Below are 59,991 nucleotides of genomic sequence, written 5' to 3'. Positions count from 1 at the left end.
TGTTGTGGTGCAAGGGCTTCTGATTGCAGAGCATGGGCTCTCGGTGCACAGGCTTCAGTAGCTGTGGCTCGCAGCCTCAATAGTGGCATGCGGGCTATAGAGTGCAGGCTCAGTAGTTGTGGCGCATAGGCTTTGTTGCTCCGAGGCATGTGGGATCTTCAAGGACCAGGGCTTGAACCCGTGTCATCTGCATTGGCAGGTGGATTCTTAACCACTGGGCCACCAGGAAAGTCCCTGAAATAATTTTAGACTTACATAAATGTTGCAAAAGTAGAACAGAAAGTTTGTGTATACTCTCCACTCAGTTTCCACCAGTGTTAATGTTTTCCATAATCAGTACAGTTACCAAAACCAGGATATTAGCATGAAGGATGCCATCCTATAGATGCTTCTTTGAGCTTTGCTTTTTATTTCCTTAACAGTATATCCTGGAAATCACATCAGTTCATAGAAATCTTATTCTTTTGTTTGTTTTACAACTGCATCATAGTCCATTGTGTGGGTATACCATAGTTTATTCAACCATTTTCTTATTTCTTATGTATGGGCACATAGGTGGTTTCCAGTATTTTTCAATTACAAACAATGCTGCAGTGAGAAATCTTGTTAATTTATGTATTTACATACTGTTGGAGGGATATCTTCAGAGTAGATTCCTAGGAGTGGGATAGCTGAGTCAAAAGGTAAGTGCATAAGTAGTTTTGTTTTTTTTTTTAATATGTTGGCAAGGGGAATTCTAGAAGGACAATTCTTTTTTCTTTTTTTAAGAATTTTTATTGATATAACTGACATACAATAAACTGCATATATTTAAAGTGTAAAATTTGATATTTTTTTCTTGTTAGTAATTTTTTTTTTTTTAAATATATTTATTTATTTATTGGCTGCGTTGGGTCTTCGTTGCTGCACACGGGCTTTCCCTAGCTGCTGCAAGCGGGGGCTACTCCTCACCGTGGTGTGGAGGCTCCTCATTGTAGTGGCTTCTCTTATTGTGGAGCACGGGCCCTAGGCACATGGGCTTCAACAGTTGTGGCAGATGGGCTCAGCAGTTGTGGCTCACGGGCTCCAGAGCGCAGGCCCAACAGTTGTGGCGCACAGGCTTAGTTGCTCCGTGGCATGTGGAATCCTCCCAGGACAGGGCCCGAACCCGTGTCCCCTGCATTGGCAGGCGGACTCTTTACCACTGCCACCTAGGAAGTCCGTTAGTAATGTTTATATGGCAATCCCAATCCCCCAATTCATCCCACCCAACTCCCTCTGGCTTTTCCCACTTGGTGTCCATATATTTGTTCTCTACATCTGTGTCTCTATTTCTGCCTTGCAAACCAGTTGATCTGTACCATTTTTCTATATTCTGCATATATGCATTCAATTCTTTCTTTAGAATTTATGTTTTGAAGAAGTCCGGCCATTCTGTAGATTTTGCCACATTCTGAATTTTGCTGAGACATCTCCATTTGTCACTTGACAAGCTCCTTTTTCCCCTGCATCTAATGTACATTGATAATGAGATTGAGAAGTGTACCCAATGTCCAGTTGTCCCTTTGTCTTTTGATGTTAACAGCAAGAGGCGATCACTGCCTAAATCTCAGGTCACTGTGTTAATGGTGATCTGTTCTCTATGCCACTTATTGGACAACTTCCACAGGGACTAATCCCAAATGACAGTCAGAACAGTTTCCTAGTCCCATGTCTTTGTGTTCTCAGGTGTGTCTGTCTAAGGATTTATCGAAAGTCTCTATTTTAGTTTTCATCTAGGTGTTCTTCCAGCTAGATCTTTAGAGGTCAGCACCATGTGTTATGGTGGTTTGAGCTCCTACTACAAGACAGTATTGTATAATGATTAAAAGTGAGGACTCTGGAGCAAAAACTGCATGCTTATTGTATGTGACCTTTGGTAAATTGTTAATCTCTCTAGACTTTGATTCCTAATCTGTAGAATGGGAATAATAATAGTATCTCACAGAGTTGTTCTGGGGATCAGATGATTTTAATATGTAGAATGTTATCTGGTTCATAGTAATGAGTCCATTATTAACCACATGCCAATCACTTTTCCTAGTCACAGGTATATACTGAGCACCTACTATGATTATTACAATAGTTTCCTTACCAGTCTCCCTGCTTTTTCCGTTCAGGTCATTTTCAGAATAATCCTGTTAAGTCAGATCATGTCACTCCTTCAGAACCATCAAATAGCTTCCATCTCACACAGAATATGCAAAGTCACTATAGCAGCCTTATAAATCCTGCATTAATTGGGTCCGCATTACTTCTTTGACTTCATCTTCTACTGCTCTATTCTCTCTGCTCCAGCCAAGAAGTCTTGTTCCTTCAACACACCATGCACTCTCCTGTGTCAAAGCTTTTGTATTTGCTGTTCATCTGGGATATATTTCCCCTACTGTCTTCATGGATCAATCTCTTACCTTCAGATCTTTACTCAGATGATGATTTCTCAGGAAGGCCTTTCCTGACCACCCTGTTTAAAAATAGCAACCTTGCTTCACCGCTAACATTCCTTATCTCCTCCTTTGTTTCCATAACACTTATCATCTGATGTTACTATATAGTTTATTTATTTAATGTCTTTCCCTATATGAGGGCAGAAAGTTTTTTAATTGCTGAATTCCCAGATCCTAGAACAGTGTCTGGCAAATTAGCAAACATTTAAAATATTTATTGAATGAACAAATTAGTCATTCGTTGAAGTGCTGTGGAAAATGCACTGGTAGGAAGCTAGACTGGCAGCAAGCACACCTGTTAAAATTAATTCAGAAGATGATGGTATAAATCACTAGAGGTGAAAAGTAGATCAGTGTAAGCTTTTTAGAAAGTGGACTGGAGGTGGCTAGTACTTGGTTTTACATTTACGGATGAGAGAAGAAAGGAAAGTGAGTGCAGAAAATCATCAGCTTGGTGTATAATGGTGTTACTCACTGAGATGTAGAACATAAGAGCAAATTTTGGTGTGGGAGGGAAGGGGTTTGTGAAGAGGAAACTGATTAGTTCCAATTTGAACATACTGATATACAGGAGTCAGTGGAACAGTCAGGCGTGGTTGTTCCAATTGGGAGATGAATATTACAGTCTGCAGCTCCAGAGAGCCATCTGGCCTGGATACCAAGTTTTGGAAGTGAGCAGCCCTTGTAATGGAAACCTTGGAAGTGGGTAAGATCTCCCCGGGACAGAGTTTGGGAAACAATCCTGAGGAGCACCAACATTTATAAAGGACTGATGTTTAATTTCATTTGCTCCTAAGAATTACTCCGTAGAGATAAGTAATATTACCACTTATGTTTTACTTGAGAAACCTGAAGCTTAAAAAATTAGAAGCTAATCAATTTGAAGCAGAGCTGAGATTCAAACTTTGTGTCTATGAGCTTCCAATCAGTGCTCCTTTGTGTATTTCAAAGTACTTTGTATACCCAGCCCGGCTCCCGCCCATCGTATTTGACTTGATATTTGGAAGGTTATGTAATGGGAAAAGCTTTCCTTTAAGTGTCTGTCACAGCTCTGGTACTTAACTCTTGTATTACTTTGAGAAGTTGTGTGTAGCCCTACAACCTGTATTTCAGGGTTGAAGTGAAAATATTTGTGGATTACTCAGTGCTTTTTACATTCATAGAGGCTACATATTAATAACAATACACGGATCCTTGTTATTTTTATCCAGTGATGTTCTGGATTAATATATGAATGTCAAAAGATTTCTGCCTTTCAACTTATATCAATTAACGAGAGTAGTTAGCCAGCTATGTTTGTAAACAATATTTCCTTGTGATCTGTTAAAGTTAATCGATATTTTTATGCAGCTACAGCTTCACCGGGTCAAGAAGAGAGTCACCACCTCAGAGAGAGCGGGGCTGGAGGCGGGACTGTCGTCAGGACAGCTTCCGTCCCATGACAACGGTTGCTATGGTGACGACTACGCCTTCCCATTGGCCACTGCCAAGCATATTGCGGTTCCCTTGGCGGGCGTCATTGGCTAGCGTTCTGCAGTGCGCAGGCGCAGGGCTGTCGAGGGCCGTAAGTGAAGTGTCGCAAAGCAGAAGAAGGCGGGAGTCCCGATTGCAAACATTGAGAAAACAGGCTGTGGAGGCTGTTATGGCGGATTCTCCGTGCGCCGAGATTCGTGAGAAATTCCAGGCTGCGCTGGCCTTGTCGCGGGTAGAACTGCACAGAAACCCAGAGAAGGAACCGTACAAGTCCAAATACAGCGCCCGGGCGCTGCTGGAAGAGGTCAAGGCGCTGTTGGGCCCTGCACCTGAAGACGAGGATGAGCGACCTCCGACCGATGACAGCTTTGGCGCGGGGGACCACACCTTGGGACTGCCGGCTGAATTGGTGGCGGCCGAGGGGCCCGTCGCCCGGGGGTCAGTGAGGCGGGCGGTTATTGAGTTCCATCTCGGGGTGAACCACATCGACACGGAGGAGCTGTCGGCGGGGGAGGAGCATCTGGTGAAATGCCTGAGGCTACTGCGCAAGTACAGACTGTCGCAAGACTGCGTCTCCCTCTACATCCAGGCGCAGGTGAGAGCGAGCCCGGCCCTACTGTTGGCCGGAGGCCGGGAGGTGGAGAGGGGCCCCAACTCTTGCCGAGACCGAAGGCAAACGTAATAGGGCACGATTTGTCCCCACGTTTTTCCAAGATTTGTGATAAGCGGCTTCCAGACTCCCTCTCCACCCGTTTCGCGCACTCCACCAGCATCACGTATTGCTTCGCTTAGTCGTTGTCAACGCATTGGTTTCTCGAGACCCTCCTACATCGTAAATGCCCTTTCCAACTTCACCACTACAAATTCTGTTCATTCTGTTAAGAAAAATACAAGGTAATTTGCTTCTTAAGGTCTCAAGGAGGTTATAAAAAATGACCAGAGTACATTGTTAATTTGAGACAAAATATCTAAAATCTTCAGATTCTTTTCTTGCCATAGCCGTTCATTTGCTTCCCAGGGAATTCTTGCCTGTTCTTCAAAACCCATCTCAAGACTCATCTCATACTTTTAGTAACTTTCTTTGGATCATTTTGTTCTGAACTGACCTATTCTTCCTACCTTTGAATTTTTGTAATACTTATTTCCTATTTATACGGTGCTTGGTTTATTAAGAAATAAATCTGACTTTCTTGTCCGGAACATAACAGTTCAGAATACAAATATGTATTAACTTCTTATGTCAGGTACTTTGCTTAAGTAAGCTCACAAAACATTCAGTAGTTCTAGTTCCTAGTATATGTGATCCAGGGAACATTTACCACAGTTGATCTTATGATAAGTCTGTCTCAAAGAAAAAGCTCAGAATTAAAAAAGAAATTGTATAGGTCATATTCTGTTATCATGGCCCAATTGAATTAAAAGCTACATATAACAGGAACTATAATCTCTTTTTTGCTCATTATTTATAATCTCAATCTCTGGCACATAATGGGCTATTCTGAATATTTGTTGAGTGGATGAATGATCTAAATGAAACCCATAAGATGTTGAATTCAAACAAAATCTCAGTTACTTGAAATTTTCTTCAACCATTTGTCTGCCTAAGATCTTAATGAACATTTTAAAAATTACCTCAATGTCTCAAAAATAGAATTAGAAACCTTCCTTAATGTGATATAGGATCTCCAGTATTTACTGTATTTTATTGATTTTAATATGCATGTTCTTAAATATATTAATATCCCTGAAATCAGGATCCATCTTATAGCTGATGGATTTTGTGTCATAATTTACTTGGCAGTGTTTTCATGTTGATACATAAAATAATTGTGTCTTAAAAATTGTGACATCTTACATTCAGTGAATTACAGTGTTTTGAACAGTCAGCCTTTTCTGAAGGGTGAATTATTAGAGATATTTTTACTGAGACCAGGAACAAAATCTTGATTAGAAGTTCTGGCTGTTGCAATAGTATAGAAAGCAAATAAGAATATCAGTCTTTAAAAGTAAAGATCATCGTTTTTATATGTGATTCTTGTATACATAAAAAACCTAAAGTCACCAACTGTAAAAGTCTTAGAACTATCAGTTTGATAAAAAAGGAGGATATAAGGTAAATGTATATCAGTAGTATTCTGTATATAAGGAATAACTTGTTAAAAATATTGTGTTTAGAAATTGCATTTACACAAAGCGGTATTCTCAAAAGGAATGATATACCATGTTCCTAGATGGCAAGATTAAATATATCAGAGGGAATACGGGAATATGTGTATAAATACAGATGGTTGAACTTGGTGTACCTCAAAAAAAAAAAAAAGAAAGAAAGATTAAATATATCATTTTACTAATGTTGACAGATATATCATTTGTCTGATGCAATTCCTTCTGAAATCACAATAGCCTTTTTGCTTAGAACTCGACACAATGAATATGTTTATCTGAAAGAATTAAAAGTGAATATAAAAATATGAAAAGAAAAGTAATGCACTGGAACTAGCCTGCGAGGTATAGCAATAGTATTTTAATTAGATTCAGCTTATGCTAGTCTGTTTCTGAACTCTACTGTTCAGTTAATCTGTTTATTCCAATGGCATTACCACTCTATAGCATTTTATTACGTTTAATTTTTGCTATATATGATGAGAGATTTGACCTCACTAATAATAAAGCAAACTGAAAAAATGAGATAGGAAAATTGTATTGCATTGGCAAAGATTATTAAAGATATTGGTTACATTCATTGTTGGAGAAACTGTGAGGAGATGGATACTGTCCATTAGCATTATTGCTAGTGGAAGTATAAATTCATAGAACTTTCTGGAGATCAGTAGGTATCAAAACTCTTGAGTCAAGACTTTGACTTAAAAATTCCACATCAATAATCTAAAATAATATTGAGACAGGTATGCAAAGGTATGTTAACATGGATGTTTGTCACAGCATTGCTAATTTTTAAAAAAGAATAAAATAAACATTAGTGAGATCTATAGTTAAATAAATACGGGTACATCCATACAGAAGAGCAGTATGCAGCTATTAGAAATAATGATTTATATTTGTTAACCAAAAATATCAATACTAAGAGGAAGGGGAAGACTATAAGGAGTGTTTGGAATTATGTAGAGTGATTCCATTTTGGTAAAAGACTACCTGTGTGTGTGTGTGTAGGAAAAAATTTGAAAGTATCAGTTCTTGGGAATTTATGCTATTCTGAACTGCTTTGTCTCAATCTGGTGTCTCCTTCCTGGGAAACTATAGGTATATAGGACCTGGACCCACGTTAGATTATCAAGGGAGATTGTCTCCTTCTACCTACCCCAGAATAAGGGGGCCTAGGGAATGGTTTTTCTCTAGTTTTCCTTCTAATTTTTGCTGTTGGCAAAATACACTTGCATTATCATCCTGAGTGAAATTTAACTTGACAAATTAGTAGATTTCTGCCCACTGCCAGTATGTATATGTATAAGGAGGACCTTTTTTGTGTGTTTACAGCTTTTTTGAGGTACAGTTGACATACAGTAAACTGCACATATCTAAATTATACAATTTGATGAATTTTGACATCTCTGTATTCTCATGAAACAGTCACTGCAGTCAAGGTAATGAACATATCCATCACCACTAAAAGCTTCCTTGTGCCCCTTTGTAATTCCTCTCTCACTCCTTTATTCTCTCTCCCTTCTCCTTGTCCTCCTCCCCCACATTTTGTAGAATTTCCTAATGGAATCATATGGTGTATACTCTTCTTTTGGTCTGACTTCTTTTACTCCAGCATCATTATTTCATTGCTGTGTCTATGATATTTTTTTTTCCTTTTTTAGTCTGTTAATATGATGAATTACATTGATTTTCCAATGGTTTTTATTTTATATTATTTTATTTTATTTATTAGCTGCATTGGGTCTTCACTGCTGTGTGTAGGCTTTCTCTAGTTGCAGCAAGTGTGGGCTACTCTTTGTTGTGGTGCGTGGGCTTCTCATTGCAGTGGCTTCTCTTGTTGCAGAGCACAGGCTCTAAGCATGCAGGCTTCAGTAGTTGAAGCAAGAGGGCTCAGTAGTTGTGGCGCATGGGCTTAGTTGCTCTGCAGCATGTGGGATCTTCCTGGAGCAGGGTTCGAACCTGTGTCCCCTGCATTGGCAGGAGGATTCTTAACCATTGCGCCACCAGGGAAATCCCAGATTTTCCAGTGTTAAACTGATCTTTCCTGTAATAAACTCCACTTGGAGTTTCTGCTAAGCCTACCCTTTTATATATTGTTAGACTGGATTTGCTAAAATTTTGTTAATATTTTTTATATCTTTGTTCATGAAAGATATCAGCCTGTAGTTATCTTGTTATGTCTTTAGTTTAGTGTGAGATGGGAAGTGTTCTTTTGTCTTTGCTTTTCTGGGTGAATTTGTGTAGAGTTGGTATTATTTTGTCCTTACATGTTTGGTAGAATTCACCAGTAGTACTTTTTTAGCTGTTTTTGTTTTATATTTAATTTTTTCCTTAGATATTCTGTTATCCCAAGGGCAAGAACATGATGATGCTCTGTGAATGATACAGTACTTTTTGATATATTATGAGATTTATATGGTAAATATAATTCATGTAGAATGTCAAAAGCAATCATTTCTGTGGAGTAAACACTGAAAAAAACATTAACACTATTAATTTTGAAAAATCAAATCAGTTCTAGATCCCTTGCACAGTCCTTAACTTCAGGACCTCAATGGGTTATGGTTCAAAAGAAAAACCATAGTCATTTCTAGGTACACTCTAGGGTCTCTACTTGGTGTAAGATTTATCACAACCAGAGTTATTGCTTTCTGTGGCACAGCCTACCCTGGACCTAGCAGCTTAAATGCATCATCGCATCAAAACAGGGTAAATGTGGCTAACCAGTTCCTGGTAGTGGGTACATTGCTCATCTCTCTAGGCTGGGTACAGTCTGCTGGGGTTGGGCTTACTGGTGTCATGGCCAAATGGAGTATCTCAAGGACTGTTGTCAGAGGTAAAATAAGTTGACCTAGGGAGTGTGAAAAGGTGACTTGTGGATTCATTTCTAAATTCAAGAAATGAATATTAAGGGAGATTATATTCTCTGAGGCTGGGTGGGGAGAATAATCGGTAAATTAGTAGTGGGCCAGAGCCCTCTAAGCTTCCCCAGTGTACTGCAGAGGATCACGTTAAGTAATATAGAGGAGAGAACTGCCCAATCTCAGTTATTTATCACTATGACCTACCTGCAGTCCTAGACACTGAGAACTGATCAAGTCACTTAAAAAAATTATGGAATAGGTATATTATGTGAAGCCATAGGACAGTAGGCCTGTGTTCCAGGGCAGTGATCATGTCACCTTTACACGTAGGATTTCTAAACATGTTTTTTTGTGCTATGTGCCCCTTTTGCAATCTGCTGAAGCCTGTATTTCATGAAACAGAATAATAACTTTAAATGTATAAAATAAAATGTAAAGGGTTATAAAAGAAATCAATAACATAGAAGTTATCAAAATATTTTTAAAAACAAATGTGTGATATAGTGATATATGAGCTTCCTTTATTAACGTATTAAATAACATCTATGTCTGATCTGATAACTTCCATAATTTTAAAGTACTAAGGAATATAAATGGTATTTTGTGAGATATCTGCAAGGTATAATATGAAGATTTTTTAATTTCTATAGGCCACAAAATCCAGTTACTGTAATACTGTTTCATTTTGTTTCCTGCATTCATAATTGAAAAAAAATGCTGAGTAGGACATAGTGAAAATAAGTTTGTAATATTTCCCCATCCATGTTCATAGACTGCAAATTCTCTTCATGGGTGACTTCTGGGTCCTTGGGCCCAGGTTAAGAATTTGCTTTAAAAACTTCATTTCCTTATCCTGTTCCCTTCTCTAGGGAAGTAAGCAAAAGATGGTAGAAGCCCAGCTTCAGAAGTATCCCTGTGCCTGAAAGACTATCCCAAGGGTTGGGAGGCAGACTAACCCCATTTTCTAAAGTGAAGGTAGTCTTGAGTTCTGACCATGTAAACAGGTGTGATTTGCCCTATACAGAGCCTGATAAAAGAGTCATGTGGCAGGGGAAAAACTGGCTTAGTTTTTAGAATATAACATTGTACCCCCAAATTTAGCAGCTTGAAACAAACTTTTATTATAACAGAAATCAGGTATGGCTTAGCTAGTTGCTTCTGGCTCAAGGTCTCTCATCAGATTGTTGGCTTGCTTGGGGCTGCACTTGAAGGCTCAACTTGGGGAGAATCTGCTTCCAAGCTCACTCATGCAGTTGTCGGCAGGATTCAGTTCCTTAGGCTGTTGGTTTGAGGGCCTCGATTCCTTGCTGGCTGTTGACCTCCCTCAGTTCCTTGCCATGTGAGTCTATCCATAGGGTGGCTCAGAATTTGGCATCCCTCAGAGAGAACAAGCAAGAGGGAGCACCCAAAATGGAACCACAGTGTGTTGTAACCTGATGTTGTAAGAGACCTTCTATCACTTTTGCCATATTCTGTTTGTTAGAAGCAAGTCACTAAATCCAGCCCAGACTTAAGGGGAAGAGATTATATAAAAGGGCATTAACAGCAGGAGGCAGGAATCTTTGGGGAATCCATCTTAGTAGCTGCCTCCTATGACATAAGGACAATAGTATTATGAATAATTCATTGTTAATCAAACTCTAGTATTGATACTATTTGATAGCTAAATATTGACTTTGAAACTATGAAAATATTTTATTGGAAGATTTATAGTCATTATTTCTTTTTATTTTCCAGAATAACCTGGGTATCTTGTGGTCTGAAAGAGAAGAAATTGAAACTGCACAAGCTTATCTAGAATCATCAGAAGCTCTATATAATCAGTATATGAAAGAGGTATGTTACATGTCAGATAAATTTTAATCTTTTTTTAAAAATATATTTATTTATTTGGCTGCACTGGATTTTAGTTGTGGCACGTGGGATCTTCATTGCGGCGTGTGGAATCTTTTAGCTGTGTCGTGGTATCTTTTAGTTGTGGCATGCAGGATTTAGTTCCCTGACCAGTGATTGAACCCGGGCCCCCTGCATTGGTAGCACGGAGTCTTAACCTCTGGACCACCAGGGAAGTCCTTAAATTTTAATCTTTGATTGAAACTAGTCAAGAATTGACGTTAAGAATTCCTCACTCATAATGTTAGAATGTGACTTTTCCGTATACTCTGGGACCTCTCTATAGAGCTGTCTAGGTGGTCACCTAATACCTGAAATTATTTTATATTAAAGACTTTAGGGTTCTTAAAAATAACCCTTGGATAAGGTCTAATGCCAGCCTTAATCCAAATATAATTGTGTAAGGAATATTATCCTAATATCCTAAAATACTGATATTTGCATATTTTCATTTATAATCTAAAATTTTTATTTTTATTTCTACTGAGGATAGCAGTGCTTAAAGGAAAGCAAACAACTACTTAAGCAAAGTATCTGAAATATTGTAGGCACTGGTTCTCAACTAAGTATGGGCTTAGTTGCTCTGTGGCATGTAGGATCTTCCCGGACCAGGGATCAAACCTGTGTCCCCTGCATTGGCAGGCAGATTCTTAACCACTGCATCACCAGAGAAGTCCCATTTGGTAGTCTTCTAAAATTAAAATGGATTTAGTAATTTTTTTTGAGGCTATATGTAGCACTTCTTTCCCTCCTTCCCTTCCTTCCTCCCTTCTTCCCTCCCTTCCTTCTTTCCTTCCTTCCATTATTGTTATTATTTTTTGGCTGCGTTGGGTCTTCGTTGCTGCACACATGCTTTCTCTAGTTGTGGCAAATGAGGGCTACTCTTCGTTGTGGTACTAGGGCTTCCCAGTGGGTGGCTTCTCTTGTTGAGGAGCACTGGCTCTAGGAGCGCTGGCTTCAGTAGTTGCAGCATGCGGGCTCAGTAGTTGTGCACAGGCTTAGTTGCTCCACGGCACGTGGGATCTTCCCGGACCAGGGATCAAACCTGTGTCCCCTGCGTTGGCAGGCAGATTCTCAACCACTGCACCACGAGGGAAATCCCAGCACTTCTTTAAATAACCAGATATTTTGAGGATTTTCACACTCAGGGTTAAGAATCAATGTCTTATCAAGTTCACCAGTGATTTATATGTTGCTGAATTTCATAGTAAATTCTTAGTCCTTATTTGACCTATCTATAGCATTTGGCATAGTTGATCAATCTAGCCTCTGACTCAGTTGATTAGTCTCTCTTCCTTGACAAGCTTCTCTTTTTTTAATAAGTTTATTTGTTTATTTATTATTGACTACATTGGGTCTTCGTTGCTGCATGGGCTTTCTCTAGTTGTGGCGAGCAGGGACTACTATTTGTTGCATTGTGCGGGCTTCTTATTGCAGTGACTTCTCTTGTTGCAGATTCCAGGCTCTAGGGCACAGGCTTCAGTAGTTGCAGCACACGGGCTCAGTAGTTGTAGCTCATGGGCCCTAGAGCACAGGCTCAGTGGTTGTGGCACACGGGCTTAGTTGCTCCACAGCATGTGGGATCTTCCTGGACCAGGGATTGAACCTGTGTCCCCTGCGTTGGCAGGCAGGTTCTTAACCACTGTGCCACCAGGAAAGTCCCAATATACTTCTTTTATTTAGCTTCCACTTGTCTATTTTTCCTTATTCTCAGTCCTTGGTGGTTCCTCCTTATATCTTCAACCTCTCAGCGGTGAGGTACTCAGAATTCAGTGTTTGGACGTCTCCTCTTTACAAAAACATTCATTCTCTTGTTCTAAATACCATCTCTATGCTAATGACTCCCAAATTATATCCCCAGTCTGTACCTCTCTAATTCCAGACTTGTCTGTCCAACTGCTGATTTGACACTTGCACGTTTTATGGGGTAGGTATCTCTAAAACTAGTAACATCGAGCTTCTGATAACTTTCGCCTCCCTACCTTGCTTGCTGTTAATACCAGCTTCTTTCTTCAGTTGTTGAGGCCTAAAACCTTGGAGACTCCTCTTCTCCTCATGCTCTCTAATATATCAGCAAATTCTGTTGGCTTTACTTTTAAATTATGTCTAGAATCAGACCACTTCTATCACCATCATCTCTTGTAGTCTCCTAGTTGGTCTTCCTGCTCTCATACCTCGTTCAGTCTGTTCTAGCCCTGTTGAAAGGTAAATCAGATCACATCACTTCTTTCCTCAAAATTTTCAGTGGTTTTCCCATCTTATTCAGTAGACTCCAAAGACCCCTGAAGATCTACAAGTTCATTATGTGATCTGCCTACCATTACTTCTCTAATTTCATCTACTATTCTCCCCTGTCTCATTCTATTCTAGCTATGCTGGCCTTCTTGTTCTTAAAACACACCAAACAAGCTCCCAACTCAGGGCCTTTGCAGTTCTCTGTTTCCTCTGCTAATACTGCTCTTCCCCTAGATATCTCCCTGGGTCACTCCCTCATTTCTTTCAGATCTTGACTCAAATGTCTCCCATCCAATGAGAACTCGTTGGCTACTCAGCTAACACTGCAAACCGCCCCCCCCAACACTTCCTATCCTGTCCCCCTTTCCTGCTTTTTTTTTGCTTTGCACTTATCACTAACGTATCATTCATTGTAGTGATTTATCTTATTTATCACTCTTCTCCAGTACTAGAATGTATGCTCCAGGATGACAAGGCCTGACAAGAATATTTTTACTATTATATTCACTGCAGCATCTGGAACGGTATCAGTTTCTTGATAAGGAATGATACTCCACCTTGTTCATCCAGATCAACCAAAAAAAGAACGGTGTCACTACTGTGTGAATGCTTGAATGAATTTAATGGAGGGTTTCAGTTTGAAAATATAAGATAGTGTTTAGTTGGAGAAGTTTAATTGCTTATATGGTTTTCTACTTGTTTGGTATCAGTCAGTAATAATTCTGAATAAAAATATTTTTAATATTTCATAAATTATTGACCTAAAGGTGGAAGAAGTTAGGATGTCATTTAAAAAAATCTGTAGATATAAAATATAGTTCTAGGTAAAGGAGAGATCTAAAGAGAGTGGGGAGTCACTGAATTTGAAGATAGGAAATCCGAGATTTCTAGTTTGACTTTGGTTGTAACTAACTGACTTGGAAGAATTCAAACTTTCTGTGCCACCTATTCCCCATTTGTAAGATGGGGTAACCCTCCTGTCTCAACCATACACATACGTTATGGGGATCAGATAATAAAGCAGTTAATGCAGAGTCACTAAAAATATGCTTTATACAGCCAATAATTGCAGAATGGTTAAATAATTATGATACTCTCTTAGCAAGAGAATATGATATAACCAATAAAATGATAAATATTTGGATCATCAGTACATGGAAAATGTGTATAATATGTACACCTTGATTACAACTGTATTAACAGTTTTCCTGGTAAGGCCCTGCAAAGGTGAACTAGATGATATAACTAATAAAACTAACAGTTTTAGAAGATGTAACTAATAAAAGCTAATATTTATTGAGTGCTTAAGCAGGCTACATTTTATTCTCACAACAACACTATAAAAGAGGTACTGTTATTCCCATTTATAGGTAAGGAGTTTGTTGATTCAGTGAGGTTAGCATAAATTGTGTGACACAATCAGAATTTAAATCTGGTTTGCCTGACCCCAAACTCTTGTTCTTTCTACTCTACCATGCTGCCTTCCAAGGTAGTTAAATAGTTATTGAATTAAAGGGATTCTTTTTCCCCATAAAATTGCTCAAATATAGAATAATAAAAAAATGTACTCTATAGTTGTGAAGAATTATTTATTAGTAGGTTTTGGGTGGGGGTGATAAAGAGACACAATCTTATAAGCCAGAGGGATTTTAAACATTCATTCATTTCCAATTTGAGATATAATTGACATATACATAAACATACTGTGTAAGTTTAAGATGTACAATGTGATGATTTGATTCACAGATATATTGTAAATTATTACTGTATTAGGGTTAGTTAACACCTCCATCACCTCACATAATTAGCTTTTTTTTGTGGTAATGATATTTAAGGTTTACTATCTTAGCAAGTTTTGAGTATACAATACGATATTATTAACTATAATCAACAGGCCGTACATTAGATACCCAGAACTTATTCATGTTATAACTGGAAATTTGTACCCTTTGCCAAACATTTCCCCATCTCTCCCATCACCTCAGCCTCTGGCAGCCACCATTCTACTCTCTGTTTCTAGGAGTTCACCTTTTTTTTAATTTTATTTTTTTAAGATTACACATGTAAGGGATACAATACAGTATTTGGAAGATGACCATTTTAAAAGCATTTGACAATAAGAAAAAAATATCAAATTGTACACTTTAAATATATGCAGTTTATTGTATTTCAATTAAATCTCAATAAAATTCTTTTTAAAAGGAAAAAAAAAAATAAAAGCATTTGACACAAAATATAAAGTTGCTTTCCAAAAAGACTATCAATGTATTCTTACTCCACTGGTGTATGAGAGTCCTCATCTACTTCACAACTTTTCCTTATATAGCTTTAAAAAAATCTTTGCAAATACAGGCAAAATGGTCTCATTTTAACTCGAATTTCTTTGATTAAAGAGATTAATTTTAAAATATTATTTTCCATTTGTATTTTCTCTCTCTCTCTCTTTTTTTTTTTTTTTGGCACACGGGCTTAGTTGCTCCGTGGCATGTGGGATCTTCCTGGAGCAGGGATCGAACCTGTGTCCCCTGCATTGGCAGGCGGATTCTTAACCACTGTGCCACCTAGGAAGCCCTGTATTTTCTCTTTTGAAAGTGTTCATGCCTTTTTACATTTATTTACTCAAATTTGTTTTCTTGCTAATTTGTTTGCTCTTTTATGTTAAATGTTTTTAAATTGAGTTATAATTGACATGACAATATATTAGTTTAAGGTGTACAACAGATTCAATATGTGTATATATTATGAAATGATGACCACAGTAAGTCTAGTTAATATTCATCACCACACATATTTACAATTTTTTTCTTATGATGAGAACTTTTAAGAGCTGCTCTCTTAGCAACTTTCACATACACAATACAGAATTAAAAAAAATTTTTTGTTGGAGTATAGTTGATTTACAATGTTGTGTTAGTTTCAGGTGTACAGCAAAGTGAATCAGTTATACGTATGCATATATCCACTCTTATTTTTTTATTTAATTTATTTTTTGGCTGCATTGGGTCTTGGTTGCTGGGCACGGTCTTTCTCTAGTTGCAGTGAACAGGGGCTACTGTTCATTGCAGTGCGCAGGCTTGTCATTGAAGTGGCTTCGCTTGTTGCAGAGCGTGGGCTCTAGGTATGTATGGACTTCAGTAGTTGTGGCACATGGGCTCAGTAGTTGTGGCTCATGGGCTTAGTTGCTCCACAGCATGTGGGATCTTCCCACACCAGGGCTTGAACCCCTGTCCCCTGCGTTAGCAGGTGGATTCTTAACCATTGTGCCACCAGGGAAGCCCCTATCCACTCTTTTTTAGATTCTTTTCCCATATAGGCCATTACAGAGTATTGAGTAGAGTTCCCTGTGCTCTACAGTAGGTCCTTATTAGTTATCTATTTTATATATAGTAGTGTGTATATGTCAGTCCCAATCTTCCAATTTATCCCTCCCCGCTGCTTACCCCTGATAACCGTGTTTGTTTTCTACATCTGTAACTCTATTTTTGTCTCGTAGATAAGTTCATTTGTGCCCCCTTTTTTTTTCCCCGTGGCATGTGGGATTTTAGTTCCCTGACCAGAGATTGAACCCATGCCCCCTGCAGTGGATGTGCAGAGTCTTAACCACTGGACCACCAGGGAAGTCCCTTGTACCCTTTTTTTAGATTCCACATATAAGTGATATCATATTTCTCTTTCTCTGTCTGACTTATTTCACTCAGTATGACAATCTGTAGGTCCATCCATGTTGCTACAGATGGCATTATTTTGTTCTTTTTTTATGGCTGAGTAATATTCCATTGTATATATGTACCACATCTTGTTTATCCATTTATCTGTCAGTGGACATTTAGGTTGCGTCCATGTCTTGGCTATTTTAAGTAGTGCAGTAAACATTGGGGTGCCTGTATTTTTTTGAATTATGGTTTTCTCCAGATATATGCCCGGGGTGGGATTGCTGGATCATACAGAATTATTAACTATAGTCACCATGCTATACATTATATCCCCATGACTTATTTATTTATTTTTTTTAGAGTTTACTTATTTTAGGTTTTATTTATTTATTTATTTATTTATTTTAATTTTTATTTATTTTTTATTTTTTTGGGGGTACACCAGGTTCAATCATCTATTTTTATACACATATCCCCGTATTCCCTCCCTTCCTTGACTCCCCCACCCTCGAGTCCCCCCCACCCTCCCTGCCCAAGTCCTCTAAGGCATCTTCCATCCTCGAGTTGGACTCCCTTTGTTATACAACAACTTCCCACTGACTATTTTACAGTTGGTAGTATATATATGTCTGTGCTACTCTCTCGCTTCTTCTCAGTTTCCCCTTCACCCCCCGCCCCCTCCCATACCTCGAGTTCTCCAGTCCATTCTGTATCTGCATCCTTGTTCTTGTCACTGAGTTCATCAGTACCATTTTTAGATTCCGTATATGTGAGTTAGCATACAATATTTGTCCTTCTCTTTCTGACTTACTTCACTCTGTATGACAGATTGTAGTTCTATCCACCTCATTACATATAGCTCCATCTCATCCCTTTTTATAGCTGAGTAATATTCCATTGTATATATATGCCACATCTTCTGTATCCATTCATTTGTTGATGGGCATTTAGGTTGCTTCCATGTCTTGGCTATTTTAAGTAGTGCAGTAAACATTGGGGTGCCTGTATTTTTTTGAATTATGGTTTTCTCCAGATATATGCCCAGGGGTGGGATTGCTGGATCATACAGAATTATTAACTATAGTCACCGTGCTATACATTATATCCCCAGGACTTATTTTATGACTGGAAGTTTGTATCTTTTGACTGCCTTCGTTTGCTCTTTTGGACCACCCCCCAACCCCTTGCTTCTGGCAACCAGAAATCTAACGTGCTCTGTGTATCTATGAGGCTGGTTGGTTTGTTTTAAAATCCCACACCGTGCAATCACTGGTAGTATTTGTCTTTCCTTGTCTGACTTATTTCACTTTGCATAATACCCTCAAGGTCCATCCATGTTGCAAATGGCAAGATTTCCCTTTTTTTCTTTTTTTTTTATGACTTTTTAAAAAAATTTATTTATTTTATTGGCTGTGTTGGGTCTTTGTTGCTGTGTGCGGGCTTTCTTTAGTTGCGGTGAGCGGGGGCTACTCTTCGTTGTGGTGTGCAGGCTCTTCATTGCCATGGCTTCTCTTGTTGCAGAGCATGGGCTCTAGGCGTGTGGGCTTCAGTAGTTGCAGCACATGGGCTCAATAGTTGTGGCTCATGGGCTCTAAAGCTCAGGCTCAATAGTTGTGGCACACGGGCTTAGTTGCTCCACAGCATGTGGGATCCTCCTGGAGCAGGGATCGAACCCTTGTCCCCTGCATTGGCAGGCGGACTCTTAACCACTGCACCACCTAGGAAGCCCTCCTTTTTTTTTTTTTTTTTATGGCTGAATAATACTCCATTGTGTGTGTGTGTGTACACACATACATACACCACATTTTCTGTATCCACTCATCCATTGATGGACACTAAGTTGTTTCCATGTTTGGCTATTGTAAATAATGCTGCAGTAAACATGGGGTGCAGATACCTTTTCAAGTTAGTGTTTTTGTTTCCTTTGGGTAAATAACCAGAAGTGGAACTGATGGATCACATGCTAGTTCTATTTTTAATTTTTTGAGGAATCTCCAATTGTTTTCTATAGTGGCTGCACCAATTTGCATTCCAACCAGCAGTGCAGCTGGGTTCCCTTTTCTCCACATCCTTGCCAACATGTGTTATTTCTTGTGTTTTTCATAATAGCCATTCTAACAGGTATGAGATAATATCTCATTGTGGTTTTGGCTTGCATTTCCCTGATGATTAGTGATGTTGAGCACCTTTTCGTGTGTCTGATGGCCATCTGTATGTCTCCTCTGGAAAAATGTCTATTCAGATCTTCTGTCCATGTGTGTGTTTTGTTTTAATTAATTAATTATTTTGGCTGCATTGCATCTTCGTTGCTGTGCTTAGGCTTTCTCTAATGGTGACGAGTGAGGGCTACTCTTAGTTGCAGTGCGGAGGCTTCTCAGTGCAGTGGCTTCTCGTTGAGGAGCACAGGCTCTAGGTGCTTGGGCTTCAGTAGTTGCAGCATGCGGACTCAGTAGTTGTAGTGTGCCACTAGGGAAGCCTCTCCCCATGTTTTAATCAGATTTGTGTGTGTGTGTGTGCTGTTGAGTCGTATGAATTCTTTATATATTTTGGATATTAACCCCTTATTGGATATATGATTTGTACATATTTCTTCCATTTGATAGGTTGCCTTTTCATTTTGTTGATGGTTTCCTTTGCTGTGCAGAAGTTTTTTTAAAAGTTTGATATATTCCCACTTGTTGATATTTACTTAACAAACATTTATAGCAGCACTTGCTGGCACTGTTATAAGTGATTTTCAAATTTTAACTCATTTAATTCTCACGACAATTTAAGAGGTAGATATTTTTATTTTCTTTATTTTGTAGATAAGGAAACAGATGCACAAGAGATTATGTGACTTGCCCAAGTCCACACACTAGTAGGTGGTGAAGATGGGATTCCAACCTATCGATACATGGTCTGACTCCACAACACATAATTTTTTTTTTTTTTTAAGGGATCAGGGCCAGTGGGTGGTGAGCCAACCTTGCCTGCCACACTTATTTTTCTTTAAATTTATTTTTAATTTATTTTATTTTTGGCTGCACTGGGTCTTTGTTGCTGCGCGCAGACTTTCTCTAGTTGCAGACAGCAGGGGCTACTCTTTATTGTGGTGCTTGGGCTCTAGGCACATGGGCTTCAATAATTGTGGCTCGCGGGCTCTAGAAGAGAGCATAGGCAAAACATTCTCTGACATAAATCGTACCAGTGGTTATCTCTTTTAAATATAGCAATGTGTACATGTCAATCCCAAACTCCCAGTCTATCCCTTCCCCTACCCTTCCCGGCTGGTAACCATAAATTCATTCTCTAAATCTGTGAGTCTGTTTCTGTTTTGTAAATAAGTTCATTTGTATCATTTTTTAAGCTATCTCATATGATATTTGTCTTTCTCTGTCTGATTTGCTTCACTTAGTATAATCTCCAGGTCCATCCATATTGCTGCAGATGGCATTATTTCATTCTTTTTAATGGCTGAGTAAAATTCCATTGTGTATATGTCCCACATCTTCTTTATCCATGCATCTGTTGATGAACATTTAGGTTGCTTCCATGTCCTGGCTATTGTAAATAGTGCTGCAATTAACATTGGGGTGCATGTATCTTTTTTATTTATGGTTTTCTCCAGATATGTGCCCAGGAGTGGGATTGCTGGATCATATGGTAGCTCTATTTTTAGTTTTTTTAAGGAACCTCCATAATGTTCTCCATAGTGGCTGCACCAATTTACATTCTCACCAACAGTGTATGAGGGTTTCCTTTTCTCCACACCCTCTCCAGCATTTATTGTTTGTAGACTTTTTGATGATGGCCATTCTGACTGGTGTGAGGTGATATCTCATTTGTAGTTTTGATTTGCATGTCTCTAATAATTAGTGACGTTGAACATCGTTTCATGTGCCTCTTGGCCATTTGGGGAAATGTCTGTTTAGGTCTTCTGCCCATTTTTTTTGATTGGGGTACAGTGTACATTTAGAATATGTGTTTATAGGCCTTAACACTTTTTTTCCTAAGGAATATATCCCCAAATTGGAAAATTTTAAAAGTCATGGATCTTCTACCTTGATGTTTTAACTTTCCTCCTAAAGCGCTAAGAGGAGCAGAGTACCACAAAGCCAGATTGAGATGTTAGTTGCCTTTCATGACTTTAGGCTCACACTCTTTTTTTTTTTTTTTTTTTTTTTGGCACACGGGCTTAGTTGCTCCGTGGCAGGTGGGATCTTCCTGGAGCTGGGATCGAACCCGTGACCTCTGCATTGGCAGGCGGATTCTTAACCACTGCGCCACCTAGGAAGCCCTAGGCTCACACTCTTATACATGAAATTGTTAGTTTAAAAACAAACACCTATAATATTTCATTAAAAACTTGTATTAATATGGAAATATAAAACACATAGCAAAACTCTTTGTACTTACTTATACCTCTCTTTTAGTTAAGAGAAGAGACTGTTTTGACTGTTAGTGTTACAATATGAAGTGTGATAGTAATAACAGTGGAGTATGTACATAAAAAAATACATTGATTAATTCCCCTCATCAAGAAAGGGCAAAGCATACAAAACAGCCCTCAGACTTCTTTAGGTCTCTGAAGAATAGTTTATCTGTTGTGTTTGCTTTGGGCCTTGCTTCCTATCTTAGTCATTTTTACTTTATGTGAATTCTAGGGACCCAAGTTGTGATGCCTTTTTTTTTTTTAATTTAAATATTTATTTATTTATTTAGGCTGTGCTGGGTCTTAATTGCAGCACACGGGATCTTCTTTGCAGCATGAGGGATCTTCTTTGCAGCATTCGGACTTCTTAGTTGCAGCATGCAGACTTCTTAGTTGTGGCATGCATGCAGGATCTAGTTCTCCGACCAGGGATTGAACCTGGGCCCCCTGCATTGAGAGTGCAGAGTTTTACCCACTAGACCACCAGGGAAGTGCCCCCAAGTTGTGATGCTTTTAATGTTTCATCCAGAATCACATTTTTTTTTTTAATGGAAACCATGTTTGCTCTTTGGAGTTTAGTGAACTCAGTTTGAAGCAGATGAGCCTATCCTCACAGAAGTAGAATGAGGCAATGGTTAAGTAGTTCTGCTTTTTTAGAAGACCTCAGATGGGATTATATGTGATTTACATGTATTTACTGATTGAAATCCTGATAACAGCTTTATGAGGTAGGTACTTATTATCCTTATTTTATAGATGAGGAAACATAAGCACAAGAGATTGGGTGACTTGCCTGAGGCAATAAACAGTGGAATCATTGATTTCAATGTCCCTGTATTGAAAGAATATAATCTCTATATATTTTTCTTGTTCCCCTGAGAAGAAAATATTAGAATAAATATTAAAAACTTTGATTTTTCACTAGTGGTCAGTTTAGAACAATATTACTCTGAGGATGTATATACATTTTTGTTTTTTGTCATGCTTATGTAGGTTTTCAAAAGAGCTTTTCTTTACCAGACAAAATTAAGACATAATACTTAAAGAATTATATATCTCTAAAAGCAAAACGGTAGACTTTTCTTTCTTTCTTTTTTTTTATTAGAGTATTTGAAGTTCACCTGCAACAGCAGTTAAAATTTTGTCAAGTCTGAGCTTGTAGGCATTCTCCTTTTATTTGTTTAACTCAGATTTTATGGTTAAGAAAATTACTTCTTGGATAATATGAAAGTGAACTAGTAAAAAATGAAGTAAAAATTTAAAAAATTTTAAAATTTGATTTCTCCAGTTCCTCCAGAGGAGGGCGCTTGGTGGTTACAGTAAAATTTTAGTTTTGTTTTCAATTGCAGATTGGGAGTCCTCCTCTTGATCCTACTGAGCATTTTCTTCCTGAAGAAGAGAAACTTGCTGAACAAGAGAGATCAAAAAGGTGAATAGGTCTAGAAATCAGCCCTCACAGGTATCTCCACATAGTGTGTTTGAGATGATTGCTCAAAAAAAGCACTCAAAAGTTATGGAATCTGGATTCTGACATGGATTAAAACCTTTATTTGCCACTTCCTAGATATGTTACCCTGTTCAAATCTTGGGCTTAGTTTCCTTATCTGTTAAATAGATACAATAATCATACCCAACTGAAGGGGTTGGTGGGAGGCTCAAGATAAATATATTTGAAAGTTCCTTATAAATTACAAACTGTTACACAAATGTTTTCTCCTTCATAGATTTGAGAAGGTTTATACTCATAACCTGTATTACCTGGCTCAAGTCTACCAGCATATGGAAATGTTTGAGAAGGCTGCCCATTATTGCCATAGTACCCTAAAACGCCAGCTGGAGCACAATGCCTACCATCCTATGGAGTGGGCTATTAATGCTGCTACCTTGTCGCAGTTCTACATCAATAAGGTAAGCTTCTCAAAGTAGTTATCTAATAGAGTTACCAATAGTGTATATAAAAACAGAACCAAAAGTACCTTGAAAATGTCATCTTTTAAAAACAGATAGCTTGTATTTTATGATGTAAACCAGATAGAAAAATGCAGCCCAGTTTGCCAGTGTACTAGAGTTTGTAGCTTTTGTTGCAGTAATCCTTTTGAATCTTAATTTTATCATGTCCTACATGTTGCCTAAGACCAATTCCTTTTTTGATACAGTCAGGCTATCTCTATTTTAGTGAGATGTTACCTTAAATTGCAAATTTTATCTTGTAGATTTAACTTTATGCAGTGGTAATCTTGTAACTGAGAATTTGTCTGAGGAAGTTGACTGTTAAATGTGGAGTTTGATAAAAGCATGTGATACATTTCAGTTATTCTTTAGAATTAACTCCTTTATAGTACTTTTTCAGTGTTGGGAATATCTCTGCTCAGTTCCAGAGTTCCAGGTCATTATATTTTTTCTGGAGTATTACACAGGGACAAATTTGAGCTTCTCAGTTGCTTTCAGAATTATTCAGAATCATGTTGATATATTCTTAATGACCTTTTAAATTTTTTAGCCTGTAAGAGAAATTTTAATGCTAAAACACTTTAAAATCACCTTTCCCAGCCAGATTTTCTTTTAATTCTCAATAAGGTATCTCAGTAATAGAAATTACTTTTGTTTGCATTTCTAATTCACAAGCCTCTCTGAAATTTTGGTAATTCTTTGCTTATTAGAGTTTCTTCTTAGATCTCTGGTTACCTACTGCTGTAGCCTTACTGGGCCTTTATCCTTTCTAAGTTTTTTGTTAGTGCTGGTTCTTTAAATGCGCCCTATGTTTAAAGTATTGTCCCACAGAATTTCATGCAGAAAAGCTATTAGCAGGAGAGAAAGGGCTGTAGTGACTGCAACATTGCTTCTAGGACTTTGGTCTGAGATCAAGTGTGTAAGTAGTGCTACTGCGTTTATCAGAGTGTTCAGTTAAACCTCAGCCTCATGGCTACATTTCATTGCGATCATCAAAAAAGCGTTACCTGGTGCTTCTGCTCGTGGCACCTTTTTTTTTTAATAGCTTCCAGAGGCCCTCTGTTTTGTTTAGCAACTTTAAAATTACACATTTGCTGTAATTTTAATTAACATTTAAAACTCCACGGATTCTAACAGTACTAAGAAATCTAGATATTAAAGTGTAATTAAAAATGTAAAGTTGTTAAGCATTGCTTATGTAGAGCATGCAGTAAATTTCACAAGTTCCTCCCTTACTTTGTGCTTTTTTTTTTTTTTACCAAAATGTTTTATAAATTTTGTTACAACTACCTAAGTTATACTGCAAAAAGAGATTTGAGCCATGTTTTTTAAAAATGTAATTGTCATTTATATCACTGTCATCTTCATCTGGTTTCATGAGGTTTTGTTATTTAGTGAGTCCCTGCCTTGCAGGTGCTAAAGTCCCACATTTACCAGCCACCTAGAGGGCACAGGACGCTCACTGTTTTCTAACAGTGGCTGCTTTCGGATAGTCAGTCTGGACAAAGCCGAGGTGATGATGATGAGTAAGGGATCATAGAGCAACAGTGAAAACTTCTTCATGTAAACTGTAACTTTCTTTTGGTTTGAGGTTTAACACCAACATTTTGATCTATAGATACTGCTGAGCTAATACTGCAGTGGTACCCAGCTATTCTCAAGATGGCTTCTGAATTTGCCATAATGGGGAGATACATTTAATGCCAAGATTTTAAAGTCATAGTCAATCATTAAAAATCCTCTTAGCAAAAGCAGTATTACAAATATGAGATAGACATACTTAACGAGGGTGACTTCCAACTAAAAGTTGGACTTTGTACTTCTGCTGAGTAGTCCTGTGACTTACATGACAAATGTAAAGTGTTTAAGTAATGAGGAGATCTTTTCCAAGTTGTTTGAGACGTTTACCATGCCCAGGTTTGAGTTATGAAGCCTTCAACTTTGTTGGTAAAGCAGTTCCATTAGAGTTCATCTGTGGAAATCTGTGGACTTCCAGACTTGATGGGAAGCCTCATTATATGTAAATTCCAAAGATTTTAGGAGACAGGAATCTCTCTCAAAATTTATACTGTTTGCCTTTAAATGGTAGGATGTAAAAGGGACCTCTAAACCGAAGAAAGATTAAATCTTCAAGTCCTCTGACAGAATGTAAATGGTCTAAAATTGATCATACATGGAACTTTGGCTATTTAGACTGAAACTAAAAGGACTGTGAGACACTTTGAGACTAGGATGATAGCCATTCTTGTATGCTGATTGATTACTGGAGGAGAGCTAACTTTGAATCATCAGTTGTTTTTCCGCCAGTTTGGATTATTAAAGAGTTTGGGGGTATTGTTATGTTAATCTTTAAGGTAGTTTTTTAACCAGATAATACTAAAATATGTCTTATATACCTTCTTGTTTAGTTTACTGGGTCTCCTTACTAGTGGTTTTTACCTGATTTGTAGCTTTTCCCATATTAAGACTTGATGCAAGTACCTATTGCAAATAAGGTTTTGTGATAATTGAATTTATTCTTATTTCCTTAACAGCAATGCTTTATGGAGGCCAGGCACTGTTTATCAGCTGCTAATGTCATTTTTGGTCAAACTGGAAAGATCCGAACCACAGAAGACAGTAAGTTTATGTGAGAATGTTTCATTGTATAGCTTTTTAAAATCTTTATTTTGAAACCATGTTAAACTTTAGAAGATTCAAGAACAGAACAAAGAACTATCATATGCCCTTCTAAATTTACCAATTTTTAGTATTTGCCTCATTGGCAGTCACATTTTATTTTTCTTTCTGAACCATTTGAGAGAAGATTTGCATACATTAGGCTCCTTTACCTCCTAATACTTCAGTGTTTTTCCTAAAAATAAGAATTTTTTTTTCATAATCATAGAATAGGAAATGTAACTGTGATACAGTTCTTTTATCTATAATTCATATATAGTAGCTGTCCCCATAATGTCCTTTATAACAGTTTCTCTAGTACCAGAGTATCCAGTTCAAGATTGCATTTAGTTGTCACATCTCTTTTTTAAACTTTTATTGGAGTATAGTTGATTTACGTTGTTTAGTTTCTGCAGTACAGCAAACTCAGTTATACATACACATATATCCACTTTTTTTTAGATTCTTTTCCCGTATAGGCCATTACAGAGTACTGAGAAGAGTTCCCTGTGCCATACAGAAGGTCCTTATTAGCTATCTATTTTATATAAAGTAGTGTATATATGTCAATCCCAATATCCCAATTTATCCCTCCCCCCTTACCCCCCAGTAACCGTAAGTTTATTTTCTACAGCTGCAATGCTATCTGTTTTGTAAATAAGTTCATTTGTACCATTTTTTTTTTAGATTCTACATATAAGCGATATCATATGATATTTGTCTTTCTCTGACTTACTTCACTCAGTGTGACAATCTGTTGGTCCATCCACGTTGCTGCAAATGGCATTATTTCATTCTTTGTTATGGCTGAGTAATATTCCATTGTATATATATACCACATCTTTTTTATCCATTCCTCTGTTGATGGATGCTTCCATGTCCTGGCTATTATAAGTAGTGCTGCAATGAACACTGAGGTGTGTATATTGTTTCGAATTATCATTTTCTCTGGATATATGTCCAGTAGTGGGATTGCTGGGTCATATGGTAGTTCTATGTTTAGTTTTTTAAGGAACCTCCATACTATTCTCCATAGTAGTTGTCACATCTCTTTAATCATCTTTAATCTTGAATAGTTCCTCAGCCTTTCTTTCATCACAGACATGTTTGAAAAAATATAGGTCAGCTATTTCATAGATTTTCCACCAATTGGTGTTTGCTGTTTCCTCACACTAAGATTCAGATTATACATTTTTGGTTGGAATATTATATATGTGATGTGTCCAGAGATCTAGTTTAATTATAGTGTGGCATTTAGTTTTATAAATCACAGTTAACATGTGTATTTGAGCAAATCAAAACTACATTGAGCTATCACCTCACACCTATTAGATTTGCTGTTATCAAAAAGACAAGAAATAACAAGTGTTGGTGAAGATGCAGAGAAATGGGGATCCATGTGCATATGGTAAGATTGTAAATTGATGTAGCCACAATGAAAAACTGTTTGGAGGTTCCTCAAGAAATTAAAAATAGAGCTATATATAATCTAGCAATTCTACTTCTGGGTATAGTCATCCCTTGGTAGCCACAGGAGATTGGTTCCAGGACCCCCCATGGATACCAAAAATCTATGGATGCTCCAGTCCCTTATATAAAATGTCATAGTATTTGCATATAACCAACGAATATCCTCTTGTATACGTTAAATCATCTCTACAATACTTATAATACCAAATACAGTGTAAATGCTATGTAAATAATGGGCAGCATGTGGCAAATTCAAGTTCTGCTTTTTGGAACTTTCTGGAATTATTTTTTTAAATTTATTTTTATTTTTAAAATTAAAAAATTTTTAATGTTTATATCTTGGCCATACTGCATATGGGATCTTAGTTCCCAATCAGGGATCGAACCCACATCCCTTGAATTGGAAGTGCAGAGTCTTAACCAGAGAAGTCCCTTAAAATTATTTTATATTGGAATATAGTTGATTGACAATATTATATTAGTTTCAGGTGTACAGCAGCATGATTTAGTTATACATGTATCCTTTTTCAAATTCTTTTCCCATTTAGGTTATTATAGAATATTGAGCAGAGTTCCCTGGGCTGTAGAGTAGGGCCTTGTAGGTAACCTATCTTAAATGTATAGCATTGTGTACATGTCCATCCCAATCTATCCCTTCCCCTACCCTTCCTGCCTGGTAACCATAAGCTCATTCTCTAAATCTGTGATTCTGTTTCTGTTTCTGTTTGGTAAGTTCATTTGTATCGTTTTTTGTTTGTTTGTTTGTTTTTAATTAATTAATTAATTTTATTGGCTGTGTTGGGTCTTTTTTTGCTGTGTGCGGGCTTTCTTTTTAGTTGCGGTGCGTGGGCTCCTCATTGCCATGGCTTCTCGTTGCGGAGCATGGGCTCTAGGCACTTGGGCTTCAGTAGTTGCAGCACATGGTCTCAATAGTTGTGGCTCACGGGCTTTAAAGCACAGGCTCAGTGGTTGTGGTGCATGAGCTTAGTTGCTCCGCAGCATGTGGAATCTTCGTGGAGCAGGGATCGAACCCGTGTCCCCTGTATTAGCAGGCGGATTCTCAACCACTGCGCCACCTAGGAAGCCCATTTGTATCATTTTTTAAGCAATATCATATCATTGTCTTTTTCCATCTGACTTACTTCACTTAGTATGATAATCTCCAGGTCCATCCATCTTGCTGCAAATGGCATTATTTCATTCTTTTTAATGGCTGAGTAATATTCTGTTGTATATATGCACCACATCTTCTTTATCCATTCATCTGTCCAATACAAAGACTTTTAAAATGCTTAAAGTAGATAACTAATGAGAACCCACTATATAGCACAGGGAACTCTACTCAGTGCTCTGTGGTGACCTAAATGGGAAGGAAATATAAAAAAGACTGGATATATGTATTCGTATGACTGATTCACTTTGCTGTACGGCAAAAAACTAACACAACATTGTAAAGCAACTATGCGCCAATAAAAAATTTAAAAAAAAATGCAAAATGGTTTAAAGACCTAAATGTAAAACCAGATACTATAAAACTCTTAGAGGAAAATATAGGCAGAACACTGTTTGACATAAATTGCAGCAAGATCTTTCTCTTTTTTTTTCCCCCACTTTTTTTTTTTAAAGAACTTTTATTGAGATACAATTGACATATAATAAACTGCATGTATTTAAAGTGTACAATGATATTTTTCTTATTAGTAATATATATATGGGAATCTCAATCTCCCAATTCATTCCACCCCAGCTCCCACTGCTTTCCCCACTTGGTGTCCATATATTTGTTCTCTATATCTGTGTCTCTGTTTCTGCCTTGCAAACTGGTTGATTTGTACCATTTTTCTATATTCTGCATATATGTGTTAATATATGATATTTGTTTCTCTTTCTGGCTCACTTCACTCTGTATGACAGTCTCTAGGTCCATCCATGTCTCTACAAATGTCCCAATTTCATGCCTTTTTGTGACTGAGTAAATTCCGTTGTATATGTGTACCACATCTTTATCCATTCATCTGTTGATGGACATTTAGGTTGCTTCCATGTCTTGGCTGTTGTAAATAGGCAGCAAGATCTTTTTCGATCCAAATCCTAGAGTGATGGAAATAAAAATAAAAATAAACAAATGGGACCTAATTAAACTCAAAAGCTTTTGCACAACAAAACAAAGACAACCCACAGAAAATGTTTGCAAATGATGCAACCAGAGGCTTAATTTCCAAAATATATAAACAGCTCACACAATTCAACAAAAAACAAACAACCCAATTGAAAAATGGGCAGAAGACCTAAATAGACATTTCTCCAGAGAAGAAATACAGATGGCCATTAGGCACATGAAAAGATGCTCAACATCACTAATCATTAGAGAAATGCAAATCAAAACTGCAGTGAGGTACTACCTCACAGTGGTCAGAATGGCCATCAACAAAAAGTCTACAAACAGTAAATGCTGGAGGGGGTGTGGAGAAAAGGGAACCCTCTTACACTGTTCGTGGGAATGTAAATTGATACGGCTACTGTGGAGCACAGTATGGAGGTTTCTTAAGGAACTAAAAATAGAGCTATCCTATCATCCAGCAGTCCCACTCCTGGGCATATATCTGGAGAAAATCATGGTTAGAAAGGATACATGCACCCCAGTGTTCATCACAGTGCTGTTTATAGTAGCCAAGACATGGAAGCAACCTAAATGTCCATCAACAGCTGAATGGATAAAGATGTGGTACACATATACAATGGAATATCACTCAGCTGTTAAAAAGAAATACCATTTGCAACAAGATGGATGGACCTGGAGATTATCATACTAAGTGAAATAAGATGGAGGAAGACAGATATCCTATGATATGACTTATATGCAGAATCTAAAGAAGGTGATACAAATGAACTTCTTTACAGACTCACAGAGTAATTTATGGTTACCAGGGGAAGGGTGGGGGGAAGGGATAGATTGGGAGTTTGAGATTGACATGTATACACTGCTAAACTTAAAATAGGTTACCTACAAGGACCTACTCTATAGTACAGGGAACTCTGCTCAATGTTTTGTAATAACCTAAATGGGAAAAGAATTTGAAAAAGGATACATGTATATATATAACTGAATTACTTTGCTGTATACCTGAAACTAACACAACATTGTTAATTAACTATACTCCAAATAAACATTCAAAAAATTAAAATCGGTAATATGCCCACACAGGACCTCTGAGCACACTTTAGTAAGGTATCAATCCAGTAACTTTTGCTTCCAAACCTTGAGGAAGGCAGTTACCCAGATCCATAAGCTATTTCTGAAAAGGAAAGATCAAGGACTTCACATCTAAGTGCAGGTTCCAAAGTACAGTCAGTCCTCATTATTTGTAGATACCATTTTTGAATTTGTCATGATTTACTTGTAACCCCCAAAATCAGTACTCGAGGCTCTTGTGTTGTCATTTGCAGACAGCAAAGGATTTGAGGCACTTTAGGTGCACATTACTGTAAACAAGTATACTTTTTGTGGTCTAAATTATTTAGTGCCACATTTTTCACATTTTTTTGAATTTTGTTGGTGATTTCACTGTTTAAAATGACTCCCAGGTGTAGTGCTGAGGTGGTATCTAGTGTTCCTAAGCACATGCAGGCTGGTATGTGCCTTCTGGAGAAAATACAGTGTTAGATAAGCTTCATTCAGGCACAAGCTACAGTGCTATTGGCCATGAATTCAGTGTTAATAAGTCAGCAATTAATATATTAAATAAGGTGTCTTTAAACAGAAACACATGTAAAATAAGGTTATATATTGATCAGTTGATGAAAATATTATGACCAGAAGCTCATCGGAACTGAATCATGTGTTTCCCCTAGGAATGATGTTTTAGGATTCTCTAATTCACTGTTCACAGCAACTTTGTAGAACATAACTACCATGAACAATGAGAATGAGCTATGCATTGTTTCCTAATAAGAGAATCCAGGTAGAAAGTTTTACTGTTGGGATTAAAAACCACTTTTTCTATGGAACTGAATGTTCATCTAAAGGAGACTATCCAACTGACTGGTGACTTACATCACTGCTGTGCTTCCATTTTGCTTGGGAGGCGAGCAACTTGATTCTCTCCCTGTAGAGCTGGGCAGTGCCTGCCGTACTTGACATTGGTGTCACACCCGTGTTGATGGAAAAGGAAGATTACAAAGGCAAAGGAAAGTACACAGATTAGTAGCAATATTGCATTAAATCTAACATGATGACTGAAAATGTTACTTTGTGTTATGAAGGATTTTTGTTAAAAATTCTAGTGAAAACCAAAATAATTTAAACCATGAAAAATTAAAAAATCGTTCTTTGCAAAAAGAAATTCCTTCCACAGATGTAACAATATTTTTGTAAAACTAGACATGGGACTCATTACAAAATGAAATATTTGACCCTTCATTAAATCACCTCCATCATTCTGAACGTTATTTTGGGTGATGTTTTCCATTCTGGACTGCTTTTAATTCATGAAAAATCCACTTCACTTTGGATTCTGCTAAATTGGAATTTGACAACTTGGTTAGGAGCTTTGCTAACTTTGCTCAACACTATTTCTTCATTTGCAGAGATCATAGCATAGGCAAAGTGATAAGAGCAAATGTTTAAACAATTCAAGGAAACTGCTTTCAACCACCTACCTCTTAAGAATCCATGTATATTAAACACTTTTGTACAGCAAAGGAAACTGCAAACAAGATGAAAAGTTAGCCCTCAGAATGGGAGAAAATATTGTCAAAGGAATCAACAGACAAAGGATTAATCTCCAAAATATATAACCAGTTCATGGCAGCTCAATATCAAAAAAAACAACCCAATCAAAAAATGAGCAGAAGACCTAAATAGGCATTTCTCCAAAGAGGACATACAGATGGCCAAGAGGGACATGGAACGATGCTCAACATCGCTAATTATTAGAGACATGCAAATCAAAACTACAATGAGGTATCACCTCACACCAGTTACAATGGGCATCATCAGAAAATCTACAAGCAATAAATGCTGGAGAGGGTGTCGAGAAAAGGGAACCCTCTTGCACTGTTGGAAATATAAATTGATACAGCCACTATGGAGAACGGTATGGAGGTTCCTTAAAAAACTAAAAATGGAATTACCATATGACCCAGCACTCCCACTATGGGGCATATACCCAGAGAACACCATAATTCAAAAAGACATATGCACCCCAATGTTCATTGCAGCACTGTTTACAATAGCCAGGTCATGGAAGCAACCTAAATGTCCATCAACAGATGAATGGATAAAGAAGATGTGGTACATACATACAATGGAACATTACTCAGCCATAAAAAGGAATGAAATTGGGTCATTTGTAGAGACATGGATGGACCTAGAGACTGTCATACAGAGTGAAGTGAGTCAGAAAGAGAAAAATATCGTATATTAACACATATATGCAGAATATAGAAAAATGGTACAGATCAACCAGTTTGCAAGGCAGAAATGGAGACACAGATGTAGAGAAGAAACATATGGACACCAAGTGGGGAAAGAGGGGAGGGTTGGGGGCGGGGGATGAATTGGGATATTGGGATTGCCATATATACATTACTAATAAGAAAAAAAAATCAAATTGTACACTTTAAATATATGTAGTTTATTGTATGTCAATTATATCTCAATAAAATTCTTAAAATAAAAGAATTCATGTATAGACTTGGGGTTGCTGATGGGGACTGGTTGGGGAAGGTTGGATTAGGAGTTTGGGACTAGCAGATGCAATCTATTATATATAGAATGTAGAAAAGCAAGGTCCTGTTGCATAGCGCAGGGAACTCTATTCAACGTCCTGTAATAAACCATAATGAAAAGAAAAAAAAAGAAATCCATGTAGACATGAATTATAGAATCATATCTTAAAGTATTCTAAAAACCTGTATGAGAAATCCTTTTATTAATCTAATTTGATTAATAATGGTGTTAATCACCCACATGTACCTCAGTTCTTCATGGGTATCATCTTATTAAATCCTTATAGCAACACTATCAGACAGTCACTGTTATTATCTGCACTTTACAGATGGGGAAACTGAGCACAGAGTGGTTCAACAACTTGCCCCATGTCACATAGATAGTTAGGGACAAAGCTGGCATTTAAACCCAAGCAGACCATTCCAAGCCTATGTAACTCACAACTCCGCTGCTTGAGCTAAATGACCACTCACCTGATCTTTGATTTCTGCACCCTTGGGAAGGCTCAGGACAGATAATAAAAAAAATCAAACCTACATTGTTAAGTCTGGGAACAAGTCTGAACATCATGATAATGGGTGTTGGTTTCTAATAAGATGCTTGAAATACCTAAGGTATGCATTCTTAATAGGGGTGAAGATGTTTCCTTGCAAAGTGAAAAGTAAATCTTCATTATTACAGTGGCTTGTGGGGAAAAACCAATCTTGTGATTTTCAACAACATGGGTGGACCTTAAGGGCATCATACTAAGTGAAGTCAGACAGAAAAAGGCAAATACTGTATGATTGCACTTATGTGGAATCTAACAAAAACCAAAACCAAAAAACAACTCACAGGTACAGAGAACACATGGGTGGTTGCCAAAGGTGGGGGAGCGGGGTGGGCAAATGTGTGAAGTGGGTCATAAAATTAATAAGTTATGGGGATGTAATGTACAGCATGGTGACTATAGTTAATGATAATGTATTGATTGCATATTTGAAATTTGCTAGCAGAGTAGATCTTAAAAGTTCTCATCCCAAGAAAAAATGTTTATATATAGTGACAGATTCTAACTAGACTTATTGTGGTGATCATTTTATAATATATAAAAATATCATCATTGTGTTGTCCACCTGAAACTAATATATTATGTCAATTATCTCAGTTCTTCTGGATCAGAATACAGAGCCTATGATGAGTTAGAGGAATGTACATTATCAAATAGTTTTTTTCCCCTTATTTATTACGATGAATTAATTGTAGATTGGTTAAAGTCTAAAAGGCACTTATCTTAAGAAAAAAAAAGTTAATAAAAACTAAACCTCGGGACTTCCCTGGTGGTCCAGTGGTTAAGACTCCATGCTTCTACTGCAGGGGGCCCAGGTTCAATCCTTGGTGAGGGAACCAACATCCCACATGTTGTGCTGTGCAGCAAAAAGTTAAAAAAAAAAGAAAAGAAAGAAAAAGTAAAAAAACTCCCAAAACAAAAAAACTAAACCTCCAGTGAGGTATTTTATTTTTACTCTTCAAAAATGGAAAGCTAAAAAATTGGCAATGTCCATTGTTTTAAAAATGCTTTCATTGCGCAACCTTATATTGTTTGTTAGGGTACTTGTTGAAAATAATTTGGCAGTATGTATCAAGAACCTTTAAAATGGTGTTAACTCTGACCCAGTAAATCCCACATCTAGGAATCTATCTTAAGGAAATAATCGAAAATCCAGATAGATTTACGCACAGAGATCTTCTTGTTTAGAGTTGTTTGTAATAGAGGAATTGGAAACAATGCCCAGTATTAGAAGAATGATTAAAGTATAGAACATCTATTTAATTGTACATAATGCTATACTTAAAAATGATGTTAAAGAGTTAAGAATGATGTGGTTAAAGTGTTTGTGGCATAATATATGAAGAAAAAGCTATACAGGCATCTCGCTTTATTGTACTTCGCTGATTTTTTTTTTTTTTTTTAACTGAAGGTTTGTGGCAACCCTGCATCAAGCAATTGATTAGTACCATTTTTTCCAACAGCATTTGCTCACTTCATGTCTCTGTCACATTTTGGTAATTCCTGTATTTCAGACTTTTCATTGTTATTTCTTTGTTATGATGGTCTGATCAGTGATCTTTGATTTTACTATTGAAATTGTTCTGGGGTGCCACTAACTGTGTCCACATAAAATGGTGAACTTAATTGGTAAATGTGTATATTCTGACCACTCCACTGACCAGCCATTTCCCCATGTCTTCTTCCCTCTCCTCAGGCCTCTGTTTCTTGAGAACACAACACTATTGAAATTAAATCAGTTAATAACCCTACAGTGACCTCTGAGTGAAAGGAAGAATTGCATAAGCTTAGTGGGGAAGACATGTCAAAACAGGCCAAAAGATACTCCTTCTTGTGCAAGTTAGTCAAGTTATGAATGCAAAGGAAAAGTTCTTGAAGGAAATTAAAAGTGCTATTCCAGTGAACACACGAATGATAAGAAAGCAAAACAGGGCTTCCTAGGTGGTGCAGTGGTTGAGAATCCGCCTGCCATTGCAGGGGATACGGGTTCGATCCCTGCTCCAGGAAGATCCCACATGCCACGGAGCAGCTAAGCCTGTGTGCCGCAACTATTGAGCCTGTGCTTTGGATGCCCGTGAGCCACAACTATTCAGCCCATGTGCTGCAACTACTGCAGGCCCACGTGCCTAGAGCCTGTGCTCTGCAACAAAAGAAGCCACGGCAATGAGGAGCCCGTGCACCACAATGAAGAGTAGCCCCCACTCACTGCAACTAAAAAGAAAGCCCGCACACAGAAAAAAAAAAAAAAAAAGGCAAAACAGCCTTATTGCTGATATGGAAAAAGATTTAGGGGTCTGGATAGAAGATTAAATGAGTCACAACATTCCCTTAAACTAAAACCTAATCCAGGGACTTACCTGGTGGCTCAGCAGTTAAGAATCTGCCTGCCAATGCAGGGGACATGGGTTTGAGCCTGGTCCAGGAAGATATCACATGCCGAGGAGCAACTAAGCCCGTGTGCTACAACTACTGAGCCTGCGAGCCACAACTGTAAAGCCCGTCTGCCACAACTATTGAAGCCCGCATGCCTAGAGTCCGCGCTCCACAATAAGAGAAGCCACTGCAGTGAGAAGCCTGTGCACCACAACTGAGTAGCCCCTGCTCTCCACAACCAGAGAAAGCCCACGTGCAGCAAAGACCCAACACAGCCAATAAATAAATATTTTTTAAAAATCAAAAATAAATTGAAGAAATTCTTTTAAAACAAAAACCTAATCCAGAGCAAGGCCCTAACTTTCTTCAATTCTGTGGAGGCTAAGAGAGGTGAGAAAGCTGCAGAAGAGAAGTTTGAAGCTAGCAGAGGTTGGTTTCTGAGATTTAAGGAAAGAAGCTGTCTCCATAAAGTAGAAGTGCAAGGTGAAGCAGCAAATTATCCAGAAGAGCTAGCTAAGATCGTTAATGAAGGTGGCCACACCAAACAGATTTCCAGTGTGGATGAAACAGCCTTCTATTGGAATGAGATGCCATCTAGGACTTTCATAGCTGGAAAGAAGTCAGCGCCTGGCTTCAAAGCTTCAAAAGACAGTCTGACTCTCTTGTTAGGGGCTAGTGCAGCTGGTGACTTTAACTTGAAGCTAGTGCACATTTACCATTCTGAAAATCCTAGGGCCCTTAAGAATTATGCTAACTATGCTTTATGCTAATTGTGCTACCTGTGCTTTGTAAATGGAACAACAAAACATGGATGACAACACAACTGTTTACAACATGGTTTACTGAGTATTTTAAGCCCACTGTTGAGAACTACTGCTCAAAAAAAAAAAAAATGCCTTTCAAAAGATTATTGCTCATTGCCAGTGCACCTGGGTCATCCAAGAGCTCTGACAGGGATAATACAATACGATTAATGTTGTTTTCATGTTTGGTAATAACAACATGCATTCTCCAGCCCATGGTTCAAGAAGTAATTTTGACTTTCAAGTCTTAATATTTGGGAAAAAAAATCATAAGCCTGTCAGTGCCATAGATGTGATGCATCTGATGAATCTGGGCAAAGTAAATTGAAAATCTGGAAAGGACTCTTTATTCTAGATTCAAGAGAAGAGGTCAAAATATCAACATTAACAGGAGTTTAGAAGAAGTTGACTCCAACCCTCAGGGATGATTTTGAGGGGTTTAAGACTTCAGTGGAGGAAGTAACTGCAGATGTGGTAGAAATACCATGAGAACTAAAATTATAAGTCGAGCCTGAAGATATGACTTAGTTGCTACAATCTCATGATAAAATTTTGACAGATGCGGAGTTGCTTCTTATGAAGCAAAGAAAGTGGTTTCTTGAGATGAAATCTACTCCTGGTAGATTCTGTGAAAAGGCTGTGAAGATTAATGAAATGACAACAAAGGAGTCCAAATATTACATAAACTTACTTGATAAAATAGTGGCAGGGTTTGAGAGGATTGACTCTAATTTTGAAAGAAGTTCTACAGTGGGTAAAATGCTATCAAACAGCACTGCACGCTGCAGAAAAATTGTTTGTGAAAGGAAGAGTTCATCAGTGAACTCTTCACTGTTGCCTTATTTTAAGAAATTGCCACAGGCCCCCCTCCCCCAACCTTCAGTAACCACCACCCTGATCAGTCAGCAGTCATCAGCATTGAGGCAAGACCCTCCACCCAGCAAAAGATTATAACTCTCTGAAGCTTCAGATGATGGTTAGCATTTTTTTTAGTAATATTTAATTAAGATGTGTACATTTTTAAGACATAATGCTATTGCACACTTAATAGACTACGGTATTGTGCAGACAAATTTTATATGCTATGGAAAATCAAAAATTTGTGTAACTCACTTTATTGCAGTGGTCTGGAATCAATCCTGCTGTCTCTCTGAGGTATGCCTGTATTCAAAATTTAATATACATCATGAGCTTAGTTTTTATCTACAGATAATACATGAGAAAAAAACTAGAAAGAAATATGCAAATAATAGTATCTCTGGGTAATTGGAGTTTTGGGTGTGTTTTTTCCCCACTGCTTCAATGAGGACTTGTTACTTTTATAGTCAGGAAAAAGTGATATAAAAAAGAATGCATTACACATTGAAAATTACAATTGTGACCATTAACTTACACAAATCACATTGTATCATTTTAGCTACTGAAGCTGAAGGAGATGTGCCAGAGCTTTATCACCAAAGAAAAGGGGAAATAGCAAGATGCTGGATCAAATACTGTTTGACTCTCATGCAGAATGCCCAACTTTCCATGCAGGTAATACAGTGAAAAGTGGTCTTTTCTTTCTTAAATAGCAGGATGTAAGTAAAAGCTTAAATGCAGAGTATGCTCATCGGGCACACTGCATGTGTGTTATTTAAGTCGTGTAGAATGCTCTCATATTTGTTTCTTGCTGTCCCCATCTCAGCCTTTTCAGATCTTACTCATCAGTCAAGGCCATCTCAAATAACACCTCTTCCTTCAAGACTCTCCTTTGGATAGAGCATAAGCTCCATGAGAGGGAGTCTTCATCATGTTCACATCATACACTAGTCTCCAGGCACAAGTTCTCAAAAATTATTGAATGTATAATTCTTCATCCCCTACACATTTCTTCTCCCTCCTTTAAATTCCACAGAACCCTTCCTAAGTCACTTGACTTTGTATTGTCCCTGTTTTCCCTACTCATATTTTTGTCTTATTCCTTCACCTCTTTTTAGACTATAAGCAACTCGATGGCAGGAAATCTTACTAATCTTTATATACTTTATACAGTAAATATACATTTTGACAAAAATATAAGCATAAATGTATCTGGAAAACAGCCCTGCTAGTTTGTAGCTGTGTATCATGGCAATAACTTCTCTGTGCCTCAGTTTCCTCACAAGTAGGATGGAGGTAATAATAGTACTTAATAGTGTTACTGTGAGAGTTAAATATATATAAAGGGCTGAGAAAAGTGAGGCATAACCAAGTCCTCAATAAATGTGAACTGTCATTGTCAACATCGTTGTTACTAATCCACGCTTCATGGGTTCTAGTTCCTGTCCACTACAGAGGAAAGTAAATCATTTGGATGCAGTATATTAAGTGCAGATAACATTGGAGACTTTCCTGGAGGAGTTATTATGCTGCTTTTCTATTTAGGTGCATTAAAATATAATCATTTTTAGTAAATATAGAACCTTGTGAAACTGCTAAACAAAATAAAACCAGACAAGCCATAAACCCCTAGAAGCAGGGGTCTTTCAAAGATTAGAGCACTTTAGAGGTAGAGAGTAAAGATGAGGCATATTTGGAAAAGGGAAGTGGGGAGAAAAACTAGGGAGTTTTATATCTAGAGAAGTTGCAGCCAGAAAAATCTGTCGGCTTTCTTCTGCTCAGAAAGCAGCCTAGAAAGCAGGTAAACAAGCAAGCAGCCAGGAAGCACATTAAGTAAACAAATTTAGAGACTTATGGCCTGCATTTGAAGTAATTATGAAGCAAAACACCCTGTGGTTTAACTCTTATCCTTCCTTTAGTTGATGTTTTCCAGACTGGGCACTAGAATTTATCACCTGGTTACTTTAAACTCAAATAGTTGCCATGCTACTAAATTACTCAGATTTTCCTTAGTGTGGCTTTGTTACTGTAACTTCATCCTTTGATCATGTTTACCTGAAAAGTCTTCAATTCAAGTTTAATAACATACAAATTTAAGTATTTACTTCTACCAGTTCTGTGGTAGTCATTTTACTATGATGAACAAAAATAGACCTAGTTTTTTAGTTCTTATGAAAGTGCAACTTTGGTAAGTTCCACAAAGGAGAGACACATGATATGAGAAGTCATATTAGGATGAAGTAACATCTGAAGGAAGCTCTGGGAATGAGTAAGAACTACCTGAACTGGAGAGAGAGAAGGCACAGCGTTCCAGGGAGCTGAAGCATCACATTTAAATGTTCTGTGGTAGAGGGAGCATGGTGTTAGAAGGGATGGAACAAAGGCCTGTGAGGCTGGAGCAGAGTGAGAGCACATGTGATATGATAGGGTTAGAAAGGGATAGGACAGGCAGCGCCTTCCATGAATGGAGGCCTTGAGGGTTTTTGGACTGATCACTTAGGTAGCAGAATGGAGAATGAATTGAGGGAAAGCAAGACTGGGTGGGGGAGATTTGTTAGAGGACCACTGGAACAGTGGAGGTGAGATGTGAAGAGAGCTTCGTCTAGGATGGTGGCAGAAGAGATGATGGAAAAGAGTGGATTCAAGAGGTATTTAGGGGGCAAAACATAAAGGACTTGGTGATAGCTTGGAAGTGTGGGGTAAAGGGGAGAGGAGAGGAACATCTCAGGATGATTCCTCGATTGCTGGCTGTCTAGATTGATGGAGTGTCCTTCACTAAAATAGTACTAGAATAGGAACCTGTTTGCTGAAGAGTAAGAGTTCCATTGTGGACGTGTGGAGGATGAGGTGTCTGAGTCTTCTGAGAGGAGATGTTGTGGGGAACTATAGTTATGTGTCTGGAGCTTGAGAAGAGGTCTGGGGTGTACCTTAGATTTGTGAGTCATCATCCCGTGGCTGGCAGTTGCAACCATGGGTGTGGATGGAGTCACCTGTGTAGAGCAGTGCTGTCCAAAGAAATAGAATACCAGCTGCATAAGCTACATATATAACTAAGTTTTCTAGTGGCTACATTAGGAAAAAAAGCAGGTGAAATTTATATTTCTTAACCTAGAATATAAAAAGAAATATTTTTTTCTATTTGTCATCAATACTAAAGCATTATTGAGCTATTTTAAATTTTGTACTAAGTCTTGGAAATTGGGTATGTATTATCTTACACTGATCCCATCTCAGTGTGGACATTTCAAATGCTCAGTAGCCATCCACACTCAGCAAATAGCTACTGTTTTGAACAATGCAGATCTAGAGAGCCAGCTTCCAATGAAAAGAAGAGAAGGCCTTGGGACTGTCCACTGAGGGATCTGATGTTCAGTTTTATCATCCAGGAAGAGAATGAGCTTACTCTTTTTTAACCATCTTATTTCCTTCTTTTTGTTGTTGTGTTTTGTTTTGGCCCCAGGAGGTAGGGGAGATAACTTTAACTATGAAGGTAGATTTAACTCTGTCATTATTTTAGTATCTTTAAAAGACCTAGAACATTTTCCTGTAATGTATTTCACTAAATAACTTAGCATAAACTTCATGTTGTTAATCTTAATGGCATTTCTGTACAATATTTTTAGGATGTAGATTTCACTCACTCTGTTAAGATACTGCTAATAATGTATTACATGTATACAATGTTTCACAGCTCTTACAGTTTTCATATACATTTATCTTATCTGAAGGTGTAACTATAAGTGAGTTAGTTCCCCAAAGAGGAAAATAATAAGCAGTTTATTTAGCTTATTTACTTTTTCCTAGTTTCTTTCATTTTTAATATAAGTGGAATATAGTTAGAAAGAAGTTTTAAAAGATGTGATTGTAACACCTCCCTCAACCAGGTGGAGAAGTGAGAGGGTTTTTTTTGGCTTTACTCTTAAGTTTGCTTTAGTATTTTTTTTAAAGAATTTTTTAAAATTAATTTTATTTTTTAATTCATTGGCTGTGTTGGGTCTTTGTTACTACATGCGGGCTTTCTCTAGTTGTGGCGAGCATGGGCTTCTCAGTGTGGTGGCTTCTCTTGTTGTGGAGCACGGGGTCTAGGTCAGTAGTTGCAACACATGGGCTCATTAGTTGTGGCTCATGGGCTCTAGAGCACAGGCTCAGTAGTTGTGGCTCACCGGCTTAGTTGCTCCACGGCTTGTGGGATCTTCCTGGACCAGGACTCAAACCCGTGACCCCTGCATTGGCAGGCAAATTCTTAACCACTGTGCTACCAGGGAAGCCCGTAAATTTGCTTTAGTATTGACAGCAGGAGACCAATCAATGTCTGTCCTCCTTAACCATAATTTATTTTTTTCTTTCAGGACAACATAGGAGAGCTGGATCCTGATAAACAATCTGAACTTAGAGCTTTAAGGAAAAAAGAACTAGATGAGGAAGAAAGCATCAGGAAAAAAGCTGTGCAGTTTGGAACTGGTGAACTGTGTGATGCCATCTCTGCAGTGGAAGAGAAAGTGAGCTCTTTGCGACCTTTAGATTTTGAAGAAGCCAGAGAGCTTTTCTTAATGGGTCAGCATTATGTCTTTGAGGCAAAAGAGTTCTTTCAGATTGATGGTTATGTCACTGACCATATTGAAATTGTCCAAGACCACAGTGCTCTGTTTAAGGTGCTTGCATTCTTTGAAACTGACATGGAGAGACGGTGCAAGATGCATAAACGCAGAATAGCTATGCTAGAGCCCTTAACTGTGGACCTGAATCCACAGTATTATCTATTGGTCAACAGACAGATTCAGTTTGAAATTGCACATGCTTACTATGATATGATGGATTTGAAGGTTGCCATAGCTGACAAGCTGAGGGATCCTGATTCACACATCGTGAAAAAAATAAATAGTCTTAATAAGTCAGCATTGAAGTACTACCAGCTCTTCTTAGACTCCCTGAGAGACCCAAATAAAGTATTTCCTGAGCATATAGGGGAAGATGTTCTTCGCCCTGCCATGTTAGCGAAGTTTCGAGTTGCCCGTCTCTACGGGAAAATCATCACTGCAGATCCCAAGAAAGAGCTAGAAAATTTGGCAACATCATTGGAACATTACAAATTTATTGTTGATTACTGTGAAAAGCATCCTGAAGCTGCCCAGGAAATAGAAGTTGAGCTAGAACTTAGTAAAGAGATGGTGAGTCTTCTTCCAACAAAAATGGAGAGGTTCAGAACCAAGATGGCCCTGACTTAATAGTCCTTGCTTTTAATGAGAGAAAATGTGCAATGTTGAAGAGATTTTTTTCCCATTAGTCAAACAAGCCCAGTTCAATTGTGGTGTTTACTTTAATAGCCAGATGAATGCTGTTTGAACTTGAGATAGACCAATTGAATCTTTGCTAGGATCTTAATAATTTATACCTAATTATGTAAATAAATTGCCTTGTTAAAGTGATGTGATTGGTATTTTAGATTGCTTGTTTCCTATTTGAATATAAACTTCTTCTGCCTCATTTTCTAAAATAGGTTCTTTGTTGGCTAATACTTGATGGATTCATTAAGAGGAAAAATGCTCGGTAATACATCTGGTGGGCAAGCTGTTACTGTATTAAAACTGAAAAAGTAACTTCTTATAGTTATTCTTCCCAAAATACTTACTTTCCTAAATTCCCAAAGAAATCTTTCCCTTCTGAAATACTAAAAAACTAAGTTATGTTGTAAAGTATTGTAGTTTGTTTCATTATAGAGGAAAAAGGACTTGTTGAAAATATAGTAAATTGACTTGTGTCAGTAATAAAAGCTTCCATTTGTTCTTTTGTCTTCTTGTAAGAATTGGTTTATTTTTGATACTTCAAAGGGTATTACCTTATTTGGAGCAGAGAAGAATATTTCTTTGGTAACATTGTACAGAGAGAACACATTAAAATCTTACTCATTGAATATACTTATTGAAATACTATTATGTTCCAGAAAAATTTTATTGGCTGCAGTTTCTCAGAGGACCCTAGTATATCTATAAACCTTTAAAACACTATCGAAAAAAGATATGTACATAATAACACTGTTAGTATGTCAGCCATTTTAAGTAGATGCAGAATTGAAATGGAGTCCTTATCTAGTGCAAAAACCGAGATCAGTTGTAAGATTTGATACAGAGAATAGCTCTGTGTGTTGACCTAGTCCTAAGCTTTCTGAAGCCAAGTCTAAGATTCTGTAACATTTATGTATGTGTGGTAAATACCTTGCTTTTCCTTTGAGATCAGTTTGCCAGGGGGGAAAAAACTTTGAGCATAACAGCAATGTGTAATTCACTCAATATTTAATATTTATTAAATGTCGGCTGTGGGTCAGGCACTGTTCTCACTTTTGTAAGCTTAGAGGATACAATAATGAACAAGATCAACAAGATCCTATTCTCATGGAGCAAGTAAATAGACAAGAAGATTTCAGGTTAGGAATGCTGTTGTTAACTTAAAAAATATATGTACAACGTGAGAGTTGTGAGTTATGTTTTATTTGGAGCAAAATGAGGGCTGCATCCTGGCAGACAGCGTTTCAGATAGCTCTGAACGCAGAGTGGACTCCCCTCCTTCGCCTGAACTCCATGAGGAACTGGAGCTGTGGTACCAGCAGAGGCCCACTGTGCCGGTTCCGCCTCCTTGGAGAGTCCAGACAAATTTGGGTAAGTCTCTCCTGGTTCTCAGATCTCCATATTGGTTGATGATCCTGAGTTTTATTTGGTGGTGTGTTAACAGGACCTGCCCACCCAGTTGAAAGATACTGGGCTGGGCAGGTGTGGGGACGGGGTTGCTGTTGAAAGATACCAGGGTTTGCTCAGGTGTAGGAGACTGAGTGGTCTGTGCTAAGTGGTTAGGTAAGAGGCTGATCTGACACTTTTCCTCAATTTGGCTGCCTTAATAGAATATATTGGGATAAAAGTGAAGATATTACATGAGAGCTTTGCTCAGAAGAAAAGGGACAAGACTCCTGGCTGGTTAACAGCTTTCTCAGGTGACTGAGAAATTTACGGGAGTGGTGGAGGCAGAGTCCTCATACCGTGTAGTGGTCCCATAGGGAAACCCACTCATTAATTAAAACACTTGCTCACCCAGGGGTTGCAGCTGAGAACTGACCATTCAGCAATCCGAGCATCCTTGGTGGGCTTAGACTACCGAAGGGAGAAACTGAGATATAAGAGGGCGGAAACGACTCTGGGGTGACGTTTAGAGGAGGTAGGCTCACAAGCAGCACACTGGCCCACCACCCAATTTCACTAGTAAATTTTATCCCTGACAAATTCAACTTAAAATGGGAAATAGAATCTCCCAAACACAGAAACGAGGGACGAGAGAAAACCAGCCTCCAACTAACACTCCAGCCAGATTCATGTACAATATGTATGGAGCTCATACTTGCAAGTACCTAGTTAATTGGGGAAATCCTACTAAAGGAGATCAACCTAAAATGGCCAAATTGGGGTTCTTTTGATATTCCAAAATTGATATTTTTGTGAGCACAGTTAGAAAAAGCTGGCCGTAAAGTGAAACAGACTGAATGGAATGCTTACTTTGATTGGTATTTAGAAGATTCTAAAAGAGCAAATGATAGAGTAACTTCTTTGCAGGATACTAACAAAGTTGCTTGAAACTATATTAGAACTAAAAAAAGCCGCTAGCACTAACTCTGCCTTTCCCTCTGCTCCTCCCCAGGATCCTCCTGTACCTGAGTTGCCTGGCCCAGATGCTGTCTCTTTCCATCTTCCAACTCTTCCACTTCCTGCTGCTCCCTCTCCCCCAGCAAAGGAAAATAGAAAATCAGAAGTGATTATAGCTCCCTGTAAGGAGAAACCTATTACAGGAGATGTGAACCGTCCTCGGTGCTTAAGTACACACCCTGGACCCGAGCAAAACTTAGAGCCTTGGCTAAGGAATTTCCAATCTGAGTCAGGATCCATTGGGATTTGCTAGGAAATTTGAGCTTACCATCTGGACCTATGAGCCTGGGTATTCAGATCTTTATTAGTTAATACAGCTATTAGTTTCTGAAAATAAAGCAGGGGGATGGATAGAGAAAGGACTGAAATACCCCTTAATGAATTTTGAATCATGTAGTCCAGAGGCTCGCACTGAATGCAAGGACTTAGCTCAGAAATGACTCGAATTTATCCCAGAGCTTTTCCCAAAAAGGGCAGACTGGACAAAGATTCAACAGTGCAAGCAAAGACCAGATGAATCAATTCCAGACTATTATGAAAGGTTTGAAAAAACTTTTAAGCAATATTCTGGCTTGATACCTGAATCATTCTCTAACCACCAAAGTGATCCTTTGCTTAACTCTACCTTTTTAGAGGATTTAGATGAGGATTTGGGTACTCTCGTAAAAAGACACAATCTAGGTTGGTCTGCGTTAAATACAAACGCTCTTGTTACACTGGCTGACCAACTTTTCAAAACCATTTAAAAAAAAAAGAAAAAAAGGGATATCTACGAGAATAATGAACCTTCAACTGTGCCAATTAAGTACCCAACACCAGTCGAAGGTTAACCAACCCCCATAATTCTCAACCAAAAAGAAACAAAAAGTTTGCTTTTACTGCAGAAAACCAGAACATCAGAAAATGAACTGTAGGGACTTCCCTGGTGGCGCAGTGGTTAAGAATCCACCTGATAATGCAGGGGATATGGGTTCGATCCCTGGTCTGGGAAGATCTCACATGCCATGGAGTACCTAAGCCTGTGTGCCACAACTACTGAGCCTGTGCTCTAGAGCCCTTGAGCCACAGCTACTGAGCCCATGTGCCACAACTACTGAAGCTGGCACACCTAGAGCCGGTTGTCCACAACAGGAGAAGCCGCTGCAATGAGGAGCCCACACAACACAATGAAGAGTAAGTAGCCCCCACTCACCACAACGAGAGAAAGCCCATGTGCAGCAAAGAAACCCAATGCAGCAAAAAAAAAAAGAAAAAGGAAATGAACTGTAAGTTAAGAGAAACTGGATTTTGGACCAGAATTTAAAGTTAAACAAGAATAGGGCTGCTCCAGGAACATGGGGAGTCTTCCCCCTTCTTTCTAACACCCTTGGGGAAGTGGAAATAAATATACAAGGAGAAACAAAGCTCTAATAGATACAGGAGCCACATTTTCAATTTTAAACCCTACCAAAAACAAAGGCTCCCTCCCTCGGAGTAATACTTCAATGCAAATGGTGGGGGTTTCCAACGTGCCCATTAAGGCTTTTAAATCATTAGCTTTAGAATTTTACCTAAGAGAACTTGAAGGCACTCCGTTTTCCTAGTAGAAAGTGCCCCTATTCACCTAATAGGTAGAGATTTGTTAGAAACTTATGAAGCCCAAATTTCTTTTACTCCTAAGGGAGAAATGTTTTTGACCTAAAAGCTCAGATTTCCTTCATCATATAATGTTTGCAGCCCATGATAAAGGTGATGCAGAACAAGAAAAATGGTTAGACCTAGTACCTAAAGAATTATGGACACTTGATACTGCTGACATAGGGAGAATACATTCTGTGCCTCCCATCAAAATTACTGTAGATAAGGATAAGCCCCTGCCCAATATTTGTCAATGTCCACTAAGGCAGGAGGCCATAGAGGGAATAAAACCTTTAATATCAGCTTATATTGAAAAGGGCTTATTGCGTCTTGCACCAGCCCTTGTAACACTCCCACTTTGCCTGTTAAAAAACCAAATGGCAAGGGTTGAAGATCCGTACAGGACTTGAGACCTATCAATGCTATTACTATTCCTTGACATTCTGTAGTGCCCAACCCTCATACCTTACTGTCCTATATTTCTAAAAACAACTTTTTTTTTTTTTTACAAAATGTATTTTATTTTTTATTTATTGGCTGCATCAGGTCTTTGTGGCTGTGCGCGGGCTTTCTGTAGTTGCAGAGAGCGGGGCCTACTCTTCGTTGGGGTTCACAGGCTTCTTATTGCAATGGTTTCTCTTGTGGTGGAGCATGGGCTCTAGGCACGTGGGCTTCAGTAGTTGCAGCACGTGGGCTCAATAGTTGTGGTTCACGGGCTCTAGAGCACAGGCTCAGTAGTTGTGGTTCACCGGCTTAGTTGCTCTGAGGCATGTGGGATCTTCCCGGACCAGGGCTTGAACCCGTGTCCCTTGCATTGCCAGGCAGATTCTTAACCACTGCACCACCAGGGAAGCCCAGCAACTTCTTTTCTGTGGTAGATCTCTGTAGCACATTTTTCAGTATCCCTGTACATCCTGATGACCAGTGTATCTTTTTGCCTTTACTTGGAGTGAACAGCAATACACAGGGACTGTCATGCCACAGGACTATACTGAAAGCCCCACTTACTTCTTCCAGATAATAAAAGGCCGATTTAGATGATTTGGATTTTCCTCATAAGTCAGTTTTGATACAATATGTAGACAATTTGCTGCTATGTTCAAATTCTTTCATAAACAGCCAGCAAGACACCCTGTATTTACTTCAGAAGCTAGCCTTAAAGGGACATAAAGTGTCCAAAGAACAACTAATTCTTTTAGTGTACAATATTTAGGACATAGGATATCTAAAGAAGGACTTTTAATTGATCTGGATGGAGTGAAAGGCATTCTAGCCTTCTCTGCCCCAAAGACAAAAAGACAATTAAGGGGCTTTTTAGGTCTTGCAGGCTACTGTAGGAATTGGGTTCCAAATTTTTCCTTAATCACTCAGCCACTATATAATCTATTCAAACAAGACCAATCTGAACCTCTTAGCTGGAATGTAGAACATTCTGAAGCCATGGAGACCTTAAAAAACTTCTGGCCAAGACCCCAACCCTGGGGCATTTCTACAGCCAGAGTGTGGATAATTTTTGACTCACCCTCGTATGATCTACCCTTTTCCCTCTTTGTTCACAAAAACAAGGGGACTGCATTAGGAGTACTAACCCAGCAACATGGTGGTTATTGCTGGCCAATAGGATATCACAGCTCACAGTTAGATTCAGTAGCCAGGGGCCTCCCCCTTGCCTCCAGGCCATCACAGCGACAGCTGTGCTGAGTCAAACCACAGAAGAGAGAGCAATGAGCCACCTTCTTACTATCTTTGTTCCTCACTCTGTGGAAGCCTTACTAAACTCCCATCACATGCAACATTATTCTGCAAGTCCATTAACTTCCCATGAGATTGTCTTGTTCTCACCAAATGTAACTCTTCACAGATGCAACGAGTTTAACCTAGCCACCTTGCTCCTGGAGGAATCAGATATCAATGAGGAAAATCATGGTTGTATTGTTTTAACTGACAACCTTTTGTCTCCCGGGATTGATCTCTAAGAAAGCCCCATGGATCATCCTGATTTTACGTTATTCACTGATGGTTCATATCTGCGAGGACAGGCTGGTTATGCTGTCGTTTCTTCAGTATTAGTCCTCAAGAATGGTCCCTTACCTGATGTCTCTTCTGCCCAATAGACTGAATTAATAGCACTAACAGAAGCCTGCCAGTTGGCAAAAGGGAAATCTGCTAACATTTACACTGACAGTCACTACGCCTTTGGGGTAGCACGTGATTTTGGTATGCTTTGGAAAGACGATTTTTAACATCCTTAGGACAGCCTATTAAAAATGGGAGACAAGTTGCAGAATTATTGGGTGCAATTCTGCTACCAAGTACATTAGCTATCAGGTCATTCAAAGGCTGACACCACAGAAGTAAAAGGGAACTCCTTAGCTGATCACGCCGCCAAGACAGCAGCTCTGCAGAATAACAGTCAGCTAACAGCTTTTTTCCTCTTTCTGGCTTCCCAGTAACCTTACTAACACCCTGTTGAATTTCCAGGAAACGGCACCAAAAGGAGAAAAGGATACTTGGAAACAAAAAGGAGGAAGATTTGACTCCAATGAAGGGCTCTGGATAGGCCCAAATGCAAAGCCTAACCTTCTGTTTGGAACTCAACACCCCATTTTATAATATATTCATGAGTCGACTCATTGGAACTCAGATAAGATGGTATTGTGGGGTAAACAATATTTTTGGAAGCCTTCCTTCACTACCGCTCAAAGTTCATTCTAGATGCACCACGTGTCCAAAATACAACCCAGGAAAGCCATTACATAATTCTTAGGGAAGCTTTCCATTACCTGCTGGCCCTTTTGAAATTTGGCAGATTGATTTTATCCAAATACCCGCCTCTCAGGGCTACCAGTACATACTTGTTATGATTTGCATGTCTTCACATTGGGTTGAGGCATTTCCGTGCAGAAGGGCCACTGCACACTCCACAGGCAAATTAATATTAGAAAGGGTGAGTCCCGTTTGGGGAATCCCTGCAGAAATATATAGTGATGGGGAACCTATTTTACTGCACAAGTTGTCAAGGAAATTTGCAAAATCTGGCCAATTATGTAGCATTTCCATTGTGCTTATCACCCCTAGTTCTCTGGGCTAGTAGAAAGAACAAAGGTAACAATTAAAAACCAATTGGCTGGGACTTCCCTGGCGGCACAGTGGTTAAGAATCTGCCTGCCAATGCAGGGGACACAACTTCGATCTCTGATCTGGAAAGATCCCACATGCTGCAGAGCAGCTAAGCCCGTGTGCCACAACTACTGAGCCTGTGCTCTAGAGCACGTGAGCCACAACTACTGAGCCTGTGCCACAACTAGAGCCCATGCTCCACAAGAGAAGCCACTGCAATGAGAAGCCCATGTATAACAAAGAGTAGCCCCCACTCACCGCAACTAGAGAAAGCCTGCATGCAGCAATGAGGACCCAACACAGCCAATAAATAAATTAATGGATAAATTTTTTAAAAAGTCATTAAAAAAAACAACCAAACGAAAAAACCCGATTGGCTAAAATTGTAGACAATTATTCCTTACCCTGGCCAAAGGCCCTTCCATTGGTTCTCCTCAACCTAAGGTCTACTCCCTTTGGGAAACATCATGTCTCTTTTTGAAATTATCACTGGGAGACCAATGAGACTAGATGAAGGATTGTGTGAACCTATACTATTAAAAGGGGACGTTACATTATTGTAAAAGCTTAATCAAGCTCCTAAAAGACCATTCTAAGCTTGTTTCTGAAGCCTATCATAGTAGTCTATCTTTGGATGAAGATTAGATATGCCATGATATCTACAACCAGGAGATTACATATTTTGGAAAAGGCATCATTTAAAGGACTCATTACAACCCAGATGGAAAGGCCCTCACCAGGTACTCTTAACAGATGCAACAAAACTAAAGGGAATCGACTCTAGGATTTATGTTTCCCACTTCAAAAGGGCTCCTGCACCAGACTGGTCTGTAGAAAGGACTGCTGACATCAAACTCACCTTAAAACAATGCTAAAACAGAGGAGAAACTACACCCACACTAGGATGACAAGATGACGACGACATCAGAAGCAGACAGCTTGGAATTCCCTGGTGATGCAGTGTTTAAGAATCCACCTGCAAATGCAAGGGACATGGGTTCAATCCCTGGTCCAGGAAAATGCCACATGCTGCAGAGCAACTAAGCCCATGTGCCACAACTACTGAGCTGGCATGCTGCAACTACTGAAGCTGGTGCACCTACAGCCTGTGCTCCACAACAAAGAGAAGCCACCACAATGAGAAGCCTGCACACCACAACGAAGACCCAATACAGCCAAAAAAGTAAATAAATTTTTAAAAAGATTAAAAAAAAGACAGCTTACCTAAGATGCTGTACCTGATTCATATGATCATTTATAGTGTTTTCCTGACTTCTTGGACTTTTACATATGAATCAAATGTTTTCATATCATGGGCATGATCCTATACAAATTAAAAAAAAAAAATCAATCCGATTGTTGGGCTTGTGGCCAATTTTCTGTGTCCAGTTCTGGGTTGCTTTGGTGGACGTCTCCCCTTCAAGGCTCTGATTGGATAGCCCTTAGGAAATTTATTTTAGAGGAAAGAAAGTTTAGTCCTGTTCAGGCTACTCTTGATATTAGATGGGATCCTTTTACCTGGCCAATTAATAATACCTACTCTGACCCTGGCTATAGATACAAATTTTCTTTTAGGGTCACTCAAGCTCAATCAGAACAATGAGCTAAGTCTCAATCAAAAACTGTAACCTCACCATAGAAATACAAAGGGTCATGAGAGACTAATACAGACAACTATATGCCAATAAAATGGACAACCTGGAAGAAATGGACAAATTCTTAGAAAAGTACAATCTTCCAAGACTGAACCAGGAAGAAACAGAAAATATGAACAGACCAAACCATGAGCACTGAAATTGAAACTGTGCTCAAAAATCTTCCAACAAACAAAAGCCCAGGGCCAGATGGCTTCACAGGCAAATTCTATCAAACATTTAGAGAAGAGCTAACACCTATCCTTCTCAAATTCTTCCAAAATATAGCAGAAGAAGGAACACTCCCAAACTCATTCTATGAGGCCACCATCACCCTGATCCCAAACCAGACAAAGATGTCACAAAAAAAGAAAATTACAGGACTTCCTAGGTGGTGCAGTGGTTAAGAATCTGCCTGCCAATGCAGGGGACACGGGTTCGATCCCTGCTCCAGGAAGATCCCACATGTCATGGAGCAACTAAGCCCATACACTACAACTATTTAAAAAGAAAAAGAAAAAGAAAATTACAGGCTAATATCACTGATGAATTTAGATGCAAAAATCCTCAGCAAAATACTAGCAAACAGAATCCAACAGCACATTAAAAGGATCATACACCATGATCAAGTGGGGTTTATCCCAAGAATGCAAGGATTCTTCAATATACACAAATCAATCAATGTGATACACCATATAAACAAATTGAAGGATAAAAACCATATGATAATCTCAATAGATGCAGAAAAAGCTTTCAACAAAATTCAACATCCATTTGTGATAAAGAAAAAAAAAAAACTCTCCAGAAAGTGGACATAGAAGGAAACTACCTGAACATAATAAAAGCCATATATGACAAACCCACAGCCAACATCATTCTCAATGGTGAAAGACCGAAAGCAATTCCTCTAAGATCAGGAACAAGGCAAGGGTGCCCACTCTCACCACTATTATTCAACATAGCTTTATAATTTTTAGCCACAGCAATCAGAGAAGAAATAAAAGGAATCCAAATTGGAAAAGAAGTAAAGTTGTCACTGTTTGCAGATGACATGATATTATACATAAAAAACCTAAAGGCTCTACCAGAAAACTACTAGTGCTAATCGATGAATTTAGTAAAGTAGCAGGATACAAAATTATTGCACTGAAGTCTCTTGCATTCCTATACACTAACAACAAAAAATCAGAAAGAAATTAAGGAAAGACTCCCATCTACCATTGCAACAAAAAGGATAAAATACCTAGGAACAAACCTACATAAGGAGGCAAAAGATCTGTATGCAGAAAACTATAAGACACTGATGAAAGAAATCAAAGACGACACAAACAGATGGAGAGATATACCATGTTCTTGGATAGGAAGAATCAACATTGTGAAAGTGACTATAGTACCCAAAGCCATCCTTAGATTCAATGCAATCCCTATCAAATTACCAATGGTATTTTTCACAAAACTAGAACAAGAAAGTTTAAAATTTGTATGGGAACACAAAAGACCATGAATAGCCAAAGCAGTCTTGAGAAAGAAAGATGGAGCTGGAGGAATCAGGCTTCCTGATTTCAGACTATACTATCTGGCTACAGTGATCAAGACAGTATGGTATTAGCACAAAAACATAAATATAGATCAATGGAACAGAATAGAGAGCCCAGAGATAAACCCACTCACATATGGGCACCATATCTTTGACAAAGGAGGCAAGAATATACAATGGAGAAAAGAAAGCCTCTTCAATAAATAGTGCTGGGAAAATTGGATAGCTGCATGTAAAAGAATGAAATTAGAACACTTCCTAGCACCATACACAAAAATAAACTCAAAATGGATTAAAGACCTAAATGTAAGGCCAGACACTATAAAACTCCTAGAGAAAAACATAAGCAGAACACTATGACATACATCAAAGCAAGATCCTTTTGGGCCCACCTCCTAGAATAATGGAAATAAAAATAAACCAATGGGACCTAATAAAACTTTAAAGCTTCTGCATAGCAAAAGAAACCATAAACAAAACAAGAAGACAACCCTCGGAATGGGAGAAAATATTCATCAATGAAGCAACTGACTAAGGATTAATCTCCAAAATATACAAGCAGCTCATGCAGCTCAATATAAAAAAGCAAACAACCCAATCCAAAAACGGGCAGAAGACCTAAACAGACATTTCTCCAAAGAAGACATACATATGGCCAACAAACACATGAAAAGCTGTTCAACATCACTAATCATTAGAGAAATGCAAATCAAAACCACAATGAGGTATCACCTCACACTGGTCAGAATGGCCATCATCAGAAAATCTACAAACAGTAAATGCTGGAGAGGGTGTGGAGAAAAGGGAACCCTCCTGCATTGTTGGTGGGAATGTAAATTGGTGCAGCCACTATGGAAAACAGTATGGAGGTTCCTTAAAAAACTAAAACTAGAACTACCATATGACCCAACAATCCCACTACTGGGTATATACCCTGAGAAAACCATAATTCAAAAAGATATATGTACCACAATATTCATTGCAGCACTATTTACAGTAGCCAGGACATGGAAGCAACCTAAATGTCCACCAATGCATGAATGGATAAAGAAGATGTGGCACATATACACAATGGAATATTACTCAGCCATAAAAAGGAATGAAATTGAGTTATTTGTAGTGAGGTGGATGGACCTAGAGTCTGTCATACAGAGTAAAGTAAGCCAGAAAGAGAAAAATAAATACTGTATGTTAATGCATATATATGGAATCTAGAAAAATGGTACTGATGAACCCAGTGGCAGGGCAAGAATAAAGACGCAGATATAGAGAACAGACTTGAGGATGGTGGGGGTGGGGGGAAGCTGGGACAAAGTGAGAGAGTAGCATTAACATTTATACACTACTAAATATAAAATAGATGGTTAGTAGGAAGCTGCTGTATAACACAGGGAGATCAACTGGATGATCGGTGATGACCTAGAGGGGTGGGATGAGGAGGGTGGAAGGGAGGCTCAAGAGGGAGGGGATATGGGTATATATGTGTAAATACAGCTGATTCACTTTGTTGTACAGCAGAAACTGGCACAACAGTGTAAGACAATTATATTCCAATAAAGAGCTGGGAAAAAAGAAAAAAAAAAAGAAAGAAAAATACCATATGATATCACTTATACATGGAATATATCTAAAATATCGCACAAATGAACCTATCTACAAAACAGAAATAGACTCACAGACATAGAGAAGGGACTGGTGGTTGCCAAGGCAGGGGGCAGGTGGGAGGAATGGACTAGGAGTTTGGGGTTAGTAGGTGCAAACTGTTACATTTAGAATGGGTAAACAACAAAGTCCAAATGTATAGCACAGGGAACAATGTCCAATCTCCTGGGATAAACCATAATGGAAAGGAATATTAAAAAAATGTATACATGTGTATAATCGAGTCCCTTTGGTGTACAGCAGAAGTAACACAACATTGTAAATCAACTATACCCAATTAATAAACAAAACAAACAAAGGAAAAACAAGAACTGCTACCCTAGCCTGTTCTGTGTTGGGCAAGGTGCAGAGTGGAGGTTGAGGGTTAGTTTAGGAAACTAATGTGGCTGCAGTGTCTGGTCTAGGTCTCCCATCCAAAGAAAAAATAGACTCTTGTATTATTCAGTACACATTGGTTTTGGTTGAGTCTAGAGCCATGGCAATGTCGTATCTTTGTTATTTTATCATGCAGCATATGGGGTTTCTTGGCAATGCTGGGTCCTTTAATACTGCTGTGTCTGCTTAAACTCTGTCAGAGCTGTTTCATTGTTTTCTCACTATTACTGCAGAGTCACTGAAGGGTAATAGAGGTTCTCCCTTACCTAGACAGTTGGCTCATTATTCTGGGATAGTTTTGCATAATCTTACATGAAATACACATGACTAGCACCCTTAGAAGTGTTGGCAGCGTGATAGAATTTGGGCTAGGGTCAATGACCTATCAGAGCCACAGAGTTATTTAAAATAGCATTTTGTTCTTTTGCTCACCCCTAAAACTAATTACTGAGGCAAAGACTACATACTGAGCTAATAAAAAGTGGGATTTTTTGATACAAAGTCTTTTGCCATTTTCTTTTCAGTCTTGCTAGATTTACATATATACAATGGAACATTACACAGCCACTAAAAAGAATGAAATAATGCCATTTGCAGCACAATGGAGAGACCTAGAGATTATCATACTAAGTGAAGTAAGTCAGAGACAAATATCATGATGTCACATGTGAAATCTAAAAAAAAATGATACAAATGAACATATTTACAAAACAGAAACAGATGCACAAACTTTGAAAATAAAAATTATGGTTACCAAAGGGGAAAGGTGGGAGGGAGAGATAAATTAGCAGTTTAGGATTAACATATACGCACTACTGTACATCAAACAGTCAGCAAGGACCTACTGTGTAGCACAGGGAATTCTATTCAATACTCTGTAATGGCCTATATGGGAAAAGCATCTAAAAAAAAGAGTGGATACATTATATGTATAACTGATTCACTTTGCTGTACACCTGAAACTAACACAACATTGTAAATCAACTATACCCCAATATAAAATATAAATTAAATTTTTAAAAAACGTAATAGTTTAGGTAGAGACCAGGCAAAAGTCTGTGAAAATTAAAGTATATAAATAACTGTTCAGGGTAAAGAGTAAGAAATATCCCAGGGTATTGAATGCTTTAACTGTTAGACAAATGGCAATACGTGCATAACTTCTGGCCAGTGGGACCTGAACAGATATTAGAAAGCAATGGAATTAATGACACTGCTTATACCATATATGAAAGTTGTGAAGAGTAAATCCTAAGACTTCTCATCACAAGGAAAAAATATTTTTTCCTTTAATTTTGTATTTGTATGAGATGATGGATATTCACTAACCTTATTGTGGTCATTTCATGATGTATGTAAATCAAATCATTATGCTGTACACCTTAATTTTTTTTTAAACGAACAATTTTTGGGTTTTTTTTTGGCCGTGCTGCATGGCTTGCAGGATCTTAATTACCTGACCAGGGATTGAACCCCAGGGCACCCAGCAGTGGAAGCGTGGCGTCCTAACCACTGGATGGCCAGGAAATTCCCCTGTACACCTTAAATTTATACAGTGCTGTATGTCAATTATATCTCAATAAAACTGGAAGAAAAAAAGATCTTAAAATCTTGCTAGATCTGGGCAATTAGGCTAAAGGCATCATTCCTTCATTCATTCGCTTAACAAGTGAATGCCTACTATCATAAGACTGCATTTTACCTGTCAATTCTGAGCAATTATCTGAGAAAAACAGAAAAACATTCAAATTTGTCTATGAATTTTAGGATCTTTCAGATGGTGTAGGCTATCTTTGTGGGGAAAACCTGGTTATTAAGGACAGGCTTATTTAAATGCCATTCTCATTTCTTTGCTGTTATATTCAAGGTCCTACACTGAGTGTAGGAGAGACTTCTCCCCTTGAAATTGCCTTGGGGAAAGTTTTTGCAATTGCCAGTAATTCAGTGGGGTTTTCTGGGTTATTTACATCTTGCTCATCTCTGCTCCTCTGATCAGTTTGAGCCAGTGCTGTTAGTTTCTTCCCAAATTATGTAAGAGAGAGGGCTTAATAGATTTTGTATTTTCCTTTTTTCTTTTTTGTTTTTGTCTAGAAAATTGCCACATCCACATTTCAAATGCTACTTTTGTTTTGGCCAATTAAGTTTCTTCTGCTTGTACTCAGGGGTTGGCAAACTCTCCGTAAAGGGCTAGATGGTAAATATTTTAGACTTTTTGGGCCATGCAGTCTATTGCAGCTATCCAATACTGCTGTGAAAGCACCTGTAGACAATACATAAATGAATGAACGTGTTACAATACAAATGTACTCATGACAACAGATGGCAGGCTGGATTTGGCCTGGGGGCATGGTTTGCCAACTCTCGCTTTTACTGGTTTACTTTCAGAATTTCTTTCTCCCTTATATATAAAACGTACTTATAAAAGCTAATGTTATTGAGCACTACCTAGTCTATTCCAGCTACTCTAAGCACTTTATATGCATTTTTTCAAATAATTGTCTCGAAAATTTTGACAAGGATACTATCACCCTCCTTTTACAGAATGTGCAGCTGAGGCTTAGAGAGCTTCAGTGACTTGCTTAAGTTCACACAGCTAGCAAGTGGCAGAGCTATTATTTTGTTGTTGTTGTTGTTTTTTGTTGGCCACGCCATGCAGCTCAAAGGATCTTAGCTCCCCTACCAGGGAATGAACCTGGGCCCAAGGCAGTGAAAGCACCGAGTCCTAACCACTGGACGGCCAGGGAATTCCCTGGAGCTATTATTTGAACCAAGGTCAAATAATGAGTATCTTTTACAAAGTTAACAAGCTGCTGGTTCTATTAATTTTAGTTTAAATGGACTATAAGAAATGACAACCATCCATTAATAGAGTGGATAAAGATGATGTGATATACATACATACAATAGATTACTCAGCCATGAGAAAGGGATGAAATCTTGCCATTTGCAGCAACATGGATGGACCCAGAGGGTATTATGCTAAGTGAAGTAAGTCAGACATAGAAAGGCAATGCCATATGATCTCACTGATATGTGGAATCTAAAAAACAAAATAAATGTATAAACAAAACAGAAATGGACTCATGGATACAGAGAACAAACTGATGGTGGCCAGAGGGGAGGAGGGGGTGAGCGGCTGGGCAAAATAGATGCAGGAGATTAAGAGGTACACACTTGCAGTTACAAAATAAATCACAGGGATGTAATGTACAGCATAGGGAATATAGTCAATAATGTAACTTACAGACCTCACATTACCACACAGTAACTCTGTATGGTGGCAGATGGTTACCAGACTTCTTGGGGTGGCTATTTCATAACGTAGATAAATGTCAAATCATGCTGTACTAATCATGAAATGAATGTATATCAGCTATATGCCAATAAAAAATTTTTTTACAAGGGACAAATATACCGGAAGTAAAATTGCTGACAAGCCGTTGAACCAGGCTGAAGCTATGATAAGGGACGATTAACCTAAAATTACATATTGTCCAAATCATCATTATAGGTATAGCTACATATATACAGACATAGATGTTAAAAGTTACCCATTTTGTAGCTATTTAGCTGTTTTGCAGTATTTCTAAACTTTTCACAGCTACCTGCATTGCAGGTCTGTTTTTGATGATCCCAATTGGTTACTAATCATGCGATATGAAAAGAAAACACTCATATATCAGGGCAACAAATATTCTTTAAATGGCCCCGTGTATGTAGATGCATGTCTAGGGTAAGCGTCCGTGCACAACTGAGCCTCTTAGTCATTTTGCACTTCAGAGAGATGTGAGCTGTTTTGGCTGGGCGGGGGGGGGGTGGAATCAATTGGGGGTCACAATATCCATCCAAGTCGTTTTCATAATTACAAAGTTGGGACTCTGAAAAAACCCAAAACAGGAAAAAATTCAAGAAAGCACCCAGGAACCATGTGTCCAGGAGAAATACCAGAGAAAGTACAGATCTCATAAAAAAATCTCACCCAAACAACCCAGTCAGACTCTTTAAGCCAGTAACTTCTCAGGGAGGTCACAACCCAATATTAATTTTTCATCTACAGGAAGGGCCAGGAAAGCCTTACACATGCTTTGTATGAAATTGGGTTCAAAAATATAATTCAGAAAAACCAACAACAGAACCTGCTGGATGATGTGTTTCTGAATCTGACATGACCTGCAGCCGCCGCGCACCAGCTATCGGTACAGAGCTCTTTACCCCGACGTCCTTCTGAATTATCTCACTCGCTTTTCCTCTGGGCTATCTTAATCACTTTGCCTTTCCTGTTATCAATCTACATCAGGTTTTGTTATCAAGAGACTCATCACCCTCCAAAGTCATCTGTGATCTCCTTTGGATGATTTTTATGCTTAATTTTTGCCCCAAAGCTATTGCTTGGACACTGTGAAAACAGTGCAATCACGCAAGAAATTATAAAAATGAAAACAGAATAATCTCCAATTTGCTGTACTGATTATGCAAAACTATAGAATGGCTTCATGCTAAAAACTTACTGTCCTTTTAGACTGGAGTTTTGAACTTTGCTTCTGAATATTTAATCTTTCATTTGTTTTTCTCTGCCTGGAGCCCATAAAATCTAACTACATTCCACTTAAAAATAAGGAGAAATGATTCCCAAGCCCCTCTGGAAGAATACCTTAAGTTTCACTTATTGAGGATGTGCCAGTGTGTTTCAAGTTGTAATTTAATTCAATTCCATGGGCCTGCTTTTACCTTCTTAATCTGAATGTATCTTATCACACAAACTTAATAGAGCAATATACCAAATACAGAGCGTATGTTTGCAATGATTG

General features: G+C 38.3%; 1 protein-coding gene and 1 long non-coding RNA gene across 3 annotated transcripts; one reads left to right on the top strand and one right to left on the bottom strand.

The window, feature by feature from the left end:
- The first annotated feature begins 3,694 nt into the window (after positions 1–3,694).
- On the top strand, positions 3,695–43,314 carry KIFBP (kinesin family binding protein). Of its 2 annotated transcripts, XM_057736493.1 has the most exons (7): positions 3,695–4,533; positions 10,703–10,801; positions 22,510–22,589; positions 22,885–23,068; positions 25,645–25,729; positions 38,113–38,228; positions 41,903–43,314. In XM_057736493.1, exons 1-7 carry the CDS (start codon positions 3,904–3,906, stop codon positions 42,776–42,778), a joined length of 2,070 nt encoding a protein of 689 aa, XP_057592476.1. In that variant the 5' UTR covers positions 3,695–3,903; the 3' UTR covers positions 42,779–43,314. The 2 variants fall into 2 exon arrangements, with proteins under 2 accessions (XP_057592476.1, XP_057592475.1); XM_057736492.1 differs by lacking the exon at positions 10,703–10,801 and having other exon boundaries at positions 3,821–4,533.
- LOC130853974 (uncharacterized) lies at positions 31,346–33,459 on the bottom strand. The gene is made up of 3 exons (XR_009053934.1): positions 33,443–33,459; positions 31,898–31,944; positions 31,346–31,371 (listed from the first exon to the last, which is right to left on the bottom strand). It is a non-coding gene; the product is annotated as an uncharacterized LOC130853974 (long non-coding RNA).
- Positions 43,315–59,991: the final 16,677 nt, after the last annotated feature.

The sequence above is a fragment of the Hippopotamus amphibius genome, chromosome 5 (genome assembly GCF_030028045.1).
Source record: "Hippopotamus amphibius kiboko isolate mHipAmp2 chromosome 5, mHipAmp2.hap2, whole genome shotgun sequence".
NCBI lineage: Eukaryota > Metazoa > Chordata > Mammalia > Artiodactyla > Hippopotamidae > Hippopotamus > Hippopotamus amphibius.
Note: the sequence above shows the minus strand (reverse complement) of the source record. Positions and strands in the feature narration are given on the sequence as shown.

Coding starts and splice junctions, on each gene's coding strand:
- KIFBP (XM_057736493.1), top strand. CDS start 3,904: ATGACAACGGTTGCTATGGTGACGACTACGCCTTCCCATTGGCCACTG. Junction 23,069..25,644: donor CGCAGTTCTACATCAATAAG/GTAAGCTTCTCA, acceptor TTTCCTTAACAG/CAATGCTTTATGGAGGCCAG. Junction 25,730..38,112: donor GATCCGAACCACAGAAGACA/GTAAGTTTATGT, acceptor GTATCATTTTAG/CTACTGAAGCTGAAGGAGAT.